This window comes from Pipistrellus kuhlii, unplaced genomic scaffold (assembly GCF_014108245.1).
Source record: "Pipistrellus kuhlii isolate mPipKuh1 unplaced genomic scaffold, mPipKuh1.p scaffold_m20_p_36, whole genome shotgun sequence".
NCBI classification, from domain to species: domain Eukaryota; kingdom Metazoa; phylum Chordata; class Mammalia; order Chiroptera; family Vespertilionidae; genus Pipistrellus; species Pipistrellus kuhlii.
The window spans coordinates 2,288,605-2,360,693 of record NW_023425536.1 but is presented as its reverse complement, the minus strand read 5'-3'; the positions used below and the strand labels follow the sequence as shown (position 1 = coordinate 2,360,693).

General features: G+C 35.5%; 1 pseudogene; it reads right to left on the bottom strand.

Annotated features, from left to right (window-relative positions):
• Positions 1 to 27,420: 27,420 nt before the first annotated feature.
• On the bottom strand, positions 27,421 to 46,920 carry LOC118732222 (annotated as a pseudogene).
• Positions 46,921 to 72,089: the final 25,169 nt, after the last annotated feature.

Below are 72,089 nucleotides of genomic sequence, written 5' to 3'. Positions count from 1 at the left end.
ATTTACAAAATGGCATGTCATCTAATGTAAAAACAATAATAATGTCAAGTTTCTCTTCTAAGGAAAGTCGTAATAGAAGTTGTTCCTCCATATACCTCTTACAGAGACAACCCAGGCTTCCCCGTGGCATTGACCCTTCCTTGCTTCAGTAAACATTGACTTTAAGTGTGTTCTTGGAGATATTTGTCTCATGTTTATTAACATCTTCAAAATATTGAAAACAATTATGGGGTTCTATTTCCAAATAAAATGACATTTAAAATGAAAATAAAGTAAAAGCATATGCACTCAAAAGAAATATTTTTTTTCTCCCAAACTCCATCAATGTAAGAAATGAAAAGTAAGCTATACTAATAAAAGGGTAACATGCTAGTTAGACTGGGAGACCTTCCCAGACGTCCTTCCAGACAAAGCCATGGTGGCAGGGCCAAGGCAGAGGCAGTTAGGGGCTATCAGGCCAGGAGGGGAGGACAGGTGGGGGTGATCAGGCTGGTGGGGGGCAGTTGGGGGTGAGAAGGCCAGTGGAGGGGCAGTTGGAGGGCAAGCAAGCCAGCAAGTAGTTTGGTTAGTGGCAATGAGGCAGGCAGGCAGGCAAGCGGTTAGAAGCCAGCGGTCCTGGATTGCGAGAGGGATGTCCCAATTGCCAGTTTAGGCCCAATTTCATAAGGATAAGGCTGGCAATGGAGGGCCAGTTGGGGCAAGACAGTAGGACTTCCCCATTGATCAGTTGCCTCCTCACACCCTGACTGAGGATCAAGCCAGCAACCCTGGCGTGTACCCTTGACCAGAATCAGAGAGAAAGGAGAGGGAGAGAGAATTAGAGACATCAACGATAAGTATCACTGATCAGCTGCCTCCCACAGGCCCCCTACTGAGGATTGAGCCCACAACCCAGGTGTGTGCCCCTGACCAGAATCAAATCTGGGACCCTTCAATCCAAAGGCTGATGCTTTCACCGTTAAGCCAAACCATTAAACCCTGCCAGCGCCATGTGTTTTCTTTAAGTTCTGTGTGGTTGTAATGGTCCCCAAATCTAAAAGGGTAATATGCTAATTAGAGTGGTTGTCTTTCGGACATCCTTCCAGACAAAACTGCAGCGGCTGCAAGGGCCGAGGTTCAGGCAGCCATGCACAACTGTGAAGGGCCGAGGGTCAGGCCAGCAGTGGCAGCAACAGGGGGATAATGTAGTCAGTGCCCCCAGAGGGAGGCCAGACTGGGGTCCAAGGCACAGACAGTTTGGGATAAGCAGGCTGATAGGAGAGGGCAGTTGGGGGCTATCAGGCCAGTAGGGGAGGATAGTTGGGGGTGATCAGACCTGCAGGGGAGGGCAAGATTGGGGTGATGAGGCTGGCAGGCAGGGGTTAGGGGCATTCAGGCAGGCAGGCAGGGAGTGGTTAGGAGCCAGCGGTTCTGGATTGTAGGAGGGATGTCAGACTGCCAAAAGTTGAACATCTCCTGAGGGTTCCCAGATTGGAGAGGGTGCAGTCTGATTAGTACATTAGTCACTTAATTTCTAATTAGGATCGACTTCTTCAATTTTACTTATGTAGTTACATGAAAAGCTTGCTTCATTAATTTCCCTGTTTTAGATGCTATGTTGAAGTATCAATCTTACTCTTTCTATATAATTTAATATTGTTAAAAAACAATAATATTGTAAATATTTTGCATCAGGCCATCAACTATCTGAATAAATTTATTTGTAATATTGTTGGGAGCTAGCAGAGTTGAGGCAAGCAACGCAGTCTTAAGGAAATAGAATTAAGTTCCTTCTAGCAGAAGTTATGCGGTGCCCTGAGGGCTTGGCCAGAAGATAAGATTAACCTGGGGCTTAGCATCTCCTGTCTTCCTGCCTCTTCCCCTTCCTGATCCTCCCCCCTAGATAGCCCAGCCTTGGAATGTTGCACCTTGGAAGTCTTTGCAACTTCCCCTTCCTGATCCTCCCCCATGGACACTGCCAGGGACCCCTCTGCATGGGCGGCCCTGCCCCCCTTTGTCTCTGCTGTATAAATACAGCCATTTCAGAGAATAAAACTGAGGCTTGATCAGAACCTTGTCTTGCCTCCATTCTTTCGCGTTCCTTGTTTGATTCATTCTCTTAGGTGGTTCCTGCGTGCCCCCCGTTGTTGTCCCGCGGGTCCGGACAGAATATAGCTATGCAAAATATATGTTTGATCACAGTAGAAATAGAATAAATACATTTTAAAACAATGTTAGATTATAATTTGCTACAAAAAATATTAGGAAATGTTAATGGTTCTTTAATCAACAACTTAATATTAGATTGAAAAATGATTTACAGGTTTCTTATTGACACTCCTGAATGCATAAAAGAAAAACCTCCACTACTGAACCAAAGAATCTATACAGTCCCCCATGCAACCACCCTATAGACACTATTAAAATTGATTAGTGTTTACTTTGAAGAAAATAAAATAGAAAAATAACCTGTTTTTGATGGAAAGTAAAGATGCTGTTTATATTAGTTTTCTTGGCTATAAAATGAATTCCAACTAACTTATGTGGCCAGAAAAAAAAAAAAAGGCCACATGAACTAACCTGACTAGTTCAGAGAAGGCCTGCATGGTGGTTTTGCAAATTCAAAGACCTAAAATAACCACAAAGGATGGTCTGAAATTAAAACTTTAACTGAAATTAAAAGTAGTTTATAGTGGGTAATCCTGTCCTAAGCCAGTATTTTCCCTGACAAAGGTCAATCTTTACCTTACCTGAGCCTATTGTCTTTTTGCATCTAAGATAACATCCTTGTGAAATGTCAGGGTAACTTATAACTTTTCTCCCAGATCCCTCAGGACACAACCAAATAGATCTGGGCACCAGGACAGAGAGCATAAATTATTTCATTGTTATTGTTATCATTCTAATTGCTGACTGGTAACTATCTTGCGCCCACCTAAATAAAAGAAATGTGTGTCTATAATTTTACTTTCCATTCAGTCCTAGAGGTGTCGTCCCCTCCCCCCGCCCCCAGCTTTGCCCTCTCCCACCTCCCTAATCTATTATCAATGGATTTTATGTAACCCTCTTACCAGGTGTACCAGTTCATAATGCGGACTTTTTTCAATAGATGGAGCTATACATATGTTGATATATATGTGATTTTATATGTACGCTATTTTGTGGTATTGACAGCAAGCATCAAAACTTCATGTCAAATTTTCTGAAGGTGTTAACATCGTAGATATTTTTATGTTTAAAAATGTCAAATTTTGTGCCACAAAAGAGCATTTGGGGGAAGTTTTAATTCATTACTTTATTGTGAAGAAAGGTGCTCCTGAAAGTGATCGTATACTTCAGGAAGCTAATGGTGAACATACTCCAGCTCAAGATACTTGTGAACGCTGGTTTAAATGCTTTAAAAGTAATAATTTTGATGTGAAAGACAAAGAACATTCAGGTTCCATTCTTTCCTTTCCAGATATATATAAAGAAGTCTCCACCCAGAAAAGAAGCCCACCAAAAGTCCTTTAAAAGCCTTTGTCTCCTGTCACTGAGTGCTGGAGTCATATAGGCACAGCAACCTGGTGTTCAGATGATCGAATAAATTTGTAATCCTTCATCACTCTTGCCTTAGTGCCTTTCTCCTTAGGCAACTGTGAAAGAAAAGAGCCACATGCTAACCTGACAAGCTCAGGGAAGGCCTGTGTGGCAGTCTTGCAAACTCAGAGAGCTAAAATAACCACAAAAATGATTTGAAAACTACAAACAGGTTATAGTGGGTAGTCAAGTCCTAGACCGATATTTCACTTGACAAAGATCAACTTAAATCTTCTTTACTAAACCCATTTGCCTTCTTGTCTCTAAGATAACATATGTCTGGATAAATTATAACTTCCTTTTTACCCAGGACCCCTCAGGGCACAACAAGTGGCCTGGAGACATTCCCTCATTGTTATTGTTATCAAGTTAATTGTCAACTGTTAATTGCTTTAAGTATCCTGTATCCATCTCTGTAAAAGAAGCTCATGTCCATCATTTCACCTTTTACCCTATCCCAGAGGTTTCCCCGCTTTGCTCTGTTTCACCTCCCTAATTTATCACTAATGAATTTCATGTAACTCACCTAGGTCCCTTTCCTTTGATTGCAATGTATAAATATAGAAATGTGACCCTCCATTCTCTGGAGCATTATCTCAATCCGTTGAGGTTCTGCTTCCTGGCATATGTCAACAGTTTGGCTCAAATAAACTCACAAAATTCTTTATAGGTTTCAATGTTTTGGGGTTTTTTTTTTGTGTATGTGTTTTTTTTCTCTCTCGTTAACACCTGTAACAGAGGGCAAAAGAGCCAGTCTGATGTGACCTTTCTAGAAATTACTAGGGCTAGTAAATCAACAAAAAGAAGGGGAAAAAGGAGAGTTAGAGGAGAAATAAATAAGGGGAGATAATGGTGATAGAAGGAGACTTGACTTGGGGTAATAAACAGACAATACCATATACAGATTATGTATTATAGAACTGTACCCCTGAACGCTATATAATTATATTAACCAGTGCTGCCCCAATAAATTCAATTAAAAATAATTGCCCAAAAGCAAAACAGTTGAGGGCATACTATTAATATGGGATTTTTGGACCAGAACAGGTGGTGTTCCCCTAGGCAGAATGGGTTCCCCAGATTCTTTGTCCATCAGAGTCAAATAATGAAACCAGGAATGGAAGTTGGAAATTTACTGATGAACAAGTACAGATTCCCGTGCGGGGAGGGGGAAAGAGTCCCACTCAGTTCCGCTTTCCCAGTTTATAAAGGCTAAAGTTTTTGTGCCTGATATCCCCTCTGATTGACCACCATTACCCTTTGATTTGGTCACTATAGTAACTCCTGAGCTCACAGGTCAAATCTTACAAGGGACATGTGAGGCCCTCCTTCTTTACTTTGTAAATATAGACCTTTGGCTATTCCCCTTTCCCTTGTCTAATGGAAATGTAACTTCTACTGGCTCTCTGCTTCCTTGTCTTATGGAAATGTAACCTTTGTAGCTCCGTAGCCCTGTTTCTTCCATGGACCCTGTTAATTTTAAAAATTCCCTAAACCTCCCTTTTTCACTCTTAAAAATTCCTGTTTCACAATGGCAGTAAGGAAATTAATTCTCTTCTGCCTTTCCAAGTAGGAAATAGGGGATATAACAGTTATACCCCTGCATGACATCCACAGATATTTAAGTAGCCTCCCAGTCGATGATTCTCACATGTTTCTCTCTGAGAATATCTAGTCTAAAGAATTGAGCCCCTGGGCCAACTATAATATCAGCTAGAATATAAATACATTTGTAATAGGAATAGAGCCACAATTTTATTAAAAACGATTTTCATTTCACCATTCTTCTAAATTTATTTTTATTTTTACTTCTCTGCTCATGGAAACAAGTGGACGAAGAATAGAATAAAGCATCTTCTATTTGAGTTTGAGAGATTGAAGCCTATGCAAAGAACTGTAAAAGAAAAATCATGGCATCAACTAATCTTTCCCTAGATGGGTCGCAGATTTGTCTAAGGCAAATAAAGCTGTGGTTTCTGGCCAGTCACACTTTAAAACTGCAACATCCGGGGTCAGCAGTATCTTGCAACCCTATATCTGTATTCCTAGCAACAATACATGAGAAGAAAGGAGACTTTGAATATGCACAAAAATGGATGTAAGCAGTTTGGGAGAAAATTGAAATTATGGATTGTGAAAGAAAAGAGCCACATGCTAACCTGACAAGCTCAGGGAAGGCCCGCGTGGCAGTCTTGCAAACTCAGAAACCTAAAATAACCACAAAAGATGGTTTGAAAATTTAATATCTAACTACAAACAGGTACAGTGGGTAGTCATGTCCCAGATATTTCACCTGACAAAGATCAACTTTAATCTCTTTACTGAGCCCATCTGCCTTCCTGCCTTTAAGATAACTTATCTGTGAGAAGTCTGGGTAAATTATAACTTCTTTTTTACCTCGGACCCCCCAGGGCACAACAAATGGCCTCGAGACATTCCCTCATTGTTATTGTTATCAAGTTAATTGTCAACTGTTAATTACCTTAAAGTATCCTGTATTCATCTCTGTAAAAGAAGCTCATGTCCATGATTTCACCTTTTACCCTATCCCAGAGGTTTCCCTGCTTTGCTCTGTCCCACCTCCCTAATTTATCACCAATGAATTTCATGTAACTTACCTATGTCCCTTTCCTTTGATTTTAGTGTATAAATAGAAATGTAACCCACCATTCTTCGGAGCATTATCTCAATCCCATGAGGTTCTGTTTCCTGACATATGTCAACAGTTTGGCTCAAATAAACTCACAAAATTCTTTACAGGTTTCAATGGTTTTTGTTGTTGTTGTTGTTAACAGGAACCTTTCAAGAATAAGCTTTGGTACTACAAATGCTGATGCATTTACATTGCTATTATTACATTCATAAATTTGTGCTTGTGTGCTTTAAATATTTCTCAGTTTTAGGTTTGAATATTGATCATGAGAGGGCAGGGTGGGGCGAGGATGGGCTCCTGACTCCACTGTAGGGCAGGGGGGCATTATCCTCCATTCTGTAATTGAACCCTAGCCCTCACCAAACCAATCAGGGTTAGCCGAGGCAGTGACATCACCACTGACCAGAGTAAAACCCCTGGACTGGGCAAAATTCGCTCTCTTCTGCCATGCTGCCGGTGTGAGTGGGACAGAGACCATGCTAGCATGGAAAAGGCTCTTCTGTTTATTGCATCGGACTCGGCTCCCTGGTGGTCCTTGGGGATCACGAAGTCTGGGTGTAACAATCACATTTTGTACCTATGTGCACAAAAGCTTTTAGATTTTTCAATAATGTCTAAAATTGTGGCTGAGTGATGAGGACAAACATTTTGAGAAATGCTGCTTGAAGATATCAATTTAGATTATTTACAGCAATTTATTGAGCAGTTCTAAGTATATTACAAAGTTCTTTATGTTGTTTTTTCAAACATACTTAAATACATATGTTATTCTTGATTTATAACCATGATTATCATATAATTTATCATCTAAGCAAAAGTACTTTTGAATGTATCCTACTATATAACTCTCAATGGATATAGGATATTCGACATAAAAATATACTCTCACAGTTTACATTAGTGAGACAAAAATTTGCTGTCTTTAAAGAATCTGATAAGCACATTTTTTTTTATAATTTTGAGTTCTTTTTATGTCATACGTGTTCAATTTAAAAATGTTTCCCAATGCTTGAAAAGAAGATATATATTCTGTGTTATAGTCAGAGTTCCACAAATGACAATTGAATCAGATGTGTTATTTGTACTTCACAAATAGTCTACACACAAACTATTGCTTATTTGAACTTTGTATTCTTAATCTTTATTTTTTGAGATTAGTATTTAAATAATTCTGAAGCAGGAATTTGGGGATTTTTTAGAATTGGGGTCCATGGAAAAAACACAGGGCCACAGACCAGGAGAACATAGGTACATTTCCATAACACAAGGAAGCCAGTGCAGTTACATCTCCGTAAGCCAAGGGAACTGGAAGTAGCCAAGAAAGGTCTATATTACAAAATAAAGAGAAGGACGCCCTTCATTCAGAAGGGGAAGAAGAAAGCCAAAGGGAATAGGAAAACAATAAGGAAGGAGGAGGGAATAACCTCACACATACTTGTGAGGTTCCACCTTCGAGCCCAGGAGTTACTATAGTAACCAGTCTAAGAGAACAGTGACCAATCAGAGGGGATATTAGGCACCAGGATCTGCAGCCTTTATAAGCCATTGGGAAGAGGAATTCAGTGGGACTTTCCCCCTTCCCTACATGGACGTCAGTTCTTTGGGACTCTTTCCTCTCCCCACTGGGAATCTGTACTTGTTCTTCAATAAATTTCCACCTTTACTCTAGCACTTTTTTTTTTTTTTTAAATATATTTTATTGATTTTTCACAGAGAGGAAGAGAGAGGGATAGAGAGTTAGAAACGTCGATGAGACAGAATCATCGACCAGCTGCCTCTTGCACACCTCCTACTGGGGATGTGCCCACAACCAAGGTACATGCCCTTGACCGGAATCGAACGCAGGACCCCTCAGTCCACAGGCCAACGCTCTATCCACTGAGCCAAACCGGTGCCGGCTACTCTAGCACTTTCTGTCCATGGAGTCATTCTTCGATTCCAGTGGACAAAGGATCCGGGTTCCAGTCCAATAATTCAATATCAATTCTGTCAATTTTAGTTTTGTTTTATAAGTATTTATTTTTCCTCTCTAGCTCTAAAAAATTATCTTAACCATAAAGTGTAGTTATTAATATTACTATACATATTACAAATTTATTTTGTTTTTATTTGATATGTGTTTTCATTTTATTATTTTTTCCATTATACTAATATTTTTTAAGGCTTCTGTTCTGAACTATAAATGGTTATATAAAACTAGAGGTCCAGAGCATGAAATTCGTGCGGGGGCAGGGGGTGTCCCTCAGCCTGACTGCCCTCTCACAATCCAGGACTGCTGGTTCCCAAATGCTTGCTTGCCTGCCTGCTTGATTGCCCCCTACCACTCCCCTACTATCCTGATAAATGCCTAACTGCTCCCCTGCTTGCCTGATTGTCCCTAACTGCCCTCCCTTGCTGGCCTGATCACCTCTAACTGCCCTTCCCTATAGGCCTGGTGGCCTCTAACCGTCCTCCCCTATAGGCCTGGTTGCCTCCAACTGCCCTCCCCTGCAGGTCTGGTTCCCCCCTCCCAACTGCCTTCCTCAGCATGCCTTGTCCCTCCCAACTGTCCTTCCTTGCAGGCCTGATTGTTCCTAACTGCCCTCCCCTGCAGACCTAGTCCTCCCCAACTGCCCTCCCCTGCTGGCCATCTTGTGGTGGACATCTTGTGTCCACATGGGGGTGACCATTTTTGACCACATGGGGGCAGCCATCTTGTGTGTTGGAGTGATGGTCAATTTGCATATTACTCTTTTATTAGATAGGATTTCCTACTAGAGATCCACTTGACTACTGAAAAGCATATGTAATTTAAGATGTTATAAACCAAGTGATCAGACCTCCAAAATCCTGTTGTTTCTTCTTTTTAATGACAAATTTAACTTTCTAGTGTCTCAGCAGATATCTATAATTTATTTCTCTCATAGTACACATTAATTTTAAAATATGGAATTGCTTCTAACTTTACAACAGATTCAGCCACCTCTCACTATATTGCTTCTCTACTTCAAACTACCATACTGTCTCCTTTAGATTATTGTTTTCGTTTATTTATTAAGAACACGTTTCACTGAAATGATATATACCAGCAAAAACCTGCACAAATCTTGAGTCTGTTCATTTTAAGATCACAAACTTTTCACTGTGAGTATCCAGAGGTCCCCTTCCTCTCCCCTCCAGTCACAATCCACTCAAATTTAACAATTACTCAGTCTATCACAACAGATTAATTTTACCTGTTTAGAAAACTTAAAAAAATGGAATATACTTTATGTAGTGATTTAAGTCTCACTTCTGTTGTTCAACATAAGGTTTGTGAGATTCTTATGTTAACAAGTGGAGCAATAGTGTCTTCTTTTTTTTTTTTTTCTTCTAATACTGACACCAGGGTAGTTTTCCATTGATTTTTAAAGAGAGTGGGCAAGTGAAACACAGAAAGAAATATCAATGCAAGAGAAGCACATGGGTTGGTTGCCTTCTGAAGGAGCCCTGGCCAGGGATCCAGGGTTGGGAGGGAGCTTACACCTGAGGTATATGCCCTTGACTGGAATTGAACCCAGGGCTTTTCAGTCTGCAGGCCGACATTCTGTCCACTGAGCTAAACCAGCTTGAGTGCAATAGTGTCTTTATCTTCATTGCTCTATGTAATATTTATGTAAATGTTACATGTATAGATAAACCATGATTAATTTATTCACTTTACACTTCATGGACAACTATATTGTTTCTGGTTTGAGACAAATAAAATTGCAATGGGCATTCTTAACCGTAAAGTTTGATACACAGATACATTTATGGTGGGTTTGTATCTAGGAATGGAATTGTTCAGCAATAAAACTAATTTGTGTATTGTGATCCTCAAAATGGAGGCTGACCCTAATCTAAACCTACCTAAGCCTGCACTTAAGGGAAATGCCTGTCAAGGAAAGCTAGCCTCATATATGAATAATAAGGTTTTAAAAGCACACACTCTTATTTATTTTATTGAATTCATTGACATGGCATTGGTTTAAACAGTTACACAGGTTTCAGACATACAGTTTTACAATACATCATCTGTGAATTTTATGTATGCATGTTGCTAAATCTCATGTGATCACTAGAGGAACTCTCTCTGATAAATTTTATTTTCACTGAGAACAAATTTTGGTAATGCCTTGAATGCATTTCATACTTTGAAAAAAAATATGAGTTTCATCATCTTAACATTTGGAAATTTATATTTTCCAGTTGTTTTTTTAAGATGATTCATAGGATTTAAGTATGCTAAAATGTGATCCAAAAACGTTTTTACAAAATTAAACAATACTCTGAATAAATTTTAAGATTGTCCTTTACATTTTATTTTAATCTCTATTGTAAAAAACAAATGTCAGTTCCATAAGTACTATGAAAATTAGATTGCGAAACTTGTACAAATTGAAAATATTTTAAATTGTCTTACCAGAGAATGAGGATGCGCTAAGCATTCTTTAATTATACGTTTGTACTGTTTCTTTTGTAGATCTGGAAGTTAATGAATACAGGCTCCCATTGTAATTTAGCTTTTCACTTTTGAGATTTGCTCTTCTTTCTGAGTCTCATGAACAGGTAAGACAATGAGCAACCCTCATTTTAATCTCAAAAGAAACAGGTGCTCTTCCAGTGTCTACTTCAAGTACAATTCTTCGAAGTCTTTACAAATACCTTCTAAGGACTGAACTTCAGCTCAAAATATTAAAGAAGAAAAAAATAAAAGTAAAGAAGTCCCCTTTCCCCCTTATTTTGTGAAAAAGGTAGTGCCTATTTGAAGTCAAATGTGTCTCCCTGCTCCCTTTATTTTTTTTTCCTTTTATGTTTATACAGATCAATTTAAGAACTATTTATTTGTGGTTTTTCTCTTTATCAGGATATGCTTTATGCTAAGTATACAAAGTGTAGAAGAGATGATTGTTATTATCATTCTTTAAGGATACATTGATTACTGTTTGAGAGGTTATATGTAGTCATGGTTAAACATTGTCTTATGAAAAGGCAGAACCAGGTTTGAATCAAATTTTTATCTTGAATTTATTATTAACTGTGGTACTTTAAGCATTTACATATTGGAGCATCAATTTTCTCTATTTTAAAAGGAGACAATAACACTTTTTTTTATGCTGTTGAGGTTCTTACTAAGTTCATGGAACATCCTTATAATCAGTGTTTTGAGTGTCTGCATCTAGTAAATTACTTGCCTTCATTTTATTTAGTTCTCTTTCTGGAGTTTTGTTCCATTCTTTTATTTGACACATGTTTCTTTGTCTCCTCATTCGGGCAGCCTCCCTTTGGTTGCTTTATGTATTAGGTAGAGCTGCTATGTCTCCCAGGCTTGGTAAAGTGAACAAATGTAATAGGTATCCTGTAGGGTCCAAAAGCACAGCCTCCCTAATTACTCTAGCTGGACATTTGAGGTGTATTCCCTGTGTTGGTTGTATACACCCTCCGATGTATTATAGTTGATCCTTGATTAATGTTGGCATGTTGAAGGGATGGATTTACTCCTAGGACATCAGCTGCAAGAACTGGCTGCAACCACCAACCATAAACCTGTGATAATACTAGAGGATTGGCTGTGAAGGGGCCCAAGCCCAGAACGGGATTTACTTCAGGGGAGCTCTGCTCTGGTTTTCATGTAGTCTGTTCCCTGAGTGTGGTACTTGTTGTAATAGTTGAGTGGTGATGACTGAATGTGCTCTAAAGCTGTACACTGGGTGTGCTGGCTCTGAGGTCTCCCAGAGGTGCAAGGCAAGGTCACCCATGGTTTGTGTTCTGCCCAAAGCCACCTGGCATGAGCTACAAAGAGATCTGCAGATGGCTACTACTTCTGATGGGCTTGAAGGTACCCAGGTGAGGCCAAGCTGTGAATCAAGGTTGTCTGTTGCTATTGCCAGGAATGAGACTACTTAGGTACTACACTTGATCTTAGCCAAAAGGTTGAGAAGCGATTAGGAATGGGACTACTTAGGAAGTGGTATGGGCATGCTGAGGTCAGATGCTGGTTGTTTGAGAGGTTTTAGAAAAATCTGAAGCATGAGACAAGACAGGCCATTTATTTGCAAAGTAGATCAATGCAAATCTTGTTTTAAATATTTTTTAAATTGACTTTTAGAGAGAGAGAGAAACATCAATGTGACTGTGAAGCATTGATTGGCTACCTTCTGCACACCTCCTACCAGGAATCTAGCCTGCAATCCTGGCATGTGCTCTTCCTAGGAATGAAACCAGCAATCTTTTGGTACACTGGATGCCACCCAACCAACCGAGCCACAGCAGACAAGGCAATCAATGCAAATCTTATAGTGATCTTCTATTGTTTCAACCACATTGTTGGTACTTTATCATAAGGCCTTTCTTGCTTTATCTAGTTTAAACTCTTTAAAGGCATGGATGTTATTATACAATATCTTTTTTTTAATCACTCATATTTACATTTACTTTTGGTCATTTTTGTAAGGACATAAAACAGGCCTTTTCTTTGCAGTGGCCTTCCACAAGTTATTAGAAGCACCTCATAATTAAAACTCGAGATGGTTGATTTCTCTGACTCAAACAGCTCTTCTACTCAAACTGGGGGACAAGATAACCTACTTTCAAGGTGACACTCTGCATCCCTTTCCTCCCCACTATTTTCACCACTCAGGAATAATCCTCACCAAGGAAACTCTAGTCAGTGAGATCATTTCCCCTCCCTCTTCAAACAAGCCTCTTTTGAGCTCTTCATAACTTTTGTTCTAAGCGTGTTTTACAGGCTTGAGAAAAGTTCTGATAAAATACCTCCCTAGAATAGTGGTCAGCAAACTCATTAGTCAACAGAGACAAATATCAACAGTACAAAGATTGAAATTTCTTTTGAGAGCCAAATTTTTAAAACTTAAACTTCTTCTAACGCCACTTCTTCAAAATAGACTCGCCCAGGCCATGGTATTTTGTGGAAGAGACACACTCAAGGGGCCAAAGAGCCTTCTGAAGAGCCACAGTTTGCCAACCACTGCCCTAGGGCATCTGCTGGACTATTTCCTGGAAAGCAAACAAACTTTAACTTTTCAAGACAAACAACCGCCCGCTCCCCCTCCCCCCTCACCTCCAGTACATCTGCTCAACTTCAACTCAATCCCACTTCCTTCCTTGTTGCTGAGCAACAGCCATTGCTTAAAAGAGCAGGTCACCCTTTCTTCCCTGCCCTTCATTGACTAGCAATAACTGGCCCCTTACCTCTCCATGAAATTAAAATAAATTTTCTCTCTGCATTTTGTGTGTGTGTGTGTGTGTGTGTGTGTGTGAATTCTTTCACAGCCTGCATCACTGGCCAAACCCTAAAATTTTTCAAATTAAATGACTTATTATTCACATAAAAATAGTTTGGGACAGACTAAGATGTCATCATTTATTGGTCTGAGTTCTCTTCAACTTGACACACACACACACTCATACACATACACACAGACACACCCACACGTGATTACTGTAGCTACACATCTGATGAAATAAGTTTATTCAATTCATATAACAGAAACATTATACTTTCTTCTCTCTTCTCTGCCTTTTTACAATCAAGGCCAGAATTATAGATTTATATTGTATTTCTATTTAGAGAGGCATTTTTCCATGCTTCATAGAAATATTGCTTCAAGACTATTGTTGATGGTATTTCAAAGATACATTTTCATTTATTTACATAAGAAAACATTTTTGTTTTAGTTTAATTAATCTATGTTGTGGCAATGGCAAGATTTCATTCTTGTTATGTATGTGTGATGTTCCATTATATGCATGCACCACATCTTCTTTATCCATCTTTTGATGGACAGTTAAGTTGTTTCCATATCTTGGCTATCTATATAATAAAGGCCTAAGCGACCGTTATGGCGAACGACCAGAATGACTGGTCACTATGATGTGCACTGACCACCAGGGGGCTGCCCCCTGGTGCTCAGGGTGCTCGCCCAGGGGGAGCACAGCTCAGCCAGCAGAGGGGCTCACAGCTGGTGAGCGCAGGAGTGGTGGCAGGAGCCTCTCCCGCCCCCACAGCAGCCCTAAGAGCAGCTAGCCAGGCTGTAAGGAACAGCAAGCAGGTGGGTAGTAAGGAGCAAGGGGTCCTGACTGTAAGAGGACGTAGTCCGAACTGAGGGGGAACCCCCTCCCCCACAGCCCCACTCCAGTGCACGATTTTCGAGCATCAGGCCTAGTTGTAAATAATGCTACAACAACATAGGGGTGTCTGTATCACTTCAGGTTAGTATTTTCATTTTTTTAGGTAAATGCCCAGATGTGGAATTGCTGGAATGTGTGTTAGTTCTACTTTTAATTTTTTGAGGAACATCCATACTGTTTTCTCAAGTATCTCTTCCTTGATATTCCCACCAACAGTGTACGAAGGTTCCTTTTCTCCATATCCTCTCCAACACTTGTCTTTTTTGTTTATTTGTCTGTCTGTCTGTTTGTTTATATTAGCCATTATGACTGATGTAAATTGATACCTCATTCAATTGCTTTGATTTGTATTGCCTGGATGATTAGTGATGTGTACCTTTCATGATCCTGTTGGCCATCTAAATGTCTTCTTTAGGAAACTATCTATACAAGTCATCTCTCTATTTTTTTTAATATTAGGTTATGTCAGTTCTTTATATATTTTGGATTTTAGCCTCTTATCAAAGATATGATTTTCAAATATCTTCTTCCATTCAGTAGGTTGTATTTTCATTTTGACAGACTCATAGATATGGGAAACAAACTTGGGGCTACCAATAGAAATAGGGTTAGGGAGAGTGTGCAAAATAGGTAAAGATCATGAAGAGATACAGATTTCCAATTTTAAAATAAGTAACTCATTAGGATATAATATAAACCCTAGAGAAGATAGTCAATAATATTGTAATAGCTTTGTATGATGACAGATGGTAAATAGACACTCCTGAGGATCATTTTGTAATGTGTATACATATTGAGTCACTATGATGAACACTGGAAAGTAAAAGGATATTGTGGGTGTTTTTTGTTTTTTGTTTTTTTAAAGATGCTTACTTCAAATACAACTATATGATAAATATCTGTTTTTCAAAGTTGCACTATCTATGGCTAACTGTTGATAAAAACCTTCATAAACATGCCCTGGCTGGTGTGACTCAGATGGTTGGAGTGGTGTCCATACACCAAAAGCTGGTGGGTTCGATTCTAGGTCAGGGCACATACATTGGTTAGGGTATGTGTTGAAGGCAGATAATTGATGTTTCTTTCTCCCCACCTCTCTCTAAAAATCAATAACAAATATTAAGAAGAAGAAAACTGACATAGGCAAATTTTAGAAGTAGAGTATTTGTAAGAATAAGAGAGAGTAAGGTCTGGGCATGATTGCTGTATTATTAAAGTTTTTTTTTTTTTTTTTTTGTAAGAATAGTAATAGTATCACCAAATTGCCTCTGTTTTCCAAGTTAGGTTTGCTTCTGTTGTAACTGAGGAGGATTAATATGAACAGTAACAGAATAAAGCATATATTGATTGTTTACATATTTACTATTCTCTTCATTTTCAATTTTCTAAAAGTAGTCCTAGTTTCTCCTGTCTTGTTTTAAGTAGTTAAAATGACATTATAGGAAACTTTAGCTAAAGTCATAAACAATTATTTAAATTATGAAATATTACATGTGAAATGTAGATGGGAAAACTCCTTGAGAATGTTCAAACAACATTGGAAGATGTCAACATTGAAAGAGCCTGGACTTTATAAATCATGTATATGTTATTATAAAAATATGAGTACATTTTGCCTGAATTCTCTGGGACAACACATAGTTGAAAATGACACATTGTTCCTTGTGAACACCAGGAAGACATGCAACTTTAATAACATTTTTGGTGATGAATTACTATGGTAATCATTTTGCAATCTATACAAACATTGAATCATTATGTTGTACACCTGAAACCAATATGTTGTCAGTTATTTCTCACCTAAAATAATCTTTGATATATTTTTTTAAGGAAGACCAACGAGACTGCTAAAGGTGTTATTTACTTCTGATTATTTAGAATATCTGAAATCTATTTTAATAGAAGTCATGTACTTTAGCATTCAAATTGATATATTTCGAAGTTATAATTTTAATTTTATTAAACAATGTGGGAATGAGATTTGCTAAAATTTTGTTGTAGCCTCTGTGGTATTGTGTGCTATGCAGTAAGGAGGAATAGCCCTACACATTAGAGAGAGATTTCAAGAGAGATTCTTGGGGTTATTATGCCATCTGTGTCCATACATGGGTTGAATTACATAAATAGACCCATTTTTACCCCAAAGTTGTCTCATCTGAAGCAGCCAAAATGCTGTGCATATCTGAAGACTTAGAACCACTATTCAACACTTAAAAAACAAACTTAAAAGTTTATTCAAGTGTGATGGCAAACCCCCTGAATATTAAAATCTAGGTCATGTTTCCTGTCCTTTATAACACACGTAGTAGAGAATTACAACTGACTCTACCTCTTCAGCTGTGATCAAGTGCTGGTACCATAAGAACTCTTTCTCTCAGTAGCATGTCTCTAAGTGTTGTAGAGGGTACTTTGGGATAGCTTCCATTACTTCACTCAGGGGTTTTTATAGAGTAGAGAGATGGAGAGATAAGTGTCAGGGAAAAGAAAAAGTTACTAACTTCTGCCAAACAAAGCTGTTTTGTTGTTATTGTTTAGGTTTTCCCGCACTGTAACTTGAGAGTTGCAGAATTCATTACATTTCACTCTCAGTGTATGTTAGTAAAAAATTCCAGCCTGTTTAATAAAAAATAAATTAAAGATATTTCCTCCTACTTTATTATATTACTTTTGTCCTACTTTCTTTGTTTTGGGTAAATTATTTCTTGGTCTTCTCTCATCATGGCTTTATTTTAATCTTCCTGCAATTAATATTATAATAAAGAGTATAGACATAAGCATAAACAAAAGTATACATTTGTAAACGTGAATGTTCAGATGTATAAAACTGTATATATCCAGTTAAAATATGCCATTCAGCTCCTACTTTGACAAAGCAATTTTCACATTTTCTCCTAATGTTAATGTATTCAATTTTAATAAACCTACATTTTGGTTCAAGGGCTTGCTAAGAGCAGGTGCTAAAGAAAATCCAGATGAAAAAAAAGAAAAAAGAAAAAAGAAAAGAAAATCCAGATGAAGAAGAATAAGTGAGAATAAAGTGTGAGTGCAGAAAAATAATGCGTGGTAAATAGATTTTAATAATTTGATTCATTCCTTCACCACCTGATCCCTACAGGAAGGGAAATACATCATAGTGAGTGTTTGATAATGACATTGTTCTCTCAGTTCCATGACATTGGAAACTTTGAGCTGGTTACAGTGTGAAGAAAAAAACTGCTTGCATTTTTATCATCTTTCATGAAATGTTAACTCTGAGAAATGTTAACAAAATAATATCTATTCTGCTTATTTCCTGCTTTTGGGAAAAGGTCAGCTTATCTAGAAATATCATTTCCTACTTAGCATCCAATATCCTCTTTTGTAAGGATCCTATTAAAATTTTCAATTTAATGAGAAAAACGGATGATTGAAAATATAATAGAGACCAATAATGAAGCAGACACTATCAACATATGTGCGCGCGCGCGCGCGCACACACACACACACACACACACACACACACACAAAATTAATTTAGACTTAATACATTAATTTTCAAATATGAATATATTATATTATACTATTTTACATTGATATTGATTTGAGCAGAATAATGTCATACTGTCAATGCATAATTAATACAAGATAAAAAGAGTAGTATTCATTGTATATATGTACATCCCTTTCACAGAGAGATGAGCTGCAAAGAGTAATAAAAAAAGAGAAAAATTAGAATATTTGGATGAGTATTTGTAATTCAAAATATGGCTCTCAATTTCAATATCTGACCACATTGTATCTAAATGTCCCTAAAAACATTTTCAGCCGAAACCGGTTTGGCTCAGTGGTAGAGCGTCGGTCTGCAGACTGAAAGGTCCTAGGTTTGATTCTGGTTAAGGGCATGTACATTGGTTGCGGGCACATCCCCGGTAAGGGATGTGCAAAAGGCAGCTGGTTCATGTTTCTCTCTCATCAACGTTTCTAGCTCTCTCTCTCCCTTCCTCCTCTCTTTAAGTTTAAAGTATCAATAAAATATATTTAAAAATTTTTTTTCAAAGACCAGAAGATAAATAATAAAGTTATATAATGTACTCTTACTTATATAATTTGTGATATGTAGTAAAGCCTGTCTTATATAGGAATATTTATGTGTAATAGTTATATATTCTGGAATTCTCCAAATCTTGTACTTCTAAGATATTACAAAGGGATTTTTTTCATTTCAGAAGGTAATTTTGAGTTATCAGGCTTACTATTTTGTAAAAATTCTTTGATAAGCTGGCATATGTTGATAAATATTTAAAGATATGTATAACTATTTATTTTATGTCCTACTTATTAAATTTATTGGGGTAACATTGGTTAATAAGATTACATAGGTTTCAAATGCACAATTCTATGATTCATCATGCATGGTGTGCTCACTATTCAAAGTCAAATCATCTTTTGTCACCATATATATTTACCCTCTTTACCCTTTACTATCCCCAATCCCCTCCCTCTAGTAATGACCCTACTATTGTCTGTGTGTATGAGACAGAGCTAATTTTTGTGTTTGCTTTTGTTTGTTTCATTTTCTTATATGCTGAGAATCCTATATAATAAAACCCTAATATGCAAATAGGCTGAATGGTGGAATGACTGGTTGCTATGATATGCACTGACCACCAGGGGGCAGATGCTCAATGTAGGAGCTGCCCCTGTTGTTCAGTGGGCTCCCACAGGGGAAGCACCACTCAACCAGAAGCTGGGTTCATGGCTGGCAAGAGTAGTGATGGTGGCGGGAGCATCTCCTGCTTCAGTAGTACTAAGGATGTCTGACTGCCTGCTTAGGCCTGCTTCCTACAGGGGTTCCTCCAGTGCTCAAATGTCATGTACTGGACCTCTAGCTTTTCTATAATTGTTAGAAGCTTTTTGTGTGTGTGTGTGTGTTCATTCTCTTTATCAATTGTGGACTAGGCATCTGTGATCACTTAAAGATATGTGAGTATGTCAAAATAGTCTCTTCACAGTGAAATTCCACTAGTGTTTTCATTTTGCATAGTATGCTAGTATATAAGCACTGTACTTTTAACTTAGAGAGCCTCAGTTGGAATCATGGACTTGTATGGGGAAATGAAAGGAGGGAAAATAAATAACAGAATCAGCTTGGTATCTAAACTTTAAGATTCATTTCCCTCCACCCCAGATGTGCTAAATCTAAATACCCTGGTGTATGAGTATATAATGAGGGTGGATGAGATGTGGGAGTTTATTGTCATGGTCTACAGAGAGGATCAGCAACCTTTTTCTATGAAGAACCCCATAGTAAATATTTTACTCTGTGGGGACATATGGTTTCTGTTGTAATTACTCAACTCTATTGTAGCACAAAATATTTCATAGACAATACATGAACGAATGAAAAGTATGGCCATGTTTGTTGGGATCATGTCTTACTTATCCTTCCTCTCTTCAGCTAACAGTTCTTGATTAGTGGTCTGAGTTTAAGCAAAATGGTATAGATTAACTTGAATGCAATGAAAATGTACTAAATTGGAATCCAAAAGGTGTCACATAGAGATAAGCTATTTGAATAACTTTATTTTTCAAATATAGAAATGGAAGCCAAAAAATAAAAATAAATGTTTTACATTTAACTCCTGTATGAGAGCAACTGATTTGCAAAAAATATGTCTAATTTCTCCCTGGTATATTTTATTCTTTACAGAATTATCGCAATATCTCTCCAGACAAGATATTTTAATTTACTGAAAGGAGTTGACACACTTGCTTAAATGATGCTTCCATTTCATTGGATATTATTAACTACATAATTTTAAATTTGTCTGAGTATACCAGATATTGGGGAAGTGGATTTGAAATTAAATGTGAAGGGATATGCCTAATTAAAAAGACATGGTAAAGGAAATGTTAAATTTGACTATTTTAATATTCTCTTTAATAATTACACTAAAATTAGTAAATTTTTAAAAACTACTAAATATCTGTATAGATAATTAACTCATCTATTTATTTGTTGGTGTTCATTTAGCAAACATATCTTGCATCTATTATGATTTAGGTCTTGTGAAATACCAAGGGTATAATGGCTAGTAAAAGAGGCATAGGTCCTTTCTCTCATAGAGTTAATAGTCTCCTGGAGAGAAAAATAATACAAAGTTGCTTTTTGTTTAGCACTTATTATGTGTTTGCAACTTTGATAAGCATTTCCATGAATGTTTGTTCGATAATAATATAGGTTTCAATTTATAATATTGAACATCAAATAATTTAAAACAATAAAATAGTGTGTACATACATATGAATATGGGCCTTATACAGTGGTTAATATAAGGATGTAATATGTAGGATTTAATGTATAATATATTGAAGCATTAAATATTATAATAATATAAAAATAAGCATTTGAATTGCAAAAGACAAAATAACTTTTAAAAATCTTTTGATCTATTTTTATATCTATCAGACTATATTTCTTTCTACTTGGATAAGTTTTGGCAGTAGAGAACCATATGATTTATGCTTTCATATTTACTCATTATAGTGTTAAGATACATATTCTAAATCTGGAAATGTTCAAGTTTGTCCTGTTATGAATTCATTCTGCATTGGAGTCCTCTTTAGGTGCTTAGCAATCTATTTCCAGCTTTTTAAAGTATTTTTACTGAAAACTTTTATATTTCATGCATTTACCAGATAAAATGCAGTCTTTACTATTTCTTTTCCTTTCTCTTTTTCAAATCCAACAAGTCAAGCTCCAGAACTTGCACTCATTTTTATTTACATTTTAATACTAGGTTTAATCTTTTTACATATTTTTAAATATATTTCACATACCATAAAACTCACCCCTTTTCTGTTAAATTTATTGGGTTGACATAAAATTATATACGTTTTAACTGTACAGTTTTATGATATGTAGTCTGTATATTGCATTGTGTATTCACCACCAATGTCAAATCTTCTTCCGTCACCACATTCACTTTTTACTATCCCTTAACCCCCTTTCCCTCTGGTAAACACCAAACTGTTGCCTGTGTCTATCATTTATTCATAAAAAAATATTTGTACCTGAATACTCATTGCAACATTATTCATGGTGTCCAAGACAATGTGTTCTTCAGTAGTGATTGACTAAAGATGTGGTACATATATACAATAGTATTTTACTCAGCCATAAGAAAAGATGAAATACTGACATTTGCAACATGGATGGATCTTGAGAATATTGTGCTAATCGATGTAAGTCAGACAGAAAAAGAACCAGATATTTCACTCATCTGGGATGGGTGAGCAAAAGTAAGCTTAAAGTTGTAAGTACATGAAACACAGTTTGTTCTTGTATTATTGTATTATTGTATTATTTATTTGTATTACAACTGTAATCCCACTTTTACCCACTCTGTAAAATTGAAAGCAACAAGTGAACAAACAAAAAGAGCATTTTCTATTTAAAAAATCTGTTATTCTATTAGTCAGCTTTCCTATTTATATTTTCTGTGCTTATATAATCTCTTAATATCATTTAACTTCTACAAAATGTATCATACCAGAAAAAATTTTACAAAGGAAGCTCATTACCTATTTTGAACACAAACAGTTTTAATATAAAAACTCTAAGTTAAGATTTTAACATCTTCCAGTAATATGTGTTTTCAGGATTTAAATATCTTGATTTGGAATTACACACTGAAAGCAATATAAGTTTAAATCTATTGAGTTGTTGTCCCCTAAGTTTTAGAAATTATTTTAAGACTGATACATGCCATTTAATGAATTAAATTATTTTATCTTTTGTATTACATAGCACTGTACACATTAAATACCCATTTAAGTAATTATTAATTTTGTGCTTATACACAAACGATGTCTTTGAGAAACTGACTTCAATGAAACAGAGGAAATAAATATGTCTTAGTAACAGTCCCATAGTCTTACAACAACATGTACATTTCTACATGCAATGCAGCAGTTACAGTGAAGTACCTTGGAGCAGCTCTACGTGGCATCTACCTTTCTATTCCCATTAAGACTTCTGCTTTGTGGTTGTCCCATAGAGTGTGAATTGGCCTACCCTCCTCTATGACCTAAGACATAAGGGGCAGCAATCAGCAGACAGTAATGGCGAAGGGCATGTGATCGCTCGGTCTCCAGAAGCACCCAGTAAGCAGCTGGCAGTTAATGCTCTGGTGATGTGCAGTACCGAACCACAAGGGCAGTTTTGCACCAGATGTCCATAGTTTGTTCAGAAGCTACAGCCTCTACAAAGAAAGAGTTCATGAGGGGCACGAATGGGAGTCTGTGTCTTACTGCAATTTGGGCGGATCCTACAAGCTTTAGTTTTAACGGTAACATTCTAACTGAGCAAATTTAAGAATTCCAGCATAGATGGGTTTTAGAAAGGGTCAATGTGGGGAAAAGTAACTAATACTTTCAACAATGAAGATAAATTAAAAAAAAAAAAAAAAAAAAAAAAAAAAAGAATAATTCCAGAACGCAAAATGACCTACATGAAGCTGGGCCTGTTGTGAGTACTGAGAGGGCACATAATTGTTTCTTGAAAGTGTAAGCAGAGATATTTCTCCATCTAGTAACAGAAGAGGAAGGCAGAGAGAGTCAAAGCACCAGAAGGACTTGACACAATGAGAGACTTGAAGATGGAAAGAACCACATGCAGAATCAAAGAGTGGCCTCCAGGAGCCAAATGAAACCCCCAGATAGCATCCAGCCAGGAAACTGGGGGAGATAGAATGTCTGCCCTGTAGCTGCACAGCACTCAAGTCTATCAATAACCTGAGTGAAACTCACAGTCACCTGGCCAAGACTTTGGTTTCAGCCTGTGAAACACGAAGCAGAGAGCCCTGTCATCCTATTGTACATGCTTCTGGCCTATGGAAACGTGAGATAATAATTGGAAGCCGTTTTAACTGTTCAGTTTTGGGTACTTTGTTATACAGTGATAGAAAACTCATATAAGTGGCCCATATATGTTGAGCATGCTTTTATTTTGTAAACATGTTTTCTGTTCTAGTAACAGAATTTCTAGGTTACTGAGTAGAACTATGTTTAACTTCATCAGACAATGCCTGCAAAATGTTTCCAAAGTGATTTTATTATTTTACACTTCCGCTATAAATGTGACAGTATTTCTTCCTTGACCCCACTTTGAATTTTATACTTTTAGTTTTAGCCATCTGGATGTTAAGAAAAATGATCTTATTTTGTCTTTAACTTGAATTTCCCAAGTGACTAATAATAATGTTGAACATTTTATGAGGTGTTATTGGCTATATATCCTTTTGTAAATATGTATTCAAAATATTTTGTCCATTTTTATTTGAATTGTGAGTCTTATATTGATTTATTTAATACACTTATATTTTATAAATTAAAAAAACTTTAATGGTCAGACATATGACTAACATGCAGCTTTTATTTTCATTTGCTTAATATTTTTTTTGAAAAACAAAAGTTTTAAGTTTTTCTTTTTTTTTTTTTTTGGTGGTATTTTTCTTTTGTCCTGTCTACAAAATTGTACCCCCCTACTATTTCTCACAAATATATTATTTGAGAAGAATCCTACCTAATAAAAGACTGATATGCAAATTAAACATCACTTTGCTATATCCACAAGCCATGCCCATCAGCCACGCCCACCAGCCAATCAGAGCAAGTATGCAAATAAACCCAACCAAGATGGCTAGGGCCACTGAGAGCAGGAGGGAGGCTTGGGTTTCCCAGGCAACATAAGAAGTCAAGCTTTCTGCCTGCTCTTGCCAGCCTAGTCCTCCACTCAAGGCTACAAAGTTTCAATTATAGAAGGTACATAAGTCCCAATAGAAATGGCTGCCGGCCTTGGAGTGAGTAGGAGGCTTGGCTCCGTTCTAGGCTACAAAGTTTCAATTGTAGAAGATAAATAAATCCCAGATACCAGGGCCCCCGCTTGGGTTGCCAGGGGGCATGGCCGGCCTGAAAACCACCACAGGCCCCTCACCCAGGCCACCCCATACCCCCACCCTGATCAGGGACACCCTTCAGGGCAAACCAGCTGGCCCCCACCTGTGTAGCAGGCTAACTAATAAAAGAGTAATATGCAGGTTGACCATCACTCCAACACAATATGGCTGCCCCCATGTGGTCAAAGATCCTGCCCCTATGTGGACACAAGATGGCCAGCAGGAGAGGGCAGTTTGGGGGGACCAGGCCTGCAAGGGAAGGCAGTTGTGGGCATCAGGCAAGCAGGGGAGGGCAGTTGGGAGGAACCAGGCCTACAAGGGAGGGCAGTTGAGAGGGACCAGGCCTGGAAGAGAGGGCAGTTGGGGCCTATATTGTCTTCAGGGGAGGCAGTTATGGGTGACCAGGTTGGCAGAGGAGGGAAGTTGGGGGCAAACAGGCTGGCAGGGGAGCAGTTAGACATCAATCAGGCTGGCATGGGAGTGGTTTGGGGGTGATCAGGCTGGCAAGCAGAAGCGGTTGGGGCAATCAGGAAGGCAGGCAGGCAAATAGTTTGGAGCCAGCAGTCCTGGATTGTGAGAGGGCAGTTGGACATCCTTCGAGGGGTCCCAGATTAGAGAAGGTGCAGACTGGGCTGAGGGATACCCTCTCATCCCTGTGCATGAATTTTGTGTACTGGGCCTCTAGTTTATAATAATAATTTTGTGGACATATGTCATGTCCCTTTTAACTTCAAATAGTTTCAATTTCACAAGGTCACATTCTAAACAAATTATACTTGGTATATAAGATGTTATCATCATCTTTAAGTAATCAGTGTATTATTTCAATTAGTTGTTTTCACATTTCTAATTAAGTGTAACCTTTTCAGAATAGGAAGTTATTAATGAGACATTTTTAAATCTTATTAAACTCAAATTAGCTTGCAAAAAATCAATTTCAAGGTCACAGTAATATGCCAATAAAAATGCAAGATACTTTTAGTTTTCCTTATTATCAGCATCCCTATTTTATTACAAAGCATTGGATAATGAGTTTTAAGAAAATTTCAGCTTTACTTTTATCATTCTCACTATAACTTACCTCAAATCACAGTAGTTATACAATTGATGACCTCCACCCCCTAAAAAAAATAATAATAAGAAGTTAGCACTGCCAGTATGGAATAAACTAACGATGGTTATTTTAAATTCACCTTAAGTAACTATCCTACATATCAGATTTATGGACATATTTTCAGGACTTCTGGGTTATAGGTTTAAACTCTGAATATACATTAAAACATTTTGGATAGTCTGTATTACCTTGCCTTGCCATTTTTGGTAGGAGAGACCAAAGTTTTTGCTTCATGCTATTTTCCCTTTGCCTAATATTCTCACTACTCTGTCATGTATGTTATTGTTTTCACTGTAGTTAATTCATGACATTAAACCATTGACCACCTTCTTCTTCTTCTTCTTCTTCTTCTTCTTCTTCTTCTTCTTCTTCTTCTTCTTCTTCTTCTCCTCCTCCTCCTCCTCCTCCTCCTCCTCCTCCTCCTTCTTTCTTTGGTCTTCCTCTCTTTTTCTGCTTTCTCTACTCTTAAATGAGCATTTTATATGATTTTAGTTCCTCTACTCAATTAGCATATCAATTACACATTGAGTGCATATTGGCTCATCTAAATCTGTGTTCTAATAAAGCAGCCAAATCAAATGTGTGTGTTTATGTGCATATGTTAATCAGTCCATCTGCTTAGCTGTCATTTTGAGCAGCCGAGGCATGTCTCATCTTGATTAGTTTCTCTTGCACCTTTAATTTGATCAGTCCTTCACCTATTGACTCTAAAGCATATACATTCTTGTGGTGTTTGTGTATGTGTTTGCTTGTTGGAGTGTTTACTTGTCTATTTGTTTTGTTTGTTTGTTTGTTTTTAGGTTTAAACTATATATAGCCTTTTATTCTTCGCTCACCAGCAGCCTGTAAATCTGAAAATTTTAGTGCTGTAAATCCACTTCTCTTTCAAATTGCCTATTTGTCTTAGATCCTTGGTGGTGGATATACACTTATGCTGGCACCATCTTAGTATCTTAGCAGACATCTCTGAGCCCCTCCCTGGTAAGGGAGGAACCTGTGGCTAACTCACCCCCTCATGGACAAGCAAATACTAAGACCATGTCACCCAATTCTATGGAAGGAAGGTAAGAAAGGAGGGAGGGAGCGAGGGAGGGAGGGAAACATTTAACTCAAAATATATAGAGATAGTTGCTACCACTATCTCATTAGCACCATAATAGTGAGTAAGCATAAATGCCTTAGGAAATGGGTCAAAAAGAGCACCATTAAGAAAATTATGGTATATTTTAAAAAATGAAAAACATATATTTACATCATTGTAAGAACACTAGCTCTATTCACCAAAAGAAATATGGGGGAGCTACCAGTTACAAAACTTTAAGGAATCAATACATTGCAGTTCTGGCCAGCATAGTCATACCTCCTTCCATGTTGGGTAAGATCCTTGGCACAGGAATTAGGAGGACAGTGATGGAAATTAGAATAACATTGTATGTTAATTTCCCCCCCAAAAAGGGTAAAATAAACTTTTCTTAAACATTTCAGCTGATGAATGGGGAGTTCAGTTTTTGCTGCTTTGCCTTCAGTATATTTATGGATAATTTATGTAACCTCAATGGATTGATAGTTCATATTACTTAGATCAAGGAAAACAGACTTTCACAAAATTGGACATAGATCTTTCTTGAGTGTTACATGGTCCTGTTTCTGTGCCCTCAGAGGTTGCTCATGGAAATCCTGATTCTTCTGGAAAAACCACAGCACTAAGGTCATCATAACTCGGGGTGTAAAGTAGCAGACCTTGATTGGTTTTAAGTGAATATATATAAAACCCCAGAAAAACTGTGTAGGGGCAAATATGTTCGATTTTTTAAATTATTATGTTACAAGTACTGACGAGCATTCTGGGAGCTTGATTTTAAAAATTTCTTCCCATGGGACCTTCTCAGCCATTACTGTAGAAAAGGCAACGACTTGCCACTAATCAGAGTTTACAGAGACCCTTAATTAGTGCTCCTGGTCAAAGGGGAACAGAGACAAACATTTGTTAGGCTGAGGCTCATTAGCTACACCCTTTTAGAAACTTCGTAGATCTGACTCAGCAAATCTGAGTTAGCTCTATCGAAGTGGAGGCTGATAACCATCACTGGGTTCCGAAGTCTCCTCAGGGCCAGTTCCCTGGCTCCATAGACATTCTGTGCGATGTTGGTGTTCATGGCCCGGTTTTTTACTCCCCTCTGTAGAGATGACTTCGTCAGACATTAATTTTAGGGTCCTGTTTCTCTGACTTAGCCATGTGGCTGTCTTTGCTTAAAGGGATAATTGCAAATGTGGTGCCATGGAAGCTTGAAAGCTTTTTCACAGGTCCATCTGCTGTTCCAGAACTTTTCCAAGTCTAAGAGGTTTTGTCCATTACCTCTATTTTCCCAGATGGCAGCCAACCTAGAAGTAGCTATGCGAGTGATCCTACATATGACTGAAAAATGTTACCCAGCCAACCCTAGGTAAATTGTCTATCTGTAGCTCTGTGAGCTAAACAAAGGGATATCATTTTAAGCCACTGAGACCAGAGGTTTCTTTTGTTTCATCATGTTCAAAAATTACCTCTCAATTGTAATGTTGACCACTGTGCATGCAGACTATCCCTAGTTAACCTAAAGTGGGAGACATTGAGAATTATGGAGATTGTGGAGATTGCAGTATTTTATACTACTCTCTGCTTTTCGGGTTTTCCTTAGAAAGCTGTATTTATATCCGTACTTCAGTGACATACCCCTCCACCTGAAGTATATTCATAGCCTTCCATTTAACAGTATTTGATTATATGTATGTGTGTGTGTGTGTCAGAATAAGAGAGAAAGAATAAAAAGATTATAAATATAACCAATGAAATTTATAGAAAATTAGGCCGATAACAGAATTTCAGGGGCAATTAACCTTAGATTCATTTATAATATCAACACCCAGGAAAATTTCATTATTGTTCATTTTATGCCTATTTTATGAAAGAATGAATATAGATAAATTAAGGACAAGCTTTATTTTTATTAATCTTTGTTTTAAAATGCTTATTAATTTAGGACCATGTATTAAGTGGCTACCATGTCTTAGGCATTATAGGAGATACTGCATTCAAATGAAATTGTATATATAATTTTATAACAGAGTTTGTTTATCATGATTTCATTTTATGCCTATATTATTTCAAGTTGTCAATATTATGTATGCATGAATATATCATGGCTTATTTAACCAAATATTAACTATGGGCCATTTATTTATATATTATTTATTTATATACTCAATTCGCTTAAATAAAAAATAGAAAGATGCCTATACATTAAGCTATTAATCTGTTTTGGTAGAACCTTAAAGGTAGGTCAAAGGTAGTTCCTTTATTCCTGGTAGTTCTAACCAGGATGATCACTGTCCTTATTAGATCTCAGGGGCATGAGTTAGTTCAGTGGGCTTGCTCAAAGCAACCAGGATTGATTTTAAGCTGAAATAGCTGGAAAGCATTTGGAGGCAATGTAGTCAAGAATGGTACCCAGACAAAAGGGACCAAACACCAGTTCTTAACATGAGAACCTTAAGGGAGTGAAGCTGGTGTTAAAACGAAGAGTGTTGCACTAAATATTCCATGCAGGCATTTAGTGACCTTTTCTTTCTCTACATTAATCAGAATCAGGCTTCAAACATGCACATACTCACCAGTAAGTCCTCCCTTTTCCCTATGAATTCTGTGTAAAATTCAATGAGGCTGCTTTCCATTTCTGTCTTGGAGACTGTTTAGTTGATAGATTTAATCTGAGGTTGTGGTGACTGTTTTAGCATTAATACTCACACGGAGACTCCTGGGTACGATTTTAATCTTGAACTAAGGGAGTTGGTACTTATGGCATTTTCTGTCTAAGGGAAGCAGATTCAAAATATATCACCCATGAAATATCTACTGGCACTTAAGACTAGTTTTCCTACATGATGCAGAATGTTTTGATTGACATTATAGTCAATTTAATCCCAAAATATCTGTCAGCTGTTTAATGTTTCTGCTCATTCATGTAACCATTTCCCTGTGGCATTTAAAGCAAATAGTGTCCATAAGCATTTAGGTCTTTATAATCACTGAGAAGATTGCAATTGGATTTTGGTAACCAGTGGTTAACTAAAGCTATTGCAGATAGTTTAAGATATACTTTGCTTATGCTGGGACATTAAAATTCCCCATTTCTTCTGTATTTTCACTTACCATGGACTGAAGAAAAAGCTAGTGGCATATTTCTGATACTTTACCCTTGTTGACATTACAAATTCTGCTGACAGTTTGACAGTAATCCTCTTTAGCATGAATGATTCAAGGAATTGCTTGGAACTGTAATAAATTGCAGCAGAAAGTTTAAACTACAACATTCACCTAAAATCTTTGTTTTTCCAGATGAGCAGGCACACTTTAGAAATGAAAATTAATGTGCTAGAGCCCGAGGGGAAAAAAAATAAAAGGTAAGGAGAGCCCATAATATTTTGAAAAAGAACAAGGACAGCCATGCGAATTAACAAGGTAGAGATTTATAGTGAAACATTAAACTTGGCAGGTAAATAGACTACCTGGAATCTACGATGGTCAAAGGCAGCAATGGTAGGAACCAATTCAAGACTGAAGGTCTCCGTAACTGAATTATTGAATCTAAATCAATTCTGAAAATACCAACGCTTCAAACTGTGAAATTACTTTTCAAAAGTTATTAGTGGCAAGTTTCTCTGTGCTAAAATTTAAACATAACTTCCAGAGAAAGAAAATGAAGAATTTGTCTCAAGCTTAATCCCTGGCCTAAGACCGATCTGTAAGTCATAATAGTATTAAGGACCATTGAAACTAAACACAGATAATATGTTGTAATGTTCCAAAATATTGCAGAGTAGTAAAAACTATTAAACTGTACTTGATTACATTTCATTGAATTGGCAATATACAACAACCAGTACAATTCCACTGAATTAAATTGGAGAACCTAAGACTAATTTCCAAACTCAGTCTATTGGGAATCTCAGAAATCCCACTATCACCATATTTATTATATCACTGCAGTTGGGTGATTTTACATATCAACTTGGCTGGGCAAAAGGATATCCTAATTAGCTCCTAAACATTATTGAGGTGTGTCTGGGAGGGTGTTTCAGAGGAAATTAGAGATTAGAATTTGAATCAGTGAACAGAGTAAAGAACATAGTCCTTAATGGGGGGAGGAGAGGAGAAGGGGCAATGGGAGAGAAGGTCACATATGTAATACCTTAATCAATAAAGAAGAAAAAGAAAAGAACATAGTTCTTAGCTATGTGAGTGGGCATCATCCAATCCACTGAGGGACTCAATAGAATAACAGGGAGGGAAGGGGTGAATTGGTTCCTTCTGCTTGAGCTGAGAACCCATCTTCTCCTCTCCTCAGTCAGCACTCCTGGTCCTCGGCCCTCAGAATTGCTGGAACTATACTAGCTCTCTGGTTCTCTAGCTTACAGACCACAGGTTGTTGCATTTATCCTCTGTAAAGGCATTAGTCCACTCCTCATAATAAATCTTTCCTACATAGCTATGCAATCTATTGGTTTGATTCTCTGGAGAACACTGACTAATAATCCTATATAAAAACAGAGGAATGTGTTAATTATCCATTATGCCCTGAGGCATAATATCTGACCCACATAACGACCCAATCATGGATCAGCAGGAGGGTGGGGCAGCAAGCTACAAGCAGAGGGCAGAGAGGTACAAGGGACAGGGCAGCAAGCAAGCTGGATGTGGAGAGCTACAGGAGGAGGCATGGCAGCAAGCTATGAATAGCAGAGAGCAAGCAGAGGTGGCAGGCGGGTGGCTAGCTGAGGCAAGCTGCAGCAAGCTACTCACGTGATTCCTGCACAGTGCTACTAGCATAATATAATCACTTATTGCATAATATGATGCACAATGATCACCCTAAGTGACAATTTCTTGTTTCTTTTTGTTGTTGTTAATCTTCACCCAAGAATACTTTTTCCCCCATAGATTTTTAGAGAGAGTGGAAGGGAAGGGGAGAGACAGAAAGAGAAACAATAATGTGAGAGAGACACATGGATAGGTTGCCTCACATACTCATCCAGATCAGGATTCTTGGTTTTCTATACATACAATATTTATTTAAAAATAAATTCATGAGATTGAAAATAATCCATTTATTGAAATTGATCTGATATAAAGAAATAATAAATTTATCAAACTGTGTGTGTGTTTGTGTGAGAGAGACTTTACCTGATTTACATCTGTAACATCTGATTATTTTCAATGAGCAGAAAAAGAAATTCCTTTTCAATGTGCAATCTACAAAACCAATCTCTGTCTTGTTTTTCTATAGACTATAAATGTGTTCATAGACTAATCAAACAATGTGCAACTGAAGCCTTCAACAAGCTCAGAAATTTAAAATAAATTCACATACTTTTAAAAATTTAATTGTATTAAGAAATCAGTCTCTATGTATCTAGTATAGTAATATATGGATATGCTAAGTAGCAAGGTGGTATGATTCACTTTATTTATATGATTGAAAAAAAGGTATTTCCAGCAAACATATTTCCAATATTATTTTAATAAAAAAAATCAATGTTAAGTGCCAAGTACATTTTAAACTGTGAATAGAGATATTACTTATGTTATTAACCATGAAAATAAATCCTCCCAAAATAATTCTTTGTATATTTTTTAAGGTCATAGGCAAAATAATAACTAATCCCTGAAGCAAAAGAAAAATCAGAAATATATATATATATAATAACTTTATTTATTTTGTATATATTTATATATGTTTTCTATAAAGTTTGTGAAATAATATGTTATATATCTAAGCATATTTCTATAATGTACATTTTTAAAAGATCTACATGTTTTAGAATGGGTAATATAAATAAAAAATTTTAAATTATTTTAGAGAGGGAGAGAGAAACAATGACTTGTTTTTCCACCCAGTTTTGCATTCATTGATTAATTCTTGTATGTGCCCTGACCAGTATCAAATCAACAACCTTAGCATATCTGAATGACACTCTAAATGGCAAAGGCAAGATATATATAATTTTTAACAATGTAATCAGTCTGTTGAAAGCAAAAACATAAAATCTAGTTCAAAAGCATTTTATAAGATTATTAAATTTAATGAGTAGCTATCAAAAACAAAGAATGCTATGCCAAAAATGTAACAGTAAAAAATGCATTTTAAAATATCTTGACATGAAATTCTAAAACAATATGGGGACCAAGATACATTCTAAAGGCCTGAATACTATGAAATTTGATAGCCCCTCCAAATAGAATTATGCTAAAAAATAGCCTTTCTATTTAATTTTGTTTATAATTTTTTACAGTGGTAAAAAATGTAAAATACCAACAGAAAAATTCTACTCAGTGTTATCTTTTTAAAAAGAGGTGAATCTGGCCCAGTTCTATTCCAAAATCCTGTTTCCTAGCTGCTACTCTGGGAAAAAACCTTCATCTTCTAAAGCCCATTTTTCTCAGCTCATAAAAAAAGAGTACAGATAGTAACATATTCTTTGTAGAGCTTTATAAAGTTAATTAATGTATATAAGGTATTTATTGCATGGCAGCATTAAATTAACTAATTGTACCTATTGCTAACCTTTGCACACATGTATCCCACATTTTATTTCAGAGATAAAATGCAACAGTTTTTAATTATTCAGAATTCTGGACTAATGAAACATGTTCTTTCTGTTAGAGTCTATCTCATTATAAATAAGTTGAAAGACAGTTGAATCATGATAGTAAATTTTCTAGTGGCTCATCAATTAATCAGCAAATTAATCAATCCAAAAAATTACTTTAGTGTAAATTGAAAACAAGAACTGAACTCAATCTGTGCTAGTGACTATATAATATCAGGAGTTCTACCAGGAATTTAATTTCTATACCACAGTTTGTGCATACTTTTGTAGTTTGTAGCAATAGTTTGTGATATCAAATTTGTTCATATCAACATGATGACAGCATTATCCAGGTAAAACAATATTAATATATATATATATATATATATATATATATATATATATATAATGCTTAATATATATTGCCTATATAGAATACTTAATATGTACCAGGTCCTATTCTAAATTCTTCACTCAGGTCAACTACTATGCTTTTCCCCATAATTCAATGAGCTATGTATTAGGTGTATCAGTTAATAATGCGGATTTTTTTTTCAATAGATGGAGTTACACATATGTTGATATATATACAATCTGATATGTATGCTATTTTGTTGTATTTACAACAAGCTTCAAAGCTTCATGTCAAATTTTCTGAAGGTGTTAACATCATAGATATTTTTATGCTTAAACATGTCAAATTTCATGACAATGAAAGAGCATTTGCAGGAAGTTTTAATTCATTATTTTGAAGAAAAGTGCTGCTGAGAGTTATCGTATACTTCAGGAAACTTATGGTGAACATACTCCATCTCAAGATACTTGTGAATGCTGGTTTAAACGCTTAAGAAGTGATTATTTTGATGTGGAAGACAAAGAATGTCAATGGTCAATTTGAACCACACTTTGATCATAAAATGGCCAGGAGACTCAGCAATGTAATTTTGCTTCATAGTAACATACCATCACACACTTCAAGACAGATGAAAAGATCTTGCCTGGGAAGCTTTAACCCACTCACCCTATTCACCACACCTTGCTCCTTAAGATGACCACTTGTTCCGATCAATGGCACATGCACTTTCTGAGCAGCATTTCAAAACTATTGGGGTGGGGGGTGTGATCAGGTGTGGGGTGGCCAGAGGAAGGCATTGTGGTCCTATTGTGGTAGTGCTGGCTGATCTGGAGTGGGGTTGGTGGTGGTGGTGGTGGGGGGGCAGCAGGCATGGGGCACAGCCAGGCCAGCCCCCAGGCAGGCCCTACTGCTCTGCATGCCTGCCTCTGGAGTCCTCAAGTCCCTTCAACACCCCAGCCATCCAGGGCCACCTGAGACTCAGGTGACCAGGGCCGGCTGAGGATTGTGCTGCTGGCAGTGGCAGCAGCACAGGTGTGATGGGGGCATCTCCTTCCCCTGATCACCAGGTTGTCTCCCAACTCTGATGGCTTCTGGACTATGAGATGGGGCAGGCTGGTCTGAGGGACCCTCCCCTCCAGTGCCTGAATTTTCATGCACCAGGCCTCTAGCATATAGATAATGAATATGTCATTTTGAGCAATAATAATAGTAATGCTATTAGTGATGTAAACATTAAGAATGCCCATCATTTGAGAGAATATGATGGACTTTGAAGGATTATGTGAGAGATAAGTAGGCAGAGAAAGATAAATACAGTATGATCTCGCTTATAAATGCATTCAGTAAACTAAAAAACAAGTTAATAGAAAAAGAGATCAGACTTGGGCTTACCAGAGACAGAGGATCAGGGTGAGGTAGGCGAAAGGTACAAACTTCTCATTATAAGACAAATAAGTGCCAGGGATGTAACACACAACATGATGACTATAGTTAACGCTGCTACATCATCTACAGGGAAGTTGTTTGAAGAGTTCATCTTGAGAGGTCTCATACAAGGAGGTTTTTACTCCCCCCCCCCCCCCTTATTTGATCTATAGGAGAAGATAAATGCTAGCTGAACTTCATGTGGTCCTCATTTCACAGTATATGTAAATCCAAAAGCCAACCTGTGTGCCTTAGACTTATCCAGTGATGCACGCCAATCAGTTCTGAATGAAAATGGGAGAAAAAGAAGGAGCCAAGTCCCCATAGAGACACATACAGTCTCACACCAGGGGCTGTAATCTTAACCTTACATGTATTGCCTCCCGCAGAAGCCAAATGCTAACTCCTCAAAGCCGCCTTACAGGGGTTATTCTCCACCTTCTCCTCTTCTTCCTTTTTTTTTTTTTTTCCTTTCAATTTATTTTAATCCCTCAGGCCTCAATTAAAGTGACCTCTACTAGGTTGGCATTCAAGTATTCTTATTTAATTAAATGTTAACTGGAAAAGCAGACAGAGCTATAAAATTAAATAGAATCATTAATGAATATATTTGAAAAGTAATTTAATAACTCTGCTCTTTTACTAGTAAACTATACATGATAATGTCCTTAATTCCCTATATGTTTTATTAGGGAACAAAACCTAACAAACAGGGAAGTTGAATGAGGGTTTTACACCAAATACTCCAGTGCAATTTTGTGATGATGAGAAAATCATTTGCATTTATCCTGTTTTTATTTCCCTAACTACTATGCCTCAAAGCCATTTTTAGTAATATATAGTTATATATATATATATATATTAGGCATAATTAAATTATGTGTTGTGTGTCCTAACATTTAAATTTATACTACAGCTTACTGCCACATAATGAGTGTGTTTTTAGTGTTATAAGTACTGGTTTAAATATTCACTGTGCCATTTATTAGCTGTGTGATCCTGTATGAATTTCAGCCTCTCTGAGCTTCAATTTCCTAAACTCTAATATTCAGATAATATGTGTTAAATGTATGGAATTATTGAATACAGTGTATAGGAAAGTGCGTTGTAAACTGGCTTATAATAATGTCCTGAAGCCCATGCTGGGAATTGTCTAATGAGTTATACGTATTTCATAATAAGTAATATTTTATTATGAGGTAACCTTTAATTACAAGTCACAAAACTCCATGTGTCGGTATGTTGTCCAGTATTATACACTCAGAGGATGTGTCTTGTGAACGGGATCAGAAGAATAAGAGGAATAGTCTGCATGCTGTGACTCAGTTTTGTCCCGTGCATCAGAAGGGTGCCAATTGGATTCCTGCCCCAATGGCAGGTCTGACCCCAGTGGGGTGTGGAGTGGAGGCAGCCGATAGAAGTTTATCTCTCACTGATACTTCTCCTTCTCTGTCCCTCTTTCTGAAATAAATAAAAATGTTGAAAATATGAGTAATATATGTATTATTAATATTGATAACCAATATGAGCTAAATACCTTGCAAGAAATTGCACTTATTTTTCTTTAAAAAGTGATCCTCTTGTCCTATCTGGTTTGGCTCAGTGGAGAGAGCATCAGCCTGAGGACTAAAGGATCCCAGGTTCTAGTCCGGTCAAGGCCACTTGCCCTGGTTGCAGGCTCATTCCCAGTAGGGAGTATGCAGGAAGCAGCCAATCAGTGATGTTACTCTCTCTCTCTCTCCCTTTCCCTTCTTCTCTGAAATCGATAAAAATATATATTTTTTAAAAAGTAATCCTCTTAAAATTATAATCCCAAAAAATCTAAACATTTAATTCGGAAGTAGTTTATAAAGATAGTTGTAAGATATACACTGAACCCAAATATTGAAAATAACACCTGGATGAGAGTTAATGAATTTATAAAATCAACAGGAAATTTATCATAAAATCAAAAAATATTATATGTTTTATATACAAGCAAGGTTCAAGACATCTTATAATATATTCTTCTTATAATTTCCACTACAAATATACAACTTAAATATATGTTGTCTATCCAATTGTTTTTTGGAAAGCCTTCAATACACTACAATATTTTTGTTCAATGTTTATATTTTTATTGTAACACGTGATAATAATAATAAGGCATCAGTAGGAAAACTAGTGTTAAGAAGACCCAGAGCCGTGGAGAAAATGGCGGGGCATCCCTGGGCACAGTGATCGAATCTGTGCTGTAGCGATGCTTGTATGGTAAATCTGCAGAAGAAATTATTGCCACAATATTTATATCTCTATTTCTCTGTATCTAATTTAACAACTCATTTAACAGGCAGGTGAGTAGTTGGGAGCCAGCAGTTTTGGATTGTGATAGGGGTCTCCAATCATTATATATATATATATATATATATATATTTACACACATACACACACACACACACACACACACACACACACACACACAGATAAGAGTGGTGTGGTAAGAACTGTGACTTAGGAAAAGGCCATATTCAAGAGTTTAATTTTATTATGAAGACAATTAAAAATGCCTGGAAGATTTTAACCATCATCTAGTTCTTATGATCAGTAAGCATTGAATAAAAGATTAATTTTTGAGTAGATTATTATATTTTAAATGCTCTTCCATAGCTACAAATTATCCCACTTATCTAGTACAGTGATATGTTGTTATTAAATAAGACCTGTGTGTTGGATATATTTGCTATAGGCATACATGTAGTAAATATGGTTATCTGTATAAAGTCAAGAGGTCTAGCTGCTGTTACTAACTCAACTTTGTATAACTAGCTTTATAAAGACAGTGAAGGCATGAAATGAGTCATTAAATGTGCTGTTTGATTGGATTCTTTGTCCTAGTGACTTAGAGTTGTGAGAAGTGGATATTTTGTTCCCTCCATGTATACATCATGATAACAATCCTTGAAGAATTAACTGTACATGCTGTTTTTGCTCTGTAAAACACAGGTACTTTTTCATTATATTTACTTATTTTCTCTGACTCGGAAATTTCATTATCACTTGCAATGCAACCTTAAAGTATCTATTGATATATAACCTTTCTGAGGCTTTTCTAAAGAGGTTAGTAACATTTTTAACAGTTGTTTAAAACGTGGTGTTTTGCACTATTATTGTTATTAAGTATGGGTAAAAAGATGTCATGACTAATTAAAAATAGATAATTGATTTTCTATCATGAATCACATTACAGGGGATTTGATTAGTTATTGTAAATCTATTATCACTTTGCATTTACAAAGTAGAGTGCTTTGTTACTTGCCAGCCTTTTACTTTAGCTAATAAGGTGATTGATTGTATGACCAGGCAAGACATTTGAATGACGGCATATAACTGCAATCCAGAACTTAAAGCACTAAAGTCCATTAATGTATCAAAAGATTTAATTGTTTACATCTTACCAAGTTTACTTCTCTATTCAATGCCTTTAACAAGTTCAAAGTATGGAAATATTATAGATATTTGCTGAAAGATAGCAGAGATTTTAGCAATAAACTTAACCAATAAATTATTTCTAAATCTTTAAAAAATGAAAGAAGGAAACACATTATTGCATTTCACAGGAGGATTAAACTACACGTTAGTTAAAATCAGAATAGTTTAAATAGTCTTATTTTTCTACAGGCATATATTATATGCAATTTTCTGTGTAGTCAAAAGATCTAGTTACTGTTTCTTATTTCACCTATTCAATATAAATAGCTAATAAAGGAAATAGAGGTATGTGAGGAAACATTTAATGAGTTGTTTGATGGGATTTTTCTTCCTGGTTACTTAGAATTGTGAGAAAGAAAATTCTGTAGTTTTCATGCCACATACAGTGTTGATTTAGCACATAGTATTTTTTTTTAACATATTTTATTGATTTTTTACAGAGAGGAAAGGAGAGGGATAGAGAGTTAGAAACATCCATGAAAGAGAAACATGGATCAACTGCCTCCTGCACACCCCCTACTGGGGATGTACCCACAACCAAGGTACATGCCCTTGACCGGAATCGAACTTGGGACCCTTCAGTCCCCAGGCTGAGGCTCTATTCACTGAGCCAAACCAGCGAGGGCTAGCATGTAGTATTTTTTAAAAAATTATCTTTATTGCTTGAAAGTAATACAGACATCCCCCTTTTTTCCCATTGACCCCTTCTAGCCCACCTCCACCCCAGGCCATCACCACCCTATTGTCTGTGTCCATGGGTTTTGCATATATGCATAAAAGTTCTTTGGTTAATCTCTTCCCACCTACCTACCAACCCACCCCCATCTTCCCACTGAGATTTTTAAATTTCCTTATATTTGAAGATGGGACATAGCTTTGACTATGATAAGTTAGCAATGAAAGATCAATAATGTAGCTGCTAATAGTTCAATTTTTGCTTTTTTGTGATAAAATGATACATATTTAAACTCTTTGCATGCCCCCAAACCCAGCAATATAAAGGATTTCATTAGCCTACAACATATAAAAACACAATTCTAAATTAAAAAAAAGTTGCAAAATATTGACTAAAATTAATGTCTTAAAATGACATCAAGTGAAAGCAGTTTTGTCTTCTTTTATACAGTAACATTATAGTTTTGAAATTGAAAAAGAAAGATGTGGGGAAGAAAAGGCAGCAGGGAACTCAGTACTTATGCAGTGACAGAGACCGTGCTTAGCAGGCCCTGCACTTGGGTCAGGGCTTGGGATTGTCATCCTGATATCCTAATGAGATCTGGACTAGGTGCCCAGATGCTTATTTTACATTGGGTCCCACAAAGTATGTGCTAGTCATGTACTGTGTTTGCTGAGTCAGATTTTCTCTCCAGCTACAGGAGGCCTCTGGAGGTGGGGTAGACCCCTATAAGTAGCCAGAGATACATCTCACTCTAGTATGTAAACAATTTTACTTGGATTAATATATTGTAAATGAGTTAAACATACCATGATATTTTTTCATGATATTAAGCTGTATACCTTCTTGATCTTCCCGGCCTCTATATGCAGAGAGAAATAAAAAAATATATATGAAAAATTATATAACTTGTATTTAAATGATTTTTGAAATGATTATGATTCAAATGAAGATCCTTCATCTAAACTTCTCTGTTAGAAATTATGTCTGCTTGATATTTTAAAAAATTTTGTTTAATCACAAATTCAATAATGAGCATCTTGGATAACAAATACTAGGTGAAGTTATATGTCTATAATTCATATGTCTGGAGAAAGAGTGTGGTTTATTGAGCTACTTAACAATCTAAATGTTATTAAACTGGGAAAACTATGGGCTCAAATGGATTCATCATTTTAATACAGTTATAGTTTTAAAAGGAGTAAAAATAATCTCTCTCAATTTGCAAATTTGATTTGTTTAGAAAGAATAAATATTTGAACGTTATTTTATACCTCTTGAGAATCAGAATTGCTCTATTGTAGTACCAATATTATTAGTGTCTCTGATTTGTGCAAATTTTCTATATAAAAATAGATTCAAACATGTTTATAAACAGGTACAAAATAATTATATTGATACATCCCAATGAATTTTCAGTAAATGAACGCACATAGAGAGAAAAGGAGTATTACAATTTACACAGAGAACTTCTTTTGTCTCCTTGCAGTCATTAACCCCAAGAAAGCATAACCTCTGTCCTCACTTCTAATAGCATAGATCCAGTAGCTTGACACATGTAATTGAAAGCATATGACTGGATTCCATCATTCAATAATTTATTTATGATAATTCATCTGAGTTTCAGTATTCGCAATAGTTCATCCCATTTTTGTTGCTCAAGAGTATTCCATTGTGTGAATATAAAATTTGCTTATCCATAATATTTTAGATAAACAATTTAGTCCTCCCACTTAGGATTGATATTCATTGATTTGTGTACACTCTCCTCCCACATTAATGAACAAATTAAAGATCATTTAAACTGCACTTGAAGTGGAGATAATTGCCTGGAGATATCTATCATAGCAAGCTTATTTTCATGTAGGATGGGTTCTTTTTTCATTATTTTAAGACCAGAATTGTCAGAACAACATAGTACTTTAATAATTATCTAGATTTTTTTAGTGCAATATCTAAAATACTTATTTATATAATAAGGATTTTGGAACTTTCCACAATTTATGTCTATTAGTGTAAAACTGGACACCATTTATTACTTTTTCTACCACCATCTGTTGATGTATTTATATACATTTTGAAAAAAAGTATGAGGGTAAATATTATTATGATCAGACACTTTGCTCTAGGTATTTTTTATCTGATTTATTTTAGCATTACTTTTTTATGTAAACAAATTATTGTCCCGAGGTTGAGATACAGCTCTCTGTACTTCTACAATAATTAGTATATTGACAGTTATTCAGAAAAATCCATATTTTTTTGCAAGGATCCAATTGTGTTCCTCACTTACGTATTTAGTAATACATGAAAATGATGTGCTGTTTAGCCTCAAGTATTTTCTTTCACTAATTCTTTTACAAATAAATGAAAAAAATACACAAATAGCATAATGAGCAATAATTTCATTTCTTGAATAATTGCTATTTCTTAAACCAATATTTTATATTTTTATTACATATCCAAAAACATATTTAGAGATTTTAGGTTGAAATAAATCATGGCAATTTTACTCAAGATTCCCTACTTCCCACTTTGTGTGATTTCTATTGGGGTTCTGAATGATTAATTATGTCAACCATTTATTACTTTACATTATTCAAAAAATAATTTCTGAAATCATACTCTGTGACAGTCTTCAATCTATACACTAGAGATACAAAGATCTTCCAAAGGATTTATTCATTAATGTAATCAACATTTATTGGAAGTTTAAAAAATAGTAATAGGCTGTATCAGTAATGGTTCAACAGAACAGTAGAGATTTATAAATAATCAGACATTTACTATGTGGATTCAACCTTACTCAACTGTGGGAGCTGGTTAAAAGGTTTATGTCAGGCTTTGTTTTTGAGCAGGGTGTCAGGAACAGAAATCAGATGCAAATGGGGAAGGGAACACAAACTGGAACCCACAAGGCTGTTCTGGAAAGTATAGGAACAACTTAAAAATGTTAATGTAATGTCACCATTAAGCCTCATATTTTGAGGACCCGGCTATCCTGCATGTCAGGAGGCATGGGAGGGGTGGGGGTGGAGGGTCAAAGAGAGGAGGAACAATTCCTTACTAGCTCTTGGCTCAGGATTCAGAGAAGGTTAAGATGAAGCTCTGGTAGGAGTTGGAGGAGCTATGGGTGCATCCAGCTGCTCCCCTGTGCTGAGAAGAGCTGGCAGATAGGTGGCAGGAATTATGCTTTTTGCTCTACATTTACCCTCTGTGAGAACCACACCAGAGTCACGGCATAGTCAAGGTAACAGAGTGTGAAAGGCCTTGTTAATAGTACACCGGAATGGCCAAGGCCACTCTGAACATGGGAATCTTAATCAGAATGTTCAAAGCTAAGATAACATGAGCAGGTGCAGGTGCAAGGCCACAGCAATCTCATGGTATAGTTCACACGTGTGCCCATCTATAACCCAAATGATTGATGTCATTGTTGGCAACTAGCCTCTTTTATCTAGTGGTATAATACCTTATTGACCAGCCAGTGTGCTGTGCAGAAGAGTGTACTGGAGAAAAGGCAGGCTCAGAGGATATAGCTGCTGGTGTTTTGAGAGGAGTGCAGAAAAAGGCTTAAGAGAGGGGAGAGAGCAGAGTGGCAAGAGCAGAGAAATCAGGTGCTGCTACTATGTGAGACAGTGAGTCTAGGCGCAGCGTGCGGCTGCTCAGATGCTGCTTTGTGGGAAATATGTATTTTGTTAACCAAGTGGTGTGCAGCTGCCTGTATGAAACTGCTGCGAAGGACTGTTTTGTCTGATGGTTATATGGCCACTAGCTTCTATAATAAAGACTTGTTCTTATACACCCACAACTTCTTATGGTTTCTCTGTCTACCACCAATGTCCAAGAAGGTCCAGTCCTAGCAGAGAGGCTTGGACCCAGCAGTTGGTGTAGCGAGCAGGGTTGGAGAAGAAGCCTGCCCCCATCCATAGTTGGTGTAATTGAGCAGAATTCAGAATATATGGACTCAGGATACAGTGCTTGAGCTGTGCTCTGACACCCTCCATGTGTAAAAAGATGGCTGCAGCTTCAATCATAGCTAAAATGTTTCTTACAGCCTGTGCTGACCCAAAACTATGAAAGAAAGTTGGTTCTGGGCAATTTGTTCTAGCTTTGCTAGTTTGACATAGTGAAACAACTGGGAATACATTTTATTATGAGCTTTTATTGTGATGATAAGTCATATATGGTATCAGGTCTCATAGAATTTAATATGATTGGGGGTACCTTTAGCAAATAATGCGATGCTTAACTACATTCAAGACAATCATAGCTCTGAAAGCATGGGACCGATTTAACTGGTCTCTCTTACAATTAATGTCTTCAATGACAGACTGTCCATATCTCCTTCCTTCTCGAAGTTTCAACTCATTGCATCCTCAGAATAAATTATAGTGGTATATATTTAATAGATCCTATTTTCCCATCTATCGGATTACAGTTACTTTATTATGTTGATATACATTCTTGAATTGGTTTCCACTTGCATGATATACTGTATAAGTTGTTTTCTGTTTTCCATGCAGTACAATCTGAAAAGAAAGAAAAGGTAAGTATATGTTTTGAGTCAGCCACAGATATCACAAACCTTAAATGTGTTTGTGTTTGTAAATTTATTTCCACTTGCAAAATTGGCAAAAGTGTAACAGAAACAGGATAGTGGTGCAGGATAAGTAACTTAGCATTTTTTGTAATGTGGCATTTTTGTACAGACTGCATTTTCATTTTAATTTACACTGTGGTTTTTCAAATGGTGTCAGAAATTAGTCACAACAATAATTTTTTTCAGACGACTCTGTGAGAAGTACTGTATTACAAGACATGCGGATGAGTAAAAATATAAATCTCTGCACTTAAATATTTTAATTATTTTTGCTCTCCTGTAAAAGATAAATACTAGTGTGTGCGTGTCCACACTTCCATACTTATGCCCATATATATGTCATATCTGTTGTTAGTGTTATAAGACAGGAGTTTAGTTTCATTTTTTTACATGTAAAAATCCATTTTCTCCAGTACCATTTACAAGTGACAGTATCTTTTTTTTAAAGTGAGTAGTCCTGACACCCTTGTTAAATATCAGTTGGTCATGTAAGCTTGAGTATGTTCCTGGACTCTTGATCACGTTCCTTTGGTCTATGTGACTGTGTATGTGCCATCACCATATTGTTTTATTTGTAATTTTTTGTAATACCAGTTTGAAATATAGAAATGTGAGCCCCTTTCTTTGTTCTTTTCAGAATTTATTTGGCTATTTAGGATCTTTTGGTTCCAAATGAATTTTAGGATTTTTTTTTCTATTTTTGTACAAATGGCAATGGGGTCTTGATATGGGTTGCATTGAATATACAGATGGGTTTGGGAAATTTGAACATGTTAACAATGTTAGTTATTCCATTCCATGAACATAAAATATATTTTTATTTATTAGTGTTGTCTTCAAATTTCTTCCATCAATGTCTTACAGTTCTTAATATAAAGATATATCATATCCTTAGCTAAATTTATTACTAAGTATTTTATTCTTTTGTTGCTATTGTAAATGAAAATTTTAAAATTTCTTTTTAAATACTTTTTTCTTAGTGTATCAAATTGCTACTTGTTTCTCTATATTGATTTTCTATTCTGTAACTTTATGGAATTTGTAGAGTAGGTTTAATAGGTCTTCGGTGAAGGCTTTAGGATTTTCTACATAGTTGTACACATAAGGTTTTTAAAAATGTTTATTGTTTAAAGTATTACATATAGTAGTACATATATCTCTTTTTCCCCCCATTGACCTTCCCCCAGCCTCCCCTACCCCCTGTTGCAAGCCCTCATCCCACCCTCTCAGTGCTTGTGTCTATTGGTGTGCTTATATGCATGCATACAAGTCTTTTGATTGATCCCTTTCCCCACTCCCCAACACTCCCCAACCTTCCCCCTGTCATTTGAAAGTCTTTTTGATGTTTATTGCCATTGTATCTATCTTTTTGTTCATCAGGTTATAATGTTCTTTATTTTCCATAAATGAGTGCGATCATATGGTATTTTTCTTTCACTGGCTGGCTTATTTCACTTAACATAATGCTCTCCAGGTTCATCAATGCTGCTGTAAATGGTAAGAATTCCTTCTTTTTTTATAGCAGCATAGTATTCCATTGTTTAGATGTACCGTAGTTTTCTATTCATCTGCTGATGGGCATTTAGGCTGTTTCCAAATCTTAGCTATTGTAAATTGTGCTGCTATGAACATATGGGTGCATATATCCTTTCTGATTGGTGTTTCTGGTTTCTTGAGATATATTCCTAGAAGTGGGATTACTAGGTCAAATGGGAGTTCCATTTTTAATTTTTTGAGGAAACTCCTTACTGTTCTCCACAGTGGCTGCACCAGTCTGCATTCCCACCAGCAGTGCAGGAGGGTTCCTTTTTCTCCACATCCTTGCCAGCACTTGTTTGTTGATTTGTTGATGATAGCCATCCTGACAGGTGTGAGATGGTACTGCATTGACGTTTTGATTTGCATCTCTTGGATAATTAGTGACTTTAAGCACAAGGGTTTGGGTCAATGAAGAAAGCCAGTTGGATTTGTCAATATATATATATGCACATTTTATCTTGCACAAAACCTGCCGTGTTTTTATTGCTGTTGTTGTTGCTGCTGCTGGTGATAGTGATATTTAATTATTACCTAAGTTGTTGTTTTTTTATTTCAGAGAAATATATTTTTCTTCCATAAGACTACGCCAATTTTAGGCAAACTGTTGAATTTTCTAGGATGCAGTGCTATTATTATTCTTTTTGTGTGTCATGGATTTATCACCTCATTGGTTGATTTTTACTTTAAACATATAAAATTATATATCTTTTTAATTTTTTTCAATTATAGTTTATAGTCAATAATATTATAACTATTTACTTTGAATTATTAATTCCATTTTTGTCAATTTTAAAGGACTTAGTATATTAACTGACCAGATTATAAAAATAATCATGATAATCTGGGGGAGATAATACATCAACCGAAGGATTTGTATACATGCATATAAGTACAACCAATGGACATAAAACTCTGGGGAGGGAGGGGATGTGTGGGAGGGAGGAAGGGGGGCAAAAAAAAATCAATAAAATATGTAAAAATAAATTTAAATAAATAAATAAATAAATAAATAAATAAATAAATAAATAACCATGGTAAATACCTTAGACTTCATTCTTCTAATAAGCCTATTGGTCTGCTACCAGCATCTCTACCTTGTACACGATGGGTGGTCTTTCTCCTCCCCCAGCTCCTGGAGAAGAGAACTTGAAGGATCACAAGAAGTTGTTAGCTTCATTGAAGCACTTTCCAGCAATATAGATCTCATGGATCAGATCTTTCGAACAGATGATGCCTTATTTACCAAGAGAACAAGCCATCAATGAGTTATATGTCAGGGCAATTAGGTTTTTTTTGTTTGTTTGTTTTGTTTTGTTTTTATTTTGCTATAACCACGCTTTTAGGTCAATTCATGTTCTGACCTCAGGTTTGGGTTACACACCCCCCACTCCCCCCAATGCAATAAATGGTCCCACAACCCTCAGCATGTTCAGGGAAGCCTTGTTGAGCTTCACAAAGGGCCGTTGAAGACTTGGCAAAGGCTAAGAAGCTGCAGCACCTTCTGTGGGTTCATCCCATTGATACCTCCCATCCGTTTCAAATGCCAGTCTGGGTTAAGCAGGGACACAGAAGTTGCCAGCTCTTCATGCCTTCTTAGCCATTCGAATCTCCACTCTGTTCATCTGCCTGTATTCCCTGTGACAGTGCTTAGGTTTTTCATAGATGAGCTTCCTTCTTGCCTTTCAGAGCATCTTTTCAGCAAACGACTTTCTCAGGCGCTAGGACTTCAGCTCTGAGAAATACCTTCACTTTTTCTTGAGGGTTTCTGGCATGGCAGGAACCTTCTTCCTCTTCTCTCCTGCACCCTCCATGGTTCCAGCTGGAGAAGAGACTTATTATTCTTAAATATCCTGTGTCCATACTATGCTTCTCTTTCAAAGTTATATTAATCTTGGCATCCTATTTCCAAGTAAGTGTGAATCAACTAATTCATTTCTGAAATTTTAGGAGATGGTTGTAAGATCACTCTATTCTTAAAATATGGCTCAGCATTTTTTAACAAAGAAAAATATCAAGTGATAAAGGACTTTATTGCCTCATCCTATGCTATATACTTCTGATAAATATATTCTTTGCTAATTTACTATGATTTAAAACAAGAACAAGCAAAAATGCCATTATTGAATCTAATTTTCTACCACCAATTGCAATTTAAATTACAAATTAAAAATGGACCCAAATATTTTAAAGATAAAGTAAGAGCTTGTGATTGGCCTTTGGTAATATCTCAAATGAACCTCTCTTCAAAAGTATTTATGATGACTCTTATATTAAAGCGCCAATTAATATTAACAAATCACAAAGTACTAACATTGATGACAGAAAAATATTTGCTAGTAAACCTTTTTTTAATGATTTTCTATAAGAAGAAAGAAATAACCTTTGACTTTTCAGATGATGCTTTTTTTTTTAGCTCATTCTGGAATCAGTGATTTAAAAAATGTATTTATTGATTTTATTTGAAATTAAAAAGACAAAGACAGTAGAGATTAAAGAAGAGGCATTTCACTAACAAAAATATACACAGTATAACCATTTAATTCCTAGTATGTAGAAGTCACTTTCTGAGGGATTAGCAATACAGTCATCAATGACGAAATGCCCTGATAATAATGCCCATATAATAATCAATGTACACACTTATGCACATAGTTACTCCCTGATGGGAGCAAAGCATTAGTCTATTCACCCAGGTATATGCCTGGACAGAACTTCAGTTCTGTAAAAATTAAGTTGTTACTGATTTATAAAGCCAACAATTACATGTATGTGAAGTTTTGCTATGCTTATTGCCTCTAAACATATAATGTTTCAAATACTATTTTTATTTAAAATATGTTTTAGATTAACTTTGATATAAAATTGGAACACATTCTAATTGTCATGATTGCCCATTCTGCTGAAAGTGGTTAAATTGCCTTATTTTTTTCAATCACATAAAATAGAAAAAACATATTTCTTCTAAAATGGAATACATTTTTTTCCAAGCACAATTTTGAAGAGTGGACTTTCAGGATCCAGAGAGCACATAATAATATTATTTATTATATCCTTAGGGCCATATAAATACAGGGCAAGAGAGAACTAATTATGCCAAAGAAAGGCTGTTTCCTATGAGCCTGACACAATAACGGGGCATGTGATTTCTTCCTGAAAGTATTCAGAAGCCAAGAGGTCTAGAAGGAACCATTTTTATTAAAATACTTTACGGAACTAGAGTATTGTAGATAGGAAAGAGAGAGAAACTCGAGAATAAATTTTGAATATTTCAATTTAATGTGTGCTTTACCTGCTAAAGGTAGTATTTCTAAGTACCTATTTTCTTTACCAATATATAGCAAAAGTATTGTTATATATTGCTAGAAAACAACTGAAGAAATTGTAATAGGACATAAAAACGGGTATAGTTAAGAGTAAACAAACAAAACAACAATAAAAACTCACAGTGTTTTAAAGAAAAGCCAATTTAGTTTATATCATATCCTATAAATCAAGAGAATTTAAAATCCTTCAGTATAAAGCCAGTTAATCTCAATATATCCAGTTACATTTTTAGCTTTTTTCTTGAAGCAATAATGTATACAATGCAATTGTGAGGAAGACTAGAATCAAGCTCTAGCATTTAAAGTTAAAATCTGTGTTTGTGAGAACATTTATGCTTTTTTCCTCATGTTCAAAATGAGAATAAAATATTATTTGTATACATGTTTTTTAGAATGATATAAAATACTGAATTTGATAACTATTATGGAGTGCAATATAATTCCTCCCATTTAAGAACTCAATGAATGCTTTTGCAGTATATAATTATTGCCTTTGTGTGGATAAGCTCTGGTTTGTCAGTCAACGCTATTAAATATATACTTTTAAAATAAATATAGAATAAATATTCCCACTTATATTACTCTTTCTCACATCTTTTCTGTTAAATATGTTAGAAATATTAATTTCCAGGAAAGTATATAGACAGATAAGTAAAAAATTTAAAATCTATGCAGGAATGTGCATAATATTGTGTTTCTAGTACTATGATCTAATTAAAGTTTTTAAATTTATATTTTTTGAATTTTCTTGGTAGATTATTAATTTGGCTTGTTAACTTCCTTTAAAATTTCTCTTCCTTGTAACAGACATTATAGGATATGTCTAAATATCATTATTCTGTGTTATCCAAATGACGGCAAACAGCTGAACATCAGCATTAAGTATAAGTTAGACATTAGAATAAAGTTCTGGACCAAATATTAATTTCAAACAATATTAACAGTAACGTTTCAAAGTGTGTATATATACAAACTACAGGAGAGAATACATAAGAAAGGCTCTTGTAAAAGCAAAGTAACAAGATGTTATCACCACTTTTTTACAAGTATTACCTCACTACATATATTGCTCATAAGACATACTTTTTATAATAGTTTTAAAGTAGGATCTTTATATTAGGCAAAATTAAAAATAATTTAGAAGTAGGTAAATTTTTTTTAATGTTTGTGTTAATTTGAGAGAGAGGGGAGAGGGGAGATAGACACCATCTATGAGAGAGAAATATTATCCACTGCCTCCCATATGCCCTGCACTGGGGATCAAGCCTTCAACCCTGGGCATGTGCCCTCACCTGTAAAGGAACCAGTTATCTCTTGTTTCATGGGTCAACCACTGAGCCACACCAGGTGGGCAGTAGGTAGAATTTTAATAAAAAGCAGGGACTTTCCATTGTTTGAAATGATAAGTTTAAAAAAGAAATGTGTTCATTGCTGCATTATTCAGAGAGACCTAGGCATAGAAAAGACTGAAGTTCCCCTAAGCAGTTGGTTGAATAATGAAGATGTGGGACATATATACAATGAAGTACTATCCAGCTGTAATAAAAGATGAAACCCTGCAATTTACAACAACACAGATGGATCTTGAGAATAAAATCTAAGTGAAATAAGACAGAAAAAGTCAAATTCCATAGGAATTCACTCATGTGGGATATGAAACTGAGAGCAAGAAATGATCATACAAGAAAAACAAACAAAAACTCATAGACACAGACAAAAATATGGCGGGTACCAGAGGGAAGGGGGGTGGGTTAATAAAAGGTAAATGGGGTCAATATATTGGGACGCAAGGAGATGTGTCCTTGGGTGGTGGGAACACATGCAATATACAGATCTTGTATCATAAAATTTATTAACCAATGTCATATCAGTAAATTTAATAAAAATAGATAAGGGATTGGGAGAAGAAAATATAGTATATGGTATTTTCTAATGCCTGGAGCTGAGGAGGGCTGTGATGAATATCTTTAGCTCTATAGCCATTTCTGACAACCAAAATTTTTAAAATTTTTAATGTAGGAGAATGCAAGAAAAATCTATCTAATGTATGTCTAATAATGTGGGCTTGTTATTGCACCAAAACCAAATATGTGTAGTAATTAAACTTACAATGAAATCATAAACCTAAATAATTTTCTTTCTAGATTCAAGTTTAATTCAGTGAACACATACTAAAAAGTACTGCATATGGTATTTAGGAGATAGAAATAAAATTAGAGTAAAATATATCCTCTTTTCTCAAGAATCTAGTTGAAGTGACTGGCAAGCCAATGCATGAATACAATGCATATTCTAGATAGGATGGTACTGCGAAGGAGCTCAGTCTTGATCAAGATTATCATCACTGAAAAGATAGAGATTACATATAATTTGCATATATGATAAAGGTTAAGATGGATATGTGAATCCAACATGCAAATTGATCAAAAAATAAAAAATATATAAGTAACAATGGCAATTTAAATAATTTAATATTAATTTTATAAATATTAAACATGACAAACAGAATAATGATTCTTTTTACATATATTTGTGTATTTGTTTTCACATTCTTAGTAAAGTATATCAGAATTTTGTGCTGACATTATCAGAAAACAATGTATTTCCTTTCAATATAGTCTGCTAATGTTAGTGTTGTCATAGACCTATTCACAATGGTTTTTAATGTATCTTTGCATGGTTCTTATTTTTAAAACTGTTTATTTGCAGACCATTATACTTTTGAGAAAATATTTTTATCTTTTTTCATAAACATTCAGGTATCAGTAACTTCACAACAGATTCTAATATATGGATGATCCTCTAAATTATATTTTTATACTGAATGTGTAAATATTTCAGTCTAAATATTTAAACTGTTACTAAGTTTTGCCTCCATGCTGAGCAATTTTCCTGATGACACATAGTTATGTCAAAACTCATCATATTATTTGTTTCTATAAGAACTTTGATTTTATAACAAAATTAAATACTATAAAATCATAGGGTGTTTTTTTTTTTTTCTTCCCCAGGTTTATTTCATTTGAATGTAGACTATAAAAGTCCAATTAAAAGTAGGAACTTCGGCTAAGCTTGTTTGGTTCAGTGGACAGAGCATCGGCCTGCAGACTGAAGAGTCCCGTGTCCAATTGGTAGAGGGTTGTGGGCTTCATCCCCAGTACAGGGTGAGCAGAAGGCAGCCAATCAACGATTCTCTCTCATCATTGATGTTTCTATCTCTCTCTCCTTTTCCCTTTCTCTCTGAAATCTATAAAAATATGTTTTTAAAAAAATAGAAACTTCAGTAAAAGATTCTTTCCAAGTTCAATTGTAGATGTTCAAATTATTACAGTTCCTAGTTTGCTATTATAGGGATAAATATTAATGATCTCCTATTTGCATGTCTTGTTTACAATTAAAAAAAAATCATTTAAAATCTTCCGTTCATGAAAATGTTTTTGCAGTTCATCCATCCAAAATTTTGAGAACTTTCAAATGACTTTGAGTAAGACTCAATAAGAATGTAGAGAATACAACTGCATTCAAGTTAAATATTGTTTCAGGTAAGCTTGCTAGATTCAAGAGGGAGAAGAAGAGACTCACTTAGACTTTAATTTTACTGTAAATATGACCTATGCAATATTTGGTTCATATATAATTAACGAATGTGTTTTTGATTTTTATCTGAAATTATTTTATCTGACAACCAAATGGCAGGACACTGATTGATACTGTAGTCCTATGAAGGCTTAGACACTTTTCAAAGAGAAATAGTGAACACTGCAATGCTGACTTGTTTCTTAAAATATATTTATAATAATAACTGCATCGCAGAAATTCTGTACTTCCTTTTTTTCCCCTAAAACAAGAGTCAGAAAACTAGGCCTCCACATGACATCTGGCCTGCCAACTGACTTAGAGAAGACAAGGAGCTAATAATAAGGTTTGCATATTTACACGGTTGAAAAAATAAAAGTAGTATTTGTGACATCTATATAGTTATATAAAGTTCAAATACACACAAAAAGACATTTTTATTGCAATATCTCCTTGCTTTTTCATGTATGCACTACCGGGGCTGCACCCACTGTAAGCAGCAGAGCTGAGCAGCTGTGAGTTGATTAAGAGACAAAATGGCCCTCAAAGCTCTACAGAAACGCCTCTGACTTTGTTTAAAGGGTGTGAATGTGTGAATTTTAACAGCTACAGTTTTATTTCATGTTTCATAACTATGTATGCTTTTTTTATTTACCACAGCATGGTTTGCTATCAAATTTTATGTGTACATTTTCACCGCAAAATGAATTACTTTCTTTTCAAATTCAACTTTTAACTGAATTTGATATAGCAATTAAAATAATGTTAGACATATCTTTGACTTAAGGAAATAAATTCTCCAAATCTTCTATTTACACCCATGTTTTAAATTAAATGGTATTCTTTGTGAGTCTCTATTTATAAATGATATGAACGTAGCCATTAAATTGTTTGTGAACTGCAGTTAATGAAACCAGAGTACTACTTTAGCAAATATATAATAAACCATGACATAAAAAAATGAATATAGCCAATCTAAAAATATTATTTAAAAATATTTATTGATTTCAGAGAGGAAGGAAGAGGGAGGGAGTGACAGAAACATCAATGATGAGAGAGGATCATTGATTGGCTGACTCCTACACGCCCCTACTGGGAATCAAGCCTGCAATCCGGGCATATGTCCTTGGCTAGAATCGAACCTGGGACCCTTCAGTTCATAGACCAGCGCTCTAGCCTCTAAGCCAAACAGGCCAGGGAACCATAATATTTTAAGTCCTGTGTAAGATAATACAGCATTGGATGCTTGTCATTACTACAGCTATTTTTTTTTCAATAAAAATAAATCTGTATAAGGTGAGACTTTATACAATAAGACAATTGTGTAGGATGAATACTCCTAACCCAGAAACTGCAAGTATCTCAAATTAAAATAAAAATTGCATTTCTGTCATAGATATAAGTAAGTTAAGAGGAAGATGGCCAAAGGAGAGAGAGTGAGCAGAAATCATAGTCTGTGTGTTTGACAGGAGATGCATCTCCTTACTGTCAGTCAATTTCAGGAATAAGTTCATTAAAGAACATTCTTAATTGTAGTATTTGCTCAGACTTAGGGAAATCCTTAAATTCAAAGACCTGTGGGCATGAGAGAAACCTTACAAAAGCTTGGTCAGGACAAAATAGAGGACAGGAAAAGTGCAATTGTGAACACCTAGTCAACATTGAAATTGACTAATCACCTCTTGAATAAATATTAATAGTTCATCAGCAGATTTATGATTTATGCTTTTCACCATGACAACATACACTACATCAATGGTTGATGGTAAATTTTGACACACATTTTGCTATCAGTACATGAGAATAATGTTAATACCTTTCTATGTAACAGACTGGATTTCCTTAAGCTCCTATATCTCAATAAAAAAGTTCTTGATTCATATTCACATTAATTCTATACATTTCCCTAAAGAATCTGACATTTTAAATTTAGCATATTATTCATTGAAAAGTTTTAAAAGAAGCAACAATTTAGGTATAGTAATTCTGTACTTATCTATAAACATTTGTATTAAAATATGAAATACTTAATTTATGAATATATTTATGGTGGTAGTAATTATTTCCAATCTCAATACAAGAGATTCCTCTGAATCCTCAGAAAATTCTTGGTAGTTGACTTAGACTTTGAATGTTCCACCAGCAATTTTCAAATGCATGCAGGTTACTATATTAGTCAGGACAACCTCAAAAATCACACAAGAAATCGCCCGTATTTTATTGATTAACTCAATTATATTCTTCACTTTGTCCAAACAGTTCAAGAGATAAAACATGAAGACCTGAAAATGTAAATAATAAACTTAATGTAAATAATTAACACCCATTCCTATTATTAAAGTAATTCATGCTACCTTAAAAAAAAGTATAAAGCACTATTAAAAACCAACCTCTTTATTTTTTGTTCCCACATGTACCATAATACCAACCATGTTCTTTCTCATTTCTTTTTTTTTTTAACTCACAGAATGCATTAAAATGTATCAGAAAATTTAAGCTTAAGTATGAGTGTTAATTATCTCTTGGCCGGAGCAGCCCCAAGGTGGAATTCTTGGGGTACCACAGGAATAAGAATTTTCAGAGGTCCCCACAGGAGGATGAGGTATGGTAGAAAGCTTTTTGTCCATGGAATCATACCTCTGGGTTTCCAATCTCCCATTTCCCTTAGTCCAGTCACAGAAGAAGTATAGGTGGATGGGGTTTCAGTAGAGCCAAAATCAGACTCGGTGTCCAGAGTTGGTTTTGGGATGTTTTTCTGTTTGTTTGTTGTTTTTTGTTTGTTTGTTTTTCCAGAGAGGAAGGGAGAGATGGGAACACCAATGATGAGAGAGAATCATTGATCAGCTGCCTCCTGCTCTCCTCCTTCTGGAGATCGAGCCTGCAACCCGGGCATATGCCCTTGCAGGAATCAAGCCCTGGAGCCCTCAATCCACAGGCCAAGGATCTAACCACTGAGCAAAACCATCTAGGGCCAGAGTTTTATTTCCATGTTGGAACCAGTGCAATAGGGCATCAGGCTAGGTTGTCTTGCGTTTCCTGCTGTAGTCTATTAGTTAGTTTGTGTGGGGTTCACATGGCCATGGGCCACAGGGGCAAATACAAGAAAGCAGGAATGAGAGAGCCCCATGAGCCAAGAGTCAAGTGCAACAGGAGGAAGAATTCTTTTCTTTAGGGGATTATGTTTTCCCAGATTGTCATGGGCTTGCAGTGGCTGCACTCACACTGGCCAATGATCTCTCCACCTAGGTTTGATGGACAGGCAAGTAGCTTCCCTAGTCACCCCAACTTTACTGGGCATGTGTCTATTTTTTCTTAGTTGGATTCCTCCCCCCAGTATTTTGCAGGGAATAGGCCTATGTTCTTTGAGGAGAGGGACTTTGTAGCTTCCTGGTAAAGCTGTCCAAATGACATGCCTATCCTGTTTGGCCTTCCCTTTGTTTCTTTCCTGTTATTAGCACCTAGCTAAGCACAGTAGTGTCACATCCACCCACCTCTCTCCTCTTAGTGAAGGAAGACCATTAGCAGTTGGAGAAAAGCCAGCTAACACACAGAGAAATTCAGTGCTGAGAGGTAGAGATAGAAAAACATTGATGAGTGTCCAAGTCAACCTCTCTTCTCTATTAAATATATTCCTCCAAAGTTTTGGAAATATAAGACACTTCGGGAGGTGGGGACAGTGGAATAGTTTGTAGAGTAAGCATTGGGTTCCATTTTTCCTATTAATATTGTACAAGATTATTGACAGTATCAGAAGAATTTGAGCAGCTGGTGTGTTTGTGTATGTTTGTAGGAGAGATCACTGATTTTTAACTTTGGTTTACATTATTAAGATTAGATGCAACAATAATACAAGGTGAGGCAAAAGTAGGTTTATAGTTGTTCATATGGAAAGTAATACAATAATTAAGAATTAACAATGTAAGAATAAACTGGATTGCATCATCACAACTGTGCTCCCCAAACATCACAACTTTTGTTCATTATTCCACAGAAGAGAATGACTGGAGTCTAGAAATTGGCTGCATCACTCACCGAAGGTCACAGTAGGTGCATTTTGAGGAACGTGTGTTTCCAGGTCACTAGAGAGAGGAATAGAGAGCTTAAGGGTCTTAAAGGATCATTGCTCCAAAAGTGGCAAATTCCACTTCTATTCACCGACCTTGACCAGAAGTAATCACATGGCTCTACCTAACTGTAATGGAGTTAAAATACATGGAAGAACACCTGGATTTTCGGGGATCAGTATTATATATAACTAAAATCCAAGCAAATGTTTCCCAAGTCTTAAGTAAAAAGACTTTTTTTTTTTTTTTCAGGATTCAAGGTTCAAATGATATTCTATCCCTAGACAAGCATGAATATCATGAAAAATAATTTTGCTTTTAAGTACTTCAAAGGTATTATGCAATTATGTAATCAGCATAATAAATTTAATTATGTAATTAGCACAATATATAATTAGCATAATAAAATAATTGTGAAATTAGTGCAATACATCAGTGGCAATTACTATCATATCAAAAAGTGTCTTCTGCATGCTTTCTTTTTCCTGGAGTATAAAATATTTCCAAATTTTTCCCTGAGCACATAAAATCACTTCTCCATCATTCTCACAAATGTCATGTAAAAATATTGTCACTTCTTTGGAAATGTCAAAGGGGAAATTAAAGAAGTTGACTATGACAAGGATATGAGTAAGTTAGAGGCCATTTGCAGTAAATGTATGCAATACTTCATTATTTAATATAGATGTTATGTTAAGATATAATAGTTTATATATTTTACACTATCATTTATATATAATTATATTACTTACTTGAAATTTAATACTGTTGGGTTCAAAATTTAAATATTTAATATCTATGGCATTATCAATAAGTGGAAAAACTGAGATCAATTCTTTCTGACCTTACAGTCTTAAAAATTTGAGGAAGAAATATAAAGCATTTTTATATAAATGTGACAATATTACATTACAGTTAATAAAAATCAGGACAACAAGAAAATCCTTTCAAATAAAATTACGTTGCTGGCCATCAATAAGAAGGAATACAATGAATTATGTATTAGTTTGGTTAACACATTATTTTAGCTTCATACAGTTTATGTATTTTTATGGAAAATAACCATGTTGCAAGTGATTACTAATCAGTAAAAAAAAAAAAAAGTAAAATTTATTAGCTACTTAATTTATAATTTTTAATTTTTATCCTTCTGTCTCTGCAAATGGATGAAATAAAATGCTAGCTATGCAGTCATATACAATATAGAAAATACAAATTTACCCTTGAAAATACTAAAAATAGTAATAATTATTACAGATAACTGGAGGATTTTAAAATTAAGACTTCTGTTTTTATGTGTAGGCTTTCTAGCAGCTTCCCTAACCTGTCACCATTGTTTTAAAGGAGGACACGAAGCACAACCAAAGGTACTGATGTCATGTCACTTAATGGGCACAGCCAGGGGATATGGCAAGAGGGCGTCTCCTCCTCTCAGACAGGGCTGCTCACAAAAATATAGGGCTTTTGTCTGCATTTCATAAATACTGCATGAAACCTTTTCCTCCATTTCCACCTTTTTTAAGAGGAACGGAATCTTTGCCAGGCAGCTTCAAATTCAATCAGCTAATTTCACTCACACCGCCACTGTTATTTACTGGAACAGCCTACAGAAAAAAAGATTCATTGCATGAATCTGAGGGGAAAAAGCACAGTTGGTATTCAAAAATATTAACTTTGCTGACATTAATGATTTTATATATAGAAAATCATATCACTGATTAAATGTTAATACCTGGAAATTATTTTTGAATGAAGTACTAGCTAAAGGCAAGCAATTATTTAAAATGACTCAAGGCCTAAAAAAATACAGATACATATAAAATTGGTTAGCAACTATTTCAGATTTTCAGCCATATGTATAAACATTTATTAGGGTGTAAATTAATGTGCTGAAATGACTAATATTTATAATAATGCAATTCATTCTGAGTTTTAAAAAGTAATGTCATTCTTTAGAATAAATTCTGAGCACATTCTAGACCAGAAAGGCAGTTTTTATTGAATAAGTATTTTACTTTTGACCCTGATGTTAAAATATATCTTAAATCCTCTGACAAGATTATTTTTGTCTGAAAGTCTTCTTTTTTTCTCTTTTTTCTTCTTTCTTTTCCATCCCTTTTCTCTTTTCACCCCTCCCTTTCTCCCTTCCTCCCTACTTTCTTTCATGCAATCATTAGTTTATTATTTCAAGCTGTATCATGCTTTCACTATGTAGTAACAAGGACTAAGCACTTAGAAAAACAGAGATGAAAATAAAAACAATTCTAAGAAACTTACAAGGTAGTTGAATTTATGCTGTCTTGTAACTCAATTTGATGAATTATCCAAAGCAAAATCACCCAGGAGCCAGGCATATCAAGCAACCTTATTACCCAAAACCAAGAAGCGATTTTCTGTTCCCAGTACACATTTCAGTAGTTTGCAATCTAGGGCTACTGGGACTGATACAACTAATGTGTTTCATTTGTGAAGGTGTTTGTGCATACATGTATCCATTTCTGTTGATTACTAGTAAATACCTACTTATAAAATTACTGGTTCATAGGTATGCTTGTGTCCAACTTTGGTAGACATTGCCAAATGATAGTACTGAGCAGATACACTAATTTACATCCCCAGTAGCAATGCTTTAGTGATTCAGTTCAACACCTTTTTATCTATAGTGTCTGTTTTTTAAGTAAAATCAGTTATATTAAATTCTACAGCATGCAATATTTTGAGTGTAGCTGCATTTATATAGAGTGTACTGCTGGTGTTTATCCTGAATACATCAGTAGTACATTCCTATATATGAACATATATGCTATTCGTTTTATAAACATAGTATGATATTATGGTTATCCATTCACCAGTCAATGCAGATTTGGGCTATTTACATACTGGGGCATAGACTCTAGATTATAAACTAAATTGCTATAATTATTCAAATACAGACTTGTGTGGACATATGTTGATATTTTTTTTGTTCTCTTGGGTAGATATCTAGGAGTTAAGTTTCTGATTCCTAAAGCAAGTATCAATAAATGATTAACTTTATAAGAAACTGCCAAATACAAGGAAACTATATCATTTTTCATTCCCAACCAGCAATAACTGAGAGATCAATTCTTTGCATTCTGCCCAAACACTGCATTCCTAGTGATTTTAATATTGTGTATTCTAATTTATTGTGTAATTCAATTTATAGTAGTATCTCATTGTTTTAATATATTTTTCTAATGACAAATGACATCAAGCAACTTCTCATATATTCATGTGCATCTGTATAAATTATTTGATAGAGTGTCTCTTCAGATCCACTGTCCATGTTTTAGTTTATGCATATTGTTCCATTTTAAGAGTTATTAAAATATTTAGACAAAAGTCCTTTATCACGTGTGTGATTAACAAATATTTTTTCTACTTGCTGGCTTATCTTTAATTCTCTTAGTGATCAGTTTCACAAAGCAAAGGTTTTAAATTTTGAAGGGCCCAGTTTATCTTCTTCTCAAAGCCTACAGTCACATATATGTTCTTCCAGGGCTTCTTCAAGATAAGCTGTAATTTAAATTTTACAGTTAGGTCTATGATCAACTTTGAGTTCATTTTTGTGTACTTGTCATGGTTTATTATGTTGGCATATGGAAATCCAAGCATTCCAGTAACATCTGGAGCAAAGAATCAGTTTCTCGGTGCACTGCCTTTGCAACTTTAAGAAAAACCAATTGTCATGTTTGGTGGGTGGGTTCACCCCTGGCTTCTGTGCTCTGTCCCCTGGATCTGTCTCTCCTTTTGTGAGAACCATACTTCCTTGATCCTTAATTACTACAGTGGGCAGTGCGAGCCCGCCCTCGGACGTTGGTTTTCTTTATCGGAGTTTTCTTGGCTATTCTACCTTCTTTGCTTTTCCATATAACTTTTGAAATCAGATCATCAATATAAAAAAAACAACTTACTGTTATATCGATGAATATTTCTTTCAATCTATAAATTAAAGAGCAGAGAAATGACATCTTAAAATTCTGTTTTCCAATCCGTGAACACTGTTTTTAGTTTTCTACTTTTGTTTTGAGGTTTTCAACATACAGATATTATACATATATTTTTTATTTATTAAAATATTTTGTTTTAAAAATGCTATTATGAGGAGTAATTGTTCTTTTAATTTTTAGAAATCCATGTGTCTTAGTTTTTTGTTAAGGCTTGTGGTGTTACTTTTTAAAATTTTCCTTTATTGATTAAGGTATTACATATACATTTCCCCCTCCCCCCTTGCCTGTGTCCATTGGTCATGCCCATATGCATGCATATAACTCTTTTGTTTGATCTCTATCCTTCCCCCCATCTTCCCCTACCTTCCCTTTGAGGCCCAATGGCCTGTTCGATGCTTTTCTGTCTCTGAATCTATTTTTGTTCATCTGGCCAGCAGTTAGTTTGCTTTGGCAAGACTTAACCTTTTCTCTGGGTAATTTAAACATTTTTATAGATTGATTCTAGAATATAATTTATTTAAGGCAAGTTTTGCTCATCCCTGAAGATGTGACTTTTCTGTGATTTTTACTAATCCCCAGGTAGTCTCAAATTCTGTTACTCTGGCTGATCACAACTTGGACTGCTCCTAGCTCTGGGTAAACTGTTAGGTTGTAGCTTAAACATCTCATGACCAGAAATATTTCACTATCCTTTAGGCATTTTTTCCCCCATTTTTGTGAGATTTATACAGGGTGGGGTTTTTACAGTTGTGAGTATATGAAACAGTATTTATTCTTGTATTATTATTTATTAATTGCTATATTTCTTTTCATACATACAACTTTAAACTTATTTTTGCCACACACTGTAATAATTATTTAATTGCTCCTAGGATGGAAATTCCCTCTTATCTCTTATTAATGATTATACTAGTACTAGTGGCCTGGTGCATGAAATTTGTGCACATTAAAAGGGGATTAATTAGAAGAAATATTTTGATATTGCTATTTGACCTTTCTCTATAATACAAGTGTCAGAGATGAGAGAAAATTAGTAAAATGTATGTGAAAATCTTCCTCCTGTCAGAGTCTGGGACGCACTGTGGGACCCAGAGTCAAGTCCCCACTCACCCATGTCACCTCAAAAATCACATGAGATCCAGACCTGGCTGTGCTCACCCTTATCAAGCCCCATCGGGTGGTGGGTGCAGCCTCAGGTCCCTGTGAAACTCTGTTGGGCAAGGGGGCACAGCCTCAGGTTCCCTAGTGCACACTCAGGTCTCCAGCCCGGTGCTGGGGCAGAGGGCCCAGCCTCAGGTCTCCCAGCCCAGGCCGGGGCAGGGGGATGCCTTGAGGTCCCCTGTCAATCTTTGCCAGGTGGGGGGTGTGGCCTGAGGTCCCCTGTCAAGCCCCGCCAGGCAGGGGCACAGCCTCAGGTCTTCTGCCCTGGCCCAGCTTCATGCATCCTCAGGTCCCTGCTGATTGCTCATTAAGCTTGTTACTGGAACTCAGCCTTTGCTGTGGATGCAGCCATCTTTATGATGGTGTGATGGTCAATTTGCATATTCCCTCTTTATTAGATAGAATTTATAGTCTCTTTAGGTATTCATGCTGAAAAATATCTTGTATATAGTTAATGACAGCTTTTTTCCCCCTTCAATTAATTGTACATTTTTACAGTTTCATCTAGTTATATTTTTTCACATCTTTTCCCTTTTCAGAAACACAACTTATTATATTTAAAACCACTATAACTTTCCCCCCCACTTATTCAATTGTTATTTCCTCTTATTACCTTTCCTGTCGTATTTGCTTTCTCTAGCCTAAAAGCAAGTTCGTGTTTACAGAGTCAGAGACATGTCATGCCAAGCAGTTTCTCAACATTTCTAAGAATCAATATCACTACCTTATTGCCACTGTGATACACATTTCTTTTAGAAGGCTGTCATAATAGAAATGGAAAGTTTATTTCATGTAATAGGCTGGTGACAATTGATTCTTTGTAACTATTTTGAGCACTGTGTTAAAAATAAATAAAAAAGATTTCTGAGGCGTATGGAAACTAATTGACGGAGTGCCAGGATGTTTGGCAATGTCTGTCATAATTATGCCAGTCAGAGTGGTGACCTGTTTGCTAGTCATATATTAAGTGAGAAATACTCTTTTGATAACTCATAAATCTTCTTGATATCAAGTTCTTTCTAATAACTGAACTGTTCAACATGGTAGGCACTAAACATATGTGACTACTTAGGTTTGAATTTAAATTAGTGAATGTTAAATGAAATTTAAAAATCCAGTTGCTGAGTTTCACCAACCACAATTTAAATGCTCAATAGCCAGATGTAGCTGGTAACAGCTTATCAGTCAATAAAAATGTAATATATATATATATATATATATATTACATTTTTATTGAGGCAAAAATGTTTTATCACCTGTGAATGTCATAAAGAACTAATTTACACATGAGTTTGATTGATTTGTATGTATTTGGCTCTTCCGTGTAAAATAAAATGCTGAACCACAAACTTCTTGGGGGTATATATGCTACTTATCTGATTATCCATTTACAATTATATTTATTTTATTGTCTCTTACCATGTGATGTGATTTTTGATAGACTTCTCTACCTTTCATAGATTTTGACTAACATTGTGGAAATGCATTAGATGTTCCTGAAGAGGAAATTGCTAACAGTGTTTCTGTGTCAAAATGATAATGCCCTCATTAGCTTAAATACTAGCTCTGTTCCATCAGCTGCAGAGAAACTGCCTTTGTGTGTGAACTTAGCTATTCAAAGGACATGACTGGGAAGTTCTTTCATTATATATGAATATCATTTTGGACAATGAACTTCTTAATGAAGAGCTCTAGGGTATAATAAAAATCAATCTGACAAAGAGTTTTAGAAGAGTTTTGTGAAATGATAATATAGTCAATAAAGAAAGATACTACATCACAGAAATGCAGTCATCAGGGTGAACATTATCCATATAATTTACTTTTAAAAATAATGTTAAATATTTAAATTTTAATGTATTCCTTTTTTTTTTTTTAATATGGTAAGTATTTCACAACTACTCCTTATGCTAGCTCCTGGATACTCTTTTGTAAAAAGCCAGAAAATAGTAATGCATTTAAGTTCTAATACTTTTCTCTCTGGGTTGCTTCATCCTCATGGTATGTGAAAAATTCACTTTTAGCTCACCCAGATTCAATTCAAGAAAATTATCTTGAGGATTCCCAGTATTACTTTTTTATACCTAATAAATGAAAAAAAAATGAGAGAAAAAAATTCTCCGCCTGTTAACACTTGCTCTTCCAGTTAAGGGTTCTTTATCTGTTTTATTTGAATTAACCACTCTGGAGCTTGTAAATTTATCCAGTTATTTTCTCCAAAATATTTATCGAGCATTTGCCCTGCCAATTTTCTACTTATAGTTATTTCATTGTCAATGATTAATTTATTTCTAAAAGTTATTAAAATATATTGATGAAGTAGGCACTGTATAATTCTATGTTCTTAACATGCCCTTTCATTGGAATAGAATAATGTATGTATTGTATTTTAATATATAGAAATAGAAAAGAGAATTTTTCATGGAATATGGTCAGAAGTGAAATATGTTTTCAAAATAGAAATACTTTCAGAATTAAACTTCCAATCAAGATTTTTGATACAATAGTTTGTTGCTTCTCATTCCCACAATACGCTGTCTTGAACCAAAGTCGACTGAGAAGTAAGTTACTGCAAAAAGGAATGTGAATTAATACAGTTTAAAAGAACTTTTATTCTTTTGTCCAAATCCCAGGTTGTCCTTGATATCTAGATATGGTTCATCATTCCTCCCCCCCCCCAAAAAAATGGACTTATTATGCTTAATTGCTCTGCACTTGACCTTCACCCACTCTGCTTTCTATTATGGATGACATTCCCCCTCCAGTACATTTCTGTTTGCTGGACAGACCCAGCCAATAGGAGGCACTTACCGTAGATAAAAAGGCAAGGGGAGAGAAAATAACCAGGTTTTTGTTCTGGTCTCCACTCACTGTGGCTCATTAGACCATGATCACAGCCATTCATGCCAGGGCCCAGGTCTTATGCTTCTGTGTCTCCTGCCGAGTCTCCTGCTTTAAGGGTGGCAGGTGCTTCCTGCCATTGCTCACCTCTGGCTTCCCTTTTAAGTCCTTCCATCTTATGAAGCTTTTTCTTTGCATTAAATTGTCCCACTATGAAATACTTAGAATAGTTTCTGTCTTCTTTCCTGAAGTATTTGTGATACATTCATTCAATATGTATACTGTGAGGGAATATACTGTATGGTGGTCTGTGTTGTATACCCTGCTTTCTGATTCAAAGACATTGTGCTAATGGCAATTATGGAGAATGAGGCTATATTGGCATAGAGCTACAATTAATCCAGTCTTACTAAATAGATGCCTTAAGCCAATTACGACTTTTTAAAAGAGTTAAGCATTGTGAAACTAGAAAATTGGACTAATAAAAATGTAGATATAAGAAATAGTGATTTTTTTCTTGTTACCTTCAACTATTGTGAAATCTATTTTTTATAACTTGCCCTCTTTGGAAATCAAATTTTAAAAATGTTATTAAACACAAAATCAATGCACTAACAAACTGTTTTGCATAAGAAATAGGTATCATTGCTATTTTTTCTAACTATTGAAATTGCATTTTCATATCTTTAATATTAGCTGTAATAAACAATTGTGTTACTATTTCTTTAAAGTTTCCTTTAAAATATTCAACTGATTTTCAAGTCTCATGCCAAACAAATTGAAATAAACTATATTTCTTTATGAGATCATTAATCAGATAGCTCCTAATATCCTCTTGAAGCAAGTCAGACTATCAAATTATAAATAAGTATAGTTAAATGCTGAAAAACTGTTCGTCTTTTAAAGAAGACTTTGCAAGCCACACATTTTGCAGACCAATTGGTATCGCCTTGGGTAACAGTGTCAGAGAGCCTATTTCAGAACAGCTGAGTGACTTTAACACGTGCTTCTTGGAGAACAGTCCCCCTGTGACCCATGGTTGAATTCAGATTGACTGACTTCTGTGTCAGCAGAGTTGCTAAAATTATATCATTGTGCTTTGGATCTAGTCTCAGTCTTCCAAAAACCTATAGAGTTTTAAAAGTTTTAAAATGTTCACAAAATACCTCAGGATGTTCCCCCCCGCCCCCCACTTTGATCATCTTTCTCATGTCCCCTGTACCTTTGTCACTATCTGTACTGAGCAAATTGCCCAGAACTCCCACTGCCTTAAAATGGTAAAAATAAAAATTGACCAGGGAAGGCAAGCCACAGAAAGTCTGCTTTGATTGACCTATGGCTGAGGTGAACAGCAATCACCACTGAATGTAGCGTTCAGTATTCTGATAAAATTCTGAAAAATGTAATAGCATCAACTCATTCATCCTGGGGCTAAACCCCTTTCCCAAAACTTAAGAGGTTAGTACTGTAAACACATTTAAAATGTTAAAATTAAATGAATAAAAATAAGTCCCATTAAAAAATTAGAAAAAATGAAAAATATATTCACAATTCTCTTCATAGAAGTAGCATTTATTTACTATAACACTTGTAAACAAATTACAATTATGCATATTAAGACTGAATTTTGTATTCATATTTATGTATAAACTAGAGGCCTGGTGCATGAAAATTCATGCATGAAAAGCAGCAGTCCAGCCGATCAGGTGAAGGTCTCCCCCATCATCCCCTACTGCTGGCCACTATGACTGCTGGTCTTCCTTGTCCCTCACAACCACTGAGGCTTTGTCCAGAAGCACGTCCAGAAGGACATCCAGAAGATGTCTGGTCTATCCAGACTAATTAGCATATTACCCTTTTATTAGTATAGATGGAAGAGGCACTACTTTCAAAAAGAACTTGCATTCTGGTTCATTCTGAAGATTAGAGGTAACTGGTGAAGCTAGTCTACTGTACTTCATGTACATAAGAGACCAGGAATGTTTTAATAATGTTTGGGTAAAACAGATATGTAAAGGTTTGATGTGTTCACCTAAAAATACAGAGCCAAAGAGAGAAGCAACATGTGTTTATTTGCGATAAAAAAGATTTACAGTTCTGGGAAGCACAGATTCAGTCAGAAGCTCAAGTAGTGTTCTGAGAAGGAGGTGAAGGAAGGCAAGGGGTGTTTATAAAAAACAGGGGGAAATAATTACATGAAAGAGGGCAGGAATTTCTATTAGAGTTACTAACCAAGGAAGGAATACTATAGGTGCAAATAAGAGAAGCTGTTCTTAGCCAATTCTACAGAATGTCTTTAATTTTCAGTCTACTCGTCAGGATGTCTGCTTTTCTGTTTGAAATAGTTGTTTGAAATACAATGTTGGTTTGGCCAAGTCCAAAGGTTTTATTGCTCAGCTTAAATGTCCCAAAGGTTTGAGGAGTAAGATATGCAAAGCAATTTGTCTGGGATGGGGACTCTGACTCCCTTTGTTGAGGCCCCACTTGTATTATTTTTCACAGAAGAGTGGCTATAAAATGTCTCTGACAACCAGTAGTTGGGATTTGTCATTGAAAGCAGACATGGGAGGGCTGATTGGTTTACATGATGTCTTCTAACCCCTGAACATTCTGTCTTCCATGCATTCAGTTCCAAAGAACCAACTATGAGTATTCACTTCTGCCAGGAAGCTGAGGTGTTCCTGTCCCAGGTCACACCGCGTGGGCTCACACGCTGCTTCTTTCCTAATAGAAGAGTTTTGTTGTTGGTACACAGTGCTCTCAAGGGGCTTAGCACGTTAGAAAAGAAACAGTTAACTTTAAAAATAGTTCAGTGAGAAGCCATGTAGTAGAGAGAGCCCTGGGGCAGCCTGGAACTGTTCAGGGAGGACATTTAGCTGCTCTTTGGAGAGAAACGTTAGGTGCCTCAATCTGGGTGAGAATCTAAAATTACTACTTTACATCAGTTTCATGCTCCCAAGAGAGTATTAGGCCCTATTTTTTGACAGCTCTTCTAATATCTATAACCCATAACTTTTAAAATTCATATATGTCCATTACTACATTAATTCAAGAAACTACAGATATCTGTACTTAATACTACCCACTCAATTCAGAGAAAATTCAACTAAAAGTAGGAAAATAGTTACTAATACCTTGAGACATCACATCAAAGGATAGCAAAGTGGGAGGAGCCTCAAGTCTTCAAACAGCATGGAGATACAATGACAGTCTTTCTCAAACTTACAAAGTCTCTTGCTATTTTCACATTATCCAAAGGCACTTTTTTCTTAAAAATTCAGGAGTCTCTACAGCAGTACTTCACTAATCACATAGAGAGCATGGGCATATATGCAGAATAAATTGGTATCCTTAGCCTGAAGGAAATTCCCACTGAGGCACTTATGAAAGAAAGACAAGCAGTTTGAAGAACATCATTGTAACGGAGAGCAAATATTACTTATCCTGTCTGAATGCGCTCGACAGTAATGATAGGAGAAATGTGTGATGCTTATTGCAGGAGGACTGTGCAATTTTAAATTAACAATGTTCTAACAAGATTCCTCTAATTCTAAATCCTGTTAGTAAATGCAAACTCTATTAATAAGTAAGCAACACCAATGGAAAAGGAAACAAAATACTTTAAAAATAAAAGTTGGATGGGATGGAATTTAAAATTAAACCAATTTCATATATTCACTCTTATCCTTGAAGGAAATGGATTTTAGCTACAGGATGACATATTAACCTTGAATTAAAACCTAACCCTAAGTAAGGTTGTCTAAAATAGCCTGACTGATTTTTTAAAGAGAAGGGTAATAATAGGATGAAGACCTTTAAAACAGTGACAATTTCACCATGGCTGGCTTGGCTCAGTGGATAGAGTGTTGGCCCACGGACTGAAGGGTCCTGGTTTTGATTCTTTCAAGGGCAATAACTCCATTGCAAGCTGGATCCCAGACTCTGGTCAAGTGTAAGATGTACTTATTTTTAACTTTAAAATAGAAGATTCTTCACTAAGAACACCAAACTCCTTATTTATGAGAGTGACAATTTATAAGAGTGTTCTCTCTATTAGAACAATATCCATTTGGTATATTCTACATATTCTCTCCTCAGCCTTATCTCCATATTCTATTATTTGAAGTTATATTCAGATATTCACATCTTTGTAGAAAGAATCAATTATATGCATGTTTTTCAGTTTAGAAAATTTTATCTGAGTATTTTTCTCTCATTACTTGATTATAAATTATCCCCAAGATCATTATTTTTTATAGTTAGAATTTAAATTTTTCTAACTTAAATTTTCTATATGGACATATGGATTCTCATTTCTGTGCTTCAATTTGTATTTTAAGTATACTTTTAAAAATTATAGATATTAAAAATCTGTATCAGATATGCCTCAGGCCTGAATGTCTCTTGATATGAAAATATTGTCTTTATTCTCTTTTTAAAATAGATTTGAATTGTGAACTATATACCAGAAAAGTTTTAATATATTTTAGCAAACATTTAATTACCTAGCAAAGAATTACCTCGTAATGACTCATGGTGTAGGGCTTTCAATCTAATCACAGTCTAAGTGATCATCATTCCTTAGAAAACTAATGAAATATTAAGTACATATTAACATCAATGTATAAACATAAAATCAAAGTTATATTCATAACATATATTTGTGAAAATTAATGGATATATAATCAGAAAAGCTCTTAATTTTAGAAAGATTATAAAGTGTAGATTCTTACTAGAAAAAACATATTAAATTATATCTAGTTAAATATCCATGTTGAGGGCTGAAAAAAGAACACAAAATTATAAAACTTTTACCAGTTGAATCTTACATTGCTTTAAAGAAAATAAAAGCCTGATCTACTTAACTTAAAAAAAAAAAAAGAATATTTATTGGCTTGTGGAAAGTAAAACATCCAAGGATGTGCTAACATCAGTGACCTCGACTCACAGCCCACCCAAATGATTACATCAAATCCCTTTTTCATTAGTTTGTTTCCATTTCTCATTTCTCACGAATGCTGTTCCAACTGAGGCTCAGTCCTTATGTGTTAAAATATTGGAGCTTCTCTACCCCTCCATCCCTTCAAAGGGAAAAATGGGAAACGAGTTAGTGGCTCTATACCAGATATACAGTAAGTCTTTGTTCTTCTCAGTGGCCTAGCTATGAAGTCATCATGACAGCCTGCAGAAATCAGTTTGCTTAGGTTTGATTCATGGGCTCTAATTTACAAACCAAGGTACCAATATAATTTAACAAAAAGGTTTGGAGGAGAGGAATTCAGATGACTTCCCAGATAAATATCAGATCCAAGTAACTCAAAGGAGAGTGAGTGTATGGAATGGCAAAAATCACATATGTGTACTACAAAAAATAAATAAATAAAAATAAATAAATAAATAAATAAATAAATAATAAAAGGAGAGGCTTTGTGTTAAATATAAAGCATTTCTGTTGTAGTCACCATGGCTGATAGACTGCTGGAACAAAAAAAAAACTTGTCTTGGGACTGCCCTCAGAGAAATCTAGCAACAACATTCATATGTTTTGGTGACAGAGTTCATGCTGAAAAGTATTACTTTTTCTTTTATTAACTCATTGTCAGTCCTTAGAGAAGGTCATATTTATGCTACCTTTTCCAAATTCTCTTGTCACTAACTTAGGTGCCTTTGCTGGAAAAATTCTTACTAGTGCTTGTGGGCTGAAATTATAGATCAAATATAATACAGAGGGGAGTCTGTTTCAAGAAATCTTCTATCCCATGCACTTATTTAAAGAAAACGGACTTTGTTTATCTTACAGTTTGCTCCAAATATCTTACATGTCTTTATTAATGTAACCTATTCTAAAAAAAAAAAATGTATACATACTACCCTCACAAATGTCCCAGTATTTATCCAGTGTATAGGTATAATAGCCCTGTTAAACTAGACCTCTGAAGTAAAAAATATTCATATATTGTATTTTTCAAAAAGAAGTGGAGCCTGTGAGTAATTTTCCCAAATAGTAGCACATGGAATCTTATTGAGTCATAATGAAATCGCTCCTATTTGCTCATAATACTCTACAGGCTTTATAAGGCCAGCAAAAAGAAATGGTTGCATAATAAAACTTGATGAGTAGAAGTACCTATTAAGCATACATTTCTTATGAAAGCCAAGACACTTATTTTCCTCTGAAATATCTTCAAACCAAGACATTGTACGTAATGTTTTACACATTTATGATTGGACTTCCCAATATATCAGTTGCAACACATCTATTGCTATTTTTCAACTTGTAAACCTGGCCATTGATTACTACTCTTCCTTTCTCTTAGTGTGGTTGGTTTCTTACTCCAAATAAAATAAACTTACAATCCAAATTGGTTGAGATAACTTAGTATCCTTTTCATAAAACCATCTCAGGGACATATAGCATTTTTAATCAAACCATGTCAAAACATTCTTTATTAATCGCTAGAGGCCTGGTGCATGAGATTCTGCATGGGTAGGGTCCCTAGGCCTGGCAAGCGATTAGGGCCAATCTGTGGGGTGACCGGCCGAATGACTGGGGCCCCCATTCACACACACCTTTGGCCTGCACTGCTCACTCGCCTGCTCCACCATCCCTCGGTGGTCCCACTCTCATCGGGCCCCATGAAGGCTGTCAGTGCCTCCACTGCCGCCTGTTTCCAGTACCGTGTTTCATTCGCTCACCATGTCCTGCACCACACCTTGGTGGTCAGTGCCTGTCATAGCGAGTGGTTAGACTCCCAGCCTCCTGATTGAAGTCCTGGATGAACTCCAAGTCGAGTGAATAATTTGCATATTAGACTTTTATATTAAGAGATCCATGTGAGAGAAAAACATTGATCAGTTGCCTCATGTACTTGCTCCGACCAGGATCTAACCCACAACCTTTTGGTGTATGGGACGACACTCCAACTAACTGAGCCACTGGTCAGTTCAAGAACTTATATTTTTTAATTTCTAAGAGAGAAACAATGTTCATGTAAATGCATATTTTATGTCTTCATTTTTCTTATTTAAATAATGATGAGTTGAATTGGATGATTATTTTCAATTTAAGCCTCTTTCCACTCTGACATTAAGTTTTTTCTTTAAGTTCCAGGCTGGCATTTTAACATTAAATCAAGTGCAGGTAGTCATCAGTTATGTGAATAAAGTGTTTTGATTGAGAATAAAAATGCAGATATGTTTGGGATATTAGCCTTCTTAGCACCATGTGGCAGTAAAATCCTGTCTATTCTTAAGAAAAAAATGGCTCTTAAAGCGATTATCCCCTTTCAACAAAATACCACTCAAAATGTATCATCTGATACCTAGAGTATTATAATAATTATGTTCCTGATCTTCCTCACTCATGATCTTCCTCCCCCGACTTCATAACATTGCATTAAAAGTTACGTTGTCTGCTTGGTATCTTTTGAACAATGGTAGACTCTATATTTCCCTTATACACTCATCAATCCTGCCTTGAGATTATTTCTTAGAATTTCCATTCCTTTTAAATCACAGTTGAGCTGAAATATTTCTAATAAATGTTTTCTATGGCACAATAAGGCCTTATTTCATTACCTTTTCTTTTTCTGTTCATGTTCATTTATGAATTATGATATTGAAACACTCATGTATAAATTATTCTCAATCTAAGTATAAAATATTTTCCAGTCTGAGTATAATAATGCCCTAACTTGAAAATATATCCTTCTAGAGACAATTAAATGTCTTGCATGTCCTTTGTGTGTGCCCTAGCCTAGCATGAAGAGAACAAAAACTCTACTTAATAGCCCAATTTTCCTGCTTATATTAAAAAGTGGTAAATATTTATTGAGAAATTACTATATGCTAAACACTGTAAATATATATGCACTGAGTTGCCAGATTATTATGATCTCTGAACGCATAATAATCTGGTCACTCAGTGTAAAACCTATATAATAAAAGGCTAATATGCAAATTGTCCCCTCGACCAGAAGTTCAACCAGCAGGTAGGCCAGGCTTGCTAGACCCCACCCATGCACAAATTTATGCACCAGGTCTCTAA